Genomic DNA, 72,089 nt, shown 5'->3' on the forward strand with positions numbered 1-72,089 from the left:
TACCGGTTCAGAGAGTTCAGGTGTGACCACTGACGGAGGCTGGCGGTCATCCACCTCAGTTTGCTCCTCTTGGGCTTCTTCGCCAGGAGGAGCAGCAGCCAGGGGAGAGACGGCTGCTGGTTCTGTCATCTGTGGAAAGACACAAGCATGAGTGAAAGGCCATTTCCTTTTAATTAGAACCTCATTTCTATTCAGATCTACCACCACGTCGTCTAAGGAGAGAGTAGAACAACTCCTAGCAACATAGGGATCCCAACTCACAGCCACCAAATTCAAATGCAACTGAACTCTAGATGGATATGAAGTGGTTTTTTCTCCCTTCCTGGTATCAGCAAGCACAGATTTGGAAAACTGAACTCAGACTTTTTGAAAGCTTTTACTTCTTGAAATGCAAAACTAGGAAAGCGACAGCAATGCCTTTGCTACTCATGCTGCTGCAGATGTGGAAAACTCAAACGGGATCAGGATGCCAATCCACACCTGGAAAAGGGCAGGAAACCTTGTGCAGAAGCACCTTTCCTTGCTAGAAGTGGAGGACAATGAACAGGCCTTCTCCTCCTTGCAACGCAACAGACCAAGGAGCCAACAAACCACAAGATGCAAGTGTCACCCACTCCAGTGCCTAAAGCACTCGGATGCAGTGATGGTATGTTTGGTGGTGAAACAGCCCTTCTGCTGAGCACTGTCACGCAGGGATTGATGGAAGTCCCACTGAAGGTCCCTCAAGAGCTTCCCATTGTCCAGGCAAAAGCCTCCCCAGCACCTCCTCACTGGCCTTGTGCTCTACCCTCTTGCCCAGCTCCCGTGGCCGTCTCTGCACACGCTCCAGCCCCTCAATCCCTTTCTGTGTCACAGGGCCCACAGCTGCACACAGCCCTCCAGCTGTGGCCGCAGCGCTGCCCAGCACAGGGCGACGCTCACTGCCCTGCTCCTGCTGCCCCTCTGCTGCTGACACAAGACAAGATGCCCTTGGCCTTCTTGGCCACCGGGCTACACACTGTCTCATCTTCAGCTGCTCAGGATTGTTAGCTCTGCGTCCTTTTGGCCTATGCAGCTCCCCAACTACAAAGGTGCCCAGTTGACCTCAGATACAGCATGCACCATTTCTAGATGACCTCTTCCGAGCAACACAAGACAGCAGTCAACGGCTTGCAACTGAAACCCCACTCCAGGCTCCAAAGCACTTGCCAAAGCTGACGGCTGCACAAAATATGCATCAACAGAAACTGGCCGCTTCTGCTGTTTGCCTCGCAAGAAGGTTTCGCAAGTCCGCACTTTGTTTCTTTGGCCGCACAAGACAAGAATGGCCCCCCACAGCTGCATGGACAACACAATCCTCCCCTGGCAGCTTATCAAAAGCCAAAAGACACCTGGCACCAAAGCGACTGTACAAGCAAAGAACTAGTCTAGGAAACTGCAGACCAGTTTCACAAGCCAAACACACCTTTCCAAAAAGGGAAAACAAACAAAACAAGCCCTGGCACCTCCAGCAGTTCCACCTTTGCCCTTGGCCATAGCACGGCAGAAGCCGAGAGATGGAGCCTCCCTTAGCCAAGCAGCCAGATGCTCTCCCAGAGGCACCAACCCTTTGGACCTCTACGTGACAGCTCAAAGGCCATGTTCTGCTGGCGCTGCCTGGAGAAAATCACGAGGTCCTGGCAGGACTGCAGCACTCGGCATCCTCAGCCAGCAACAGCAAAGTGCTGGCTGCAATGAAATTTGCAGCTCTGCCTTGCACTAAAAACAGCACCACACACAAGTGGCACTTACCGGTTCAGAGAGTTCAGGTGTGACCACTGACGGAGGCTGGCGGTCATCCACCTCAGTTTGCTCCTCTTGGGCTTCTTCGCCAGGAGGAGCAGCAGCCAGGGGAGAGACGGCTGCTGGTTCTGTCATCTGTGGAAAGACACAAGCATGAGTGAAAGGCCATTTCCTTTTAATTAGAACCTCATTTCTATTCAGATCTACCACCACGTCGTCTAAGGAGAGAGTAGAACAACTCCTAGCAACATAGGGATCCCAACTCACAGCCACCAAATTCAAATGCAACTGAACTCTAGATGGATATGAAGTGGTTTTTTCTCCCTTCCTGGTATCAGCAAGCACAGATTTGGAAAACTGAACTCAGACTTTTTGAAAGCTTTTACTTCTTGAAATGCAAAACTAGGAAAGCCACAGCAATGCCTTTGCTACTCATGCTGCTGCAGATGTGGAAAACTCAAACGGGATCAGGATGCCAATCCACACCTGGAAAAGGGCAGGAAACCTTGTGCAGAAGCACCTTTCCTTGCTAGAAGTGGAGGACAATGAACAGGCCTTCTCCTCCTTGCAACGCAACAGACCAAGGAGCCAACAAACCACAAGATGCAAGTGTCACCCACTCCAGTGCCTAAAGCACTCGGATGCAGTGATGGTATGTTTGGTGGTGAAACAGCCCTTCTGCTGAGCACTGTCACGCAGGGATTGATGGAAGTCCCACTGAAGGTCCCTCAAGAGCTTCCCATTGTCCAGGCAAAAGCCTCCCCAGCACCTCCTCACTGGCCTTGTGCTCTACCCTCTTGCCCAGCTCCCGTGGCCGTCTCTGCACACGCTCCAGCCCCTCAATCCCTTTCTGTGTCACAGGGCCCACAGCTGCACACAGCCCTCCAGCTGTGGCCGCAGCGCTGCCCAGCACAGGGCGACGCTCACTGCCCTGCTCCTGCTGCCCCTCTGCTGCTGACACAAGATAAGATGCCCTTGGCCTTCTTGGCCACCTGGCTACACACTGTGTCATCTTCAACTGCTCAGGATCGTTAGCCCTGCGTCCTTTTGGCCTATGCAGCTCCCCAACTACAAAGGTGCCCAGCTGACCTCAGATACAGCATGCACCATTTCTAGATGACCTCTTCCGAGCAACACAAGACAGCAGTCAACGGCTTGCAACTGAAACCCCACTCCAGGCTCCAAAGCACTTGCCAAAGCTGACGGCTGCACAAAATATGCATCAACAGAAACTGGCCGCTTCTGCTGTTTGCCTCGCAAGAAGGTTTCGCAAGTCCGCACTTTGTTTCTTTGGCCGCACAAGACAAGAATGGCCCCCCACAGCTGCATGGACAACACAATCCTCCCCTGGCAGCTTATCAAAAGCCAAAAGACACCTGGCACCAAAGCGACTGTACAAGCAAAGAACTAGTCTAGGAAACTGCAGACCAGTTTCACAAGCCAAACACACCTTTCCAAAAAGGGAAAACAAACAAAACAAGCCCTGGCACCTCCAGCAGTTCCACCTTTGCCCTTGGCCATAGCACGGCAGAAGCCGAGAGATGGAGCCTCCCTTAGCCAAGCAGCCAGATGCTCTCCCAGAGGCACCAACCCTTTGGACCTCTACGTGACAGCTCAAAGGCCATGTTCTGCTGGCGCTGCCTGGAGAAAATCACGAGGTCCTGGCAGGACTGCAGCACTCGGCATCCTCAGCCAGCAACAGCAAAGTGCTGGCTGCAATGAAATTTGCAGCTCTGCCTTGCACTAAAAACAGCACCACACACAAGTGGCACTTACCGGTTCAGAGAGTTCAGGTGTGACCACTGACGGAGGCTGGCGGACATCCACCTCAGTTTGCTCCTCTTGGGCTTCTTCGCCAGGAGGAGCAGCAGCCAGGGGAGAGACGGCTGCTGGTTCTGTCATCTGTGGAAAGACACAAGCATGAGTGAAAGGCCATTTCCTTTTAATTAGAACCTCATTTCTATTCAGATCTACCACCACGTCTTCTAAGGAGAGAGTAGAACAACTCCTAGCAACATAGGGATCCCAACTCACAGCCACCAAATTAAAATGGGTCCATTCAACTGAACTCTAGATGGATATGAAGTGGTTTTTTCTCCCTTCCTGGTATCAGCAAGCACAGATTTGGAAAACTGAACTCAGACTTTTTGAAAGCTTTTACTTCTTGAAATGCAAAACTAGGAAAGCCACAGCAATGCCTTTGCTACTCATGCTGCTGCAGATGTGGAAAACTCAAACGGGATCAGGATGCCAATCCACACCTGGAAAAGGGCAGGAAACCTTGTGCAGAAGCACCTTTCCTTGCTAGAAGTGGAGGACAATGAACAGGCCTTCTCCTCCTTGCAACGCAACAGACCAAGGAGCCAACAAACCACAAGATGCAAGTGTCACCCACTCCAGTGCCTAAAGCACTCGGATGCAGTGATGGTATGTTTGCTGGTGAAACAGCCCTTCTGCTGAGCACTGTCACGCAGGGATTGATGGAAGTCCCACTGAAGGTCCCTCAAGAGCTTCCCATTGTCCAGGCAAAAGCCTCCCCAGCACCTCCTCACTGGCCTTGTGCTCTACCCTCTTGCCCAGCTCCCGTGGCCGTCTCTGCACACGCTCCAGCCCCTCAATCCCTTTCTGTGTCACAGGGCCCACAGCTGCACACAGCCCTCCAGCTGTGGCCGCAGCGCTGCCTAGCACAGGGCGATGCTCACTGCCCTGCTCCTGCTGCCCCTCTGCTGCTGACACAAGACAAGATGCCCTTGGCCTTCTTGGCCACCGGGCTACACACTGTCTCATCTTCAGCTGCTCAGGATCGTTAGCCCTGCGTCCTTTTGGCCTATGCAGCTCCCCAACTACAAAGGTGCCCAGTTGACCTCAGATACAGCATGCACCATTTCTAGATGACCTCTTCCGAGCAACACAAGACAGCAGTCAACGGCTTGCAACTGAAACCCCACTCCAGGCTCCAAAGCACTTGCCAAAGCTGACGGCTGCACAAAATATGCATCAACAGAAACTGGCCGCTTCTGCTGTTTGCCTCGCAAGAAGGTTTCGCAAGTCCGCACTTTGTTTCTTTGGCCGCACAAGACAAGAATGGCCCCCCACAGCTGCATGGACAACACAATCCTCCCCTGGCAGCTTATCAAAAGCCAAAAGACACCTGGCACCAAAGCGACTGTACAAGCAAAGAACTAGTCTAGGAAACTGCAGACCAGTTTCACAAGCCAAACACACCTTTCCAAAAAGGGAAAACAAACAAAACAAGCCCTGGCACCTCCAGCAGTTCCACCTTTGCCCTTGGCCATAGCACGGCAGAAGCCGAGAGATGGAGCCTCCCTTAGCCAAGCAGCCAGATGCTCTCCCAGAGGCACCAACCCTTTGGACCTCTACGTGACAGCTCAAAGGCCATGTTCTGCTGGCGCTGCCTGGAGAAAATCACGAGGTCCTGGCAGGACTGCAGCACTCGGCATCCTCAGCCAGCAACAGCAAAGTGCTGGCTGCAATGAAATTTGCAGCTCTGCCTTGCACTAAAAACAGCACCACACACAAGTGGCACTTACCGTTTCAGAGAGTTCAGGTGTGACCACTGACAGAGGCTGGCGGTCATCCACCTCAGTTTGCTCCTCTTGGGCTTCTTCGCCAGGAGGAGCAGCAGCCAGGGGAGAGACGGCTGCTGGTTCTGTCATCTGTGGAAAGACACAAGCATGAGTGAAAGGCCATTTCCTTTTAATTAGAACCTCATCTCTATTCAGATCTACCACCACGTCTTCCAAGGAGAGAGTAGAACAACTCCTAGCAACATAGGGATCCCAACTCACAGCCACCAAATTAAAATGGGTCCATTCAACTGAACTCTAGATGGATATGAAGTGGTTTTTTCTCCCTTCCTGGTATCAGCAAGCACAGATTTGGAAAACTGAACTCAGACTTTTTGAAAGCTTTTACTTCTTGAAATGCAAAACTAGGAAAGCCACAGCAATGCCTTTGCTACTCATGCTGCTGCAGATGTGGAAAACTCAAACGGGATCAGGATGCCAATCCACACCTGGAAAAGGGCAGGAAACCTTGTGCAGAAGCACCTTTCCTTGCTAGAAGTGGAGGACAATGAACAGGCCTTCTCCTCCTTGCAACGCAACAGACCAAGGAGCCAACAAACCACAAGATGCAAGTGTCACCCACTCCAGTGCCTAAAGCACTCGGATGCAGTGATGGTATGTTTGCTGGTGAAACAGCCCTTCTGCTGAGCACTGTCACGCAGGGATTGATGGAAGTCCCACTGAAGGTCCCTCAAGAGCTTCCCATTGTCCAGGCAAAAGCCTCCCCAGCACCTCCTCACTGGCCTTGTGCTCTACCCTCTTGCCCAGCTCCCGTGGCCGTCTCTGCACACGCTCCAGCCCCTCAATCCCTTTCTGTGTCACAGGGCCCACAGCTGCACACAGCCCTCCAGCTGTGGCCGCAGCGCTGCCCAGCACAGGGCGACGCTCACTGCCCTGCTCCTGCTGCCCCTCTGCTGCTGACACAAGATAAGATGCCCTTGGCCTTCTTGGCCACCTGGCTACACACTGTGTCATCTTCAACTGCTCAGGATCGTTAGCCCTGCGTCCTTTTGGCCTATGCAGCTCCCCAACTACAAAGGTGCCCAGCTGACCTCAGATACAGCATGCACCATTTCTAGATGACCTCTTCCGAGCAACACAAGACAGCAGTCAACGGCTTGCAACTGAAACCCCACTCCAGGCTCCAAAGCACTTGCCAAAGCTGACGGCTGCACAAAATATGCATCAACAGAAACTGGCCGCTTCTGCTGTTTGCCTCGCAAGAAGGTTTCGCAAGTCCGCACTTTGTTTCTTTGGCCGCACAAGACAAGAATGGCCCCCCACAGCTGCATGGACAACACAATCCTCCCCTGGCAGCTTATCAAAAGCCAAAAGACACCTGGCACCAAAGCGACTGTACAAGCAAAGAACTAGTCTAGGAAACTGCAGACCAGTTTCACAAGCCAAACACACCTTTCCAAAAAGGGAAAACAAACAAAACAAGCCCTGGCACCTCCAGCAGTTCCACCTTTGCCCTTGGCCATAGCACGGCAGAAGCCGAGAGATGGAGCCTCCCTTAGCCAAGCAGCCAGATGCTCTCCCAGAGGCACCAACCCTTTGGACCTCTACGTGACAGCTCAAAGGCCATGTTCTGCTGGCGCTGCCTGGAGAAAATCACGAGGTCCTGGCAGGACTGCAGCACTCGGCATCCTCAGCCAGCAACAGCAAAGTGCTGGCTGCAATGAAATTTGCAGCTCTGCCTTGCACTAAAAACAGCACCACACACAAGTGGCACTTACCGGTTCAGAGAGTTCAGGTGTGACCACTGACGGAGGCTGGCGGACATCCACCTCAGTTTGCTCCTCTTGGGCTTCTTCGCCAGGAGGAGCAGCAGCCAGGGGAGAGACGGCTGCTGGTTCTGTCATCTGTGGAAAGACACAAGCATGAGTGAAAGGCCATTTCCTTTTAATTAGAACCTCATTTCTATTCAGATCTACCACCACGTCTTCTAAGGAGAGAGTAGAACAACTCCTAGCAACATAGGGATCCCAACTCACAGCCACCAAATTAAAATGGGTCCATTCAACTGAACTCTAGATGGATATGAAGTGGTTTTTTCTCCCTTCCTGGTATCAGCAAGCACAGATTTGGAAAACTGAACTCAGACTTTTTGAAAGCTTTTACTTCTTGAAATGCAAAACTAGGAAAGCCACAGCAATGCCTTTGCTACTCATGCTGCTGCAGATGTGGAAAACTCAAACGGGATCAGGATGCCAATCCACACCTGGAAAAGGGCAGGAAACCTTGTGCAGAAGCACCTTTCCTTGCTAGAAGTGGAGGACAATGAACAGGCCTTCTCCTCCTTGCAACGCAACAGACCAAGGAGCCAACAAACCACAAGATGCAAGTGTCACCCACTCCAGTGCCTAAAGCACTCGGATGCAGTGATGGTATGTTTGCTGGTGAAACAGCCCTTCTGCTGAGCACTGTCACGCAGGGATTGATGGAAGTCCCACTGAAGGTCCCTCAAGAGCTTCCCATTGTCCAGGCAAAAGCCTCCCCAGCACCTCCTCACTGGCCTTGTGCTCTACCCTCTTGCCCAGCTCCCGTGGCCGTCTCTGCACACGCTCCAGCCCCTCAATCCCTTTCTGTGTCACAGGGCCCACAGCTGCACACAGCCCTCCAGCTGTGGCCGCAGCGCTGCCTAGCACAGGGCGATGCTCACTGCCCTGCTCCTGCTGCCCCTCTGCTGCTGACACAAGACAAGATGCCCTTGGCCTTCTTGGCCACCGGGCTACACACTGTCTCATCTTCAGCTGCTCAGGATCGTTAGCCCTGCGTCCTTTTGGCCTATGCAGCTCCCCAACTACAAAGGTGCCCAGTTGACCTCAGATACAGCATGCACCATTTCTAGATGACCTCTTCCGAGCAACACAAGACAGCAGTCAACGGCTTGCAACTGAAACCCCACTCCAGGCTCCAAAGCACTTGCCAAAGCTGACGGCTGCACAAAATATGCATCAACAGAAACTGGCCGCTTCTGCTGTTTGCCTCGCAAGAAGGTTTCGCAAGTCCGCACTTTGTTTCTTTGGCCGCACAAGACAAGAATGGCCCCCCACAGCTGCATGGACAACACAATCCTCCCCTGGCAGCTTATCAAAAGCCAAAAGACACCTGGCACCAAAGCGACTGTACAAGCAAAGAACTAGTCTAGGAAACTGCAGACCAGTTTCACAAGCCAAACACACCTTTCCAAAAAGGGAAAACAAACAAAACAAGCCCTGGCACCTCCAGCAGTTCCACCTTTGCCCTTGGCCATAGCACGGCAGAAGCCGAGAGATGGAGCCTCCCTTAGCCAAGCAGCCAGATGCTCTCCCAGAGGCACCAACCCTTTGGACCTCTACGTGACAGCTCAAAGGCCATGTTCTGCTGGCGCTGCCTGGAGAAAATCACGAGGTCCTGGCAGGACTGCAGCACTCGGCATCCTCAGCCAGCAACAGCAAAGTGCTGGCTGCAATGAAATTTGCAGCTCTGCCTTGCACTAAAAACAGCACCACACACAAGTGGCACTTACCGTTTCAGAGAGTTCAGGTGTGACCACTGACAGAGGCTGGCGGTCATCCACCTCAGTTTGCTCCTCTTGGGCTTCTTCGCCAGGAGGAGCAGCAGCCAGGGGAGAGACGGCTGCTGGTTCTGTCATCTGTGGAAAGACACAAGCATGAGTGAAAGGCCATTTCCTTTTAATTAGAACCTCATCTCTATTCAGATCTACCACCACGTCTTCCAAGGAGAGAGTAGAACAACTCCTAGCAACATAGGGATCCCAACTCACAGCCACCAAATTAAAATGGGTCCATTCAACTGAACTCTAGATGGATATGAAGTGGTTTTTTCTCCCTTCCTGGTATCAGCAAGCACAGATTTGGAAAACTGAACTCAGACTTTTTGAAAGCTTTTACTTCTTGAAATGCAAAACTAGGAAAGCCACAGCAATGCCTTTGCTACTCATGCTGCTGCAGATGTGGAAAACTCAAACGGGATCAGGATGCCAATCCACACCTGGAAAAGGGCAGGAAACCTTGTGCAGAAGCACCTTTCCTTGCTAGAAGTGGAGGACAATGAACAGGCCTTCTCCTCCTTGCAACGCAACAGACCAAGGAGCCAACAAACCACAAGATGCAAGTGTCACCCACTCCAGTGCCTAAAGCACTCGGATGCAGTGATGGTATGTTTGCTGGTGAAACAGCCCTTCTGCTGAGCACTGTCACGCAGGGATTGATGGAAGTCCCACTGAAGGTCCCTCAAGAGCTTCCCATTGTCCAGGCAAAAGCCTCCCCAGCACCTCCTCACTGGCCTTGTGCTCTACCCTCTTGCCCAGCTCCCGTGGCCGTCTCTGCACACGCTCCAGCCCCTCAATCCCTTTCTGTGTCACAGGGCCCACAGCTGCACACAGCCCTCCAGCTGTGGCCGCAGCGCTGCCCAGCACAGGGCGACGCTCACTGCCCTGCTCCTGCTGCCCCTCTGCTGCTGACACAAGATAAGATGCCCTTGGCCTTCTTGGCCACCTGGCTACACACTGTGTCATCTTCAACTGCTCAGGATCGTTAGCCCTGCGTCCTTTTGGCCTATGCAGCTCCCCAACTACAAAGGTGCCCAGCTGACCTCAGATACAGCATGCACCATTTCTAGATGACCTCTTCCGAGCAACACAAGACAGCAGTCAACGGCTTGCAACTGAAACCCCACTCCAGGCTCCAAAGCACTTGCCAAAGCTGACGGCTGCACAAAATATGCATCAACAGAAACTGGCCGCTTCTGCTGTTTGCCTCGCAAGAAGGTTTCGCAAGTCCGCACTTTGTTTCTTTGGCCGCACAAGACAAGAATGGCCCCCCACAGCTGCATGGACAACACAATCCTCCCCTGGCAGCTTATCAAAAGCCAAAAGACACCTGGCACCAAAGCGACTGTACAAGCAAAGAACTAGTCTAGGAAACTGCAGACCAGTTTCACAAGCCAAACACACCTTTCCAAAAAGGGAAAACAAACAAAACAAGCCCTGGCACCTCCAGCAGTTCCACCTTTGCCCTTGGCCATAGCACGGCAGAAGCCGAGAGATGGAGCCTCCCTTAGCCAAGCAGCCAGATGCTCTCCCAGAGGCACCAACCCTTTGGACCTCTACGTGACAGCTCAAAGGCCATGTTCTGCTGGCGCTGCCTGGAGAAAATCACGAGGTCCTGGCAGGACTGCAGCACTCGGCATCCTCAGCCAGCAACAGCAAAGTGCTGGCTGCAATGAAATTTGCAGCTCTGCCTTGCACTAAAAACAGCACCACACACAAGTGGCACTTACCGGTTCAGAGAGTTCAGGTGTGACCACTGACGGAGGCTGGCGGACATCCACCTCAGTTTGCTCCTCTTGGGCTTCTTCGCCAGGAGGAGCAGCAGCCAGGGGAGAGACGGCTGCTGGTTCTGTCATCTGTGGAAAGACACAAGCATGAGTGAAAGGCCATTTCCTTTTAATTAGAACCTCATCTCTATTCAGATCTACCACCACGTCTTCTAAGGAGAGAGTAGAACAACTCCTAGCAACATAGGGATCCCAACTCACAGCCACCAAATTAAAATGGGTCCATTCAACTGAACTCTAGATGGATATGAAGTGGTTTTTTCTCCCTTCCTGGTATCAGCAAGCACAGATTTGGAAAACTGAACTCAGACTTTTTGAAAGCTTTTACTTCTTGAAATGCAAAACTAGGAAAGCCACAGCAATGCCTTTGCTACTCATGCTGCTGCAGATGTGGAAAACTCAAACGGGATCAGGATGCCAATCCACACCTGGAAAAGGGCAGGAAACCTTGTGCAGAAGCACCTTTCCTTGCTAGAAGTGGAGGACAATGAACAGGCCTTCTCCTCCTTGCAACGCAACAGACCAAGGAGCCAACAAACCACAAGATGCAAGTGTCACCCACTCCAGTGCCTAAAGCACTCGGATGCAGTGATGGTATGTTTGCTGGTGAAACAGCCCTTCTGCTGAGCACTGTCACGCAGGGATTGATGGAAGTCCCACTGAAGGTCCCTCAAGAGCTTCCCATTGTCCAGGCAAAAGCCTCCCCAGCACCTCCTCACTGGCCTTGTGCTCTACCCTCTTGCCCAGCTCCCGTGGCCGTCTCTGCACACGCTCCAGCCCCTCAATCCCTTTCTGTGTCACAGGGCCCACAGCTGCACACAGCCCTCCAGCTGTGGCCGCAGCGCTGCCTAGCACAGGGCGATGCTCACTGCCCTGCTCCTGCTGCCCCTCTGCTGCTGACACAAGACAAGATGCCCTTGGCCTTCTTGGCCACCGGGCTACACACTGTCTCATCTTCAGCTGCTCAGGATCGTTAGCCCTGCGTCCTTTTGGCCTATGCAGCTCCCCAACTACAAAGGTGCCCAGTTGACCTCAGATACAGCATGCACCATTTCTAGATGACCTCTTCCGAGCAACACAAGACAGCAGTCAACGGCTTGCAACTGAAACCCCACTCCAGGCTCCAAAGCACTTGCCAAAGCTGACGGCTGCACAAAATATGCATCAACAGAAACTGGCCGCTTCTGCTGTTTGCCTCGCAAGAAGGTTTCGCAAGTCCGCACTTTGTTTCTTTGGCCGCACAAGACAAGAATGGCCCCCCACAGCTGCATGGACAACACAATCCTCCCCTGGCAGCTTATCAAAAGCCAAAAGACACCTGGCACCAAAGCGACTGTACAAGCAAAGAACTAGTCTAGGAAACTGCAGACCAGTTTCACAAGCCAAACACACCTTTCCAAAAAGGGAAAACAAACAAAACAAGCCCTGGCACCTCCAGCAGTTCCACCTTTGCCCTTGGCCATAGCACGGCAGAAGCCGAGAGATGGAGCCTCCCTTAGCCAAGCAGCCAGATGCTCTCCCAGAGGCACCAACCCTTTGGACCTCTACGTGACAGCTCAAAGGCCATGTTCTGCTGGCGCTGCCTGGAGAAAATCACGAGGTCCTGGCAGGACTGCAGCACTCGGCATCCTCAGCCAGCAACAGCAAAGTGCTGGCTGCAATGAAATTTGCAGCTCTGCCTTGCACTAAAAACAGCACCACACACAAGTGGCACTTACCGTTTCAGAGAGTTCAGGTGTGACCACTGACAGAGGCTGGCGGTCATCCACCTCAGTTTGCTCCTCTTGGGCTTCTTCGCCAGGAGGAGCAGCAGCCAGGGGAGAGACGGCTGCTGGTTCTGTCATCTGTGGAAAGACACAAGCATGAGTGAAAGGCCATTTCCTTTTAATTAGAACCTCATCTCTATTCAGATCTACCACCACGTCTTCCAAGGAGAGAGTAGAACAACTCCTAGCAACATAGGGATCCCAACTCACAGCCACCAAATTAAAATGGGTCCATTCAACTGAACTCTAGATGGATATGAAGTGGTTTTTTCTCCCTTCCTGGTATCAGCAAGCACAGATTTGGAAAACTGAACTCAGACTTTTTGAAAGCTTTTACTTCTTGAAATGCAAAACTAGGAAAGCCACAGCAATGCCTTTGCTACTCATGCTGCTGCAGATGTGGAAAACTCAAACGGGATCAGGATGCCAATCCACACCTGGAAAAGGGCAGGAAACCTTGTGCAGAAGCACCTTTCCTTGCTAGAAGTGGAGGACAATGAACAGGCCTTCTCCTCCTTGCAACGCAACAGACCAAGGAGCCAACAAACCACAAGATGCAAGTGTCACCCACTCCAGTGCCTAAAGCACTCGGATGCAGTGATGGTATGTTTGCTGGTGAAACAGCCCTTCTGCTGAGCACTGTCACGCAGGGATTGATGGAAGTCCCACTGAAGGTCCCTCAAGAGCTTCCCATTGTCCAGGCAAAAGCCTCCCCAGCACCTCCTCACTGGCCTTGTGCTCTACCCTCTTGCCCAGCTCCCGTGGCCGTCTCTGCACACGCTCCAGCCCCTCAATCCCTTTCTGTGTCACAGGGCCCACAGCTGCACACAGCCCTCCAGCTGTGGCCGCAGCGCTGCCCAGCACAGGGCGACGCTCACTGCCCTGCTCCTGCTGCCCCTCTGCTGCTGACACAAGATAAGATGCCCTTGGCCTTCTTGGCCACCTGGCTACACACTGTGTCATCTTCAACTGCTCAGGATCGTTAGCCCTGCGTCCTTTTGGCCTATGCAGCTCCCCAACTACAAAGGTGCCCAGCTGACCTCAGATACAGCATGCACCATTTCTAGATGACCTCTTCCGAGCAACACAAGACAGCAGTCAACGGCTTGCAACTGAAACCCCACTCCAGGCTCCAAAGCACTTGCCAAAGCTGACGGCTGCACAAAATATGCATCAACAGAAACTGGCCGCTTCTGCTGTTTGCCTCGCAAGAAGGTTTCGCAAGTCCGCACTTTGTTTCTTTGGCCGCACAAGACAAGAATGGCCCCCCACAGCTGCATGGACAACACAATCCTCCCCTGGCAGCTTATCAAAAGCCAAAAGACACCTGGCACCAAAGCGACTGTACAAGCAAAGAACTAGTCTAGGAAACTGCAGACCAGTTTCACAAGCCAAACACACCTTTCCAAAAAGGGAAAACAAACAAAACAAGCCCTGGCACCTCCAGCAGTTCCACCTTTGCCCTTGGCCATAGCACGGCAGAAGCCGAGAGATGGAGCCTCCCTTAGCCAAGCAGCCAGATGCTCTCCCAGAGGCACCAACCCTTTGGACCTCTACGTGACAGCTCAAAGGCCATGTTCTGCTGGCGCTGCCTGGAGAAAATCACGAGGTCCTGGCAGGACTGCAGCACTCGGCATCCTCAGCCAGCAACAGCAAAGTGCTGGCTGCAATGAAATTTGCAGCTCTGCCTTGCACTAAAAACAGCACCACACACAAGTGGCACTTACCGGTTCAGAGAGTTCAGGTGTGACCACTGACGGAGGCTGGCGGACATCCACCTCAGTTTGCTCCTCTTGGGCTTCTTCGCCAGGAGGAGCAGCAGCCAGGGGAGAGACGGCTGCTGGTTCTGTCATCTGTGGAAAGACACAAGCATGAGTGAAAGGCCATTTCCTTTTAATTAGAACCTCATTTCTATTCAGATCTACCACCACGTCTTCTAAGGAGAGAGTAGAACAACTCCTAGCAACATAGGGATCCCAACTCACAGCCACCAAATTAAAATGGGTCCATTCAACTGAACTCTAGATGGATATGAAGTGGTTTTTTCTCCCTTCCTGGTATCAGCAAGCACAGATTTGGAAAACTGAACTCAGACTTTTTGAAAGCTTTTACTTCTTGAAATGCAAAACTAGGAAAGCCACAGCAATGCCTTTGCTACTCATGCTGCTGCAGATGTGGAAAACTCAAACGGGATCAGGATGCCAATCCACACCTGGAAAAGGGCAGGAAACCTTGTGCAGAAGCACCTTTCCTTGCTAGAAGTGGAGGACAATGAACAGGCCTTCTCCTCCTTGCAACGCAACAGACCAAGGAGCCAACAAACCACAAGATGCAAGTGTCACCCACTCCAGTGCCTAAAGCACTCGGATGCAGTGATGGTATGTTTGCTGGTGAAACAGCCCTTCTGCTGAGCACTGTCACGCAGGGATTGATGGAAGTCCCACTGAAGGTCCCTCAAGAGCTTCCCATTGTCCAGGCAAAAGCCTCCCCAGCACCTCCTCACTGGCCTTGTGCTCTACCCTCTTGCCCAGCTCCCGTGGCCGTCTCTGCACACGCTCCAGCCCCTCAATCCCTTTCTGTGTCACAGGGCCCACAGCTGCACACAGCCCTCCAGCTGTGGCCGCAGCGCTGCCTAGCACAGGGCGATGCTCACTGCCCTGCTCCTGCTGCCCCTCTGCTGCTGACACAAGACAAGATGCCCTTGGCCTTCTTGGCCACCGGGCTACACACTGTCTCATCTTCAGCTGCTCAGGATCGTTAGCCCTGCGTCCTTTTGGCCTATGCAGCTCCCCAACTACAAAGGTGCCCAGTTGACCTCAGATACAGCATGCACCATTTCTAGATGACCTCTTCCGAGCAACACAAGACAGCAGTCAACGGCTTGCAACTGAAACCCCACTCCAGGCTCCAAAGCACTTGCCAAAGCTGACGGCTGCACAAAATATGCATCAACAGAAACTGGCCGCTTCTGCTGTTTGCCTCGCAAGAAGGTTTCGCAAGTCCGCACTTTGTTTCTTTGGCCGCACAAGACAAGAATGGCCCCCCACAGCTGCATGGACAACACAATCCTCCCCTGGCAGCTTATCAAAAGCCAAAAGACACCTGGCACCAAAGCGACTGTACAAGCAAAGAACTAGTCTAGGAAACTGCAGACCAGTTTCACAAGCCAAACACACCTTTCCAAAAAGGGAAAACAAACAAAACAAGCCCTGGCACCTCCAGCAGTTCCACCTTTGCCCTTGGCCATAGCACGGCAGAAGCCGAGAGATGGAGCCTCCCTTAGCCAAGCAGCCAGATGCTCTCCCAGAGGCACCAACCCTTTGGACCTCTACGTGACAGCTCAAAGGCCATGTTCTGCTGGCGCTGCCTGGAGAAAATCACGAGGTCCTGGCAGGACTGCAGCACTCGGCATCCTCAGCCAGCAACAGCAAAGTGCTGGCTGCAATGAAATTTGCAGCTCTGCCTTGCACTAAAAACAGCACCACACACAAGTGGCACTTACCGTTTCAGAGAGTTCAGGTGTGACCACTGACAGAGGCTGGCGGTCATCCACCTCAGTTTGCTCCTCTTGGGCTTCTTCGCCAGGAGGAGCAGCAGCCAGGGGAGAGACGGCTGCTGGTTCTGTCATCTGTGGAAAGACACAAGCATGAGTGAAAGGCCATTTCCTTTTAATTAGAACCTCATCTCTATTCAGATCTACCACCACGTCTTCCAAGGAGAGAGTAGAACAACTCCTAGCAACATAGGGATCCCAAGTTACAGCCACCAAATTAAAATGGGTCCATTCAACTGAACTCTAGATGGATATGAAGTGGTTTTTTCTCCCTTCCTGGTATCAGCAAGCACAGATTTGGAAAACTGAACTCAGACTTTTTGAAAGCTTTTACTTCTTGAAATGCAAAACTAGGAAAGCCACAGCAATGCCTTTGCTACTCATGCTGCTGCAGATGTGGAAAACTCAAACGGGATCAGGATGCCAATCCACACCTGGAAAAGGGCAGGAAACCTTGTGCAGAAGCACCTTTCCTTGCTAGAAGTGGAGGACAATGAACAGGCCTTCTCCTCCTTGCAACGCAACAGACCAAGGAGCCAACAAACCACAAGATGCAAGTGTCACCCACTCCAGTGCCTAAAGCACTCGGATGCAGTGATGGTATGTTTGCTGGTGAAACAGCCCTTCTGCTGAGCACTGTCACGCAGGGATTGATGGAAGTCCCACTGAAGGTCCCTCAAGAGCTTCCCATTGTCCAGGCAAAAGCCTCCCCAGCACCTCCTCACTGGCCTTGTGCTCTACCCTCTTGCCCAGCTCCCGTGGCCGTCTCTGCACACGCTCCAGCCCCTCAATCCCTTTCTGTGTCACAGGGCCCACAGCTGCACACAGCCCTCCAGCTGTGGCCGCAGCGCTGCCCAGCACAGGGCGACGCTCACTGCCCTGCTCCTGCTGCCCCTCTGCTGCTGACACAAGACAAGATGCCCATGGCCTTCTTGGCCACCGGGCTACACACTGTCTCATCTTCAGCTGCTCAGGATCGTTAGCCCTGCGTCCTTTTGGCCTATGCAGTTCCCAAAATACAAAGGTGCCCAGTTGACCTCAGATACAGCATGCACCATTTCTAGATGACCTCTTCCGAGCAACACAAGACAGCAGTCAACGGCTTGCAACTGAAACCCCACTCCAGGCTCCAAAGCACTTGCCAAAGCTGACGGCTGCACAAAATATGCATCAACAGAAACTGGCCGCTTCTGCTGTTTGCCTCGCAAGAAGGTTTCGCAAGTCCGCACTTTGTTTCTTTGGCCGCACAAGACAAGAATGGCCCCCCACAGCTGCATGGACAACACAATCCTCCCCTGGCAGCTTATCAAAAGCCAAAAGACACCTGGCACCAAAGCGACTGTACAAGCAAAGAACTAGTCTAGGAAACTGCAGACCAGTTTCACAAGCCAAACACACCTTTCCAAAAAGGGAAAACAAACAAAACAAGCCCTGGCACCTCCAGCAGTTCCACCTTTGCCCTTGGCCATAGCACGGCAGAAGCCGAGAGATGGAGCCTCCCTTAGCCAAGCAGCCAGATGCTCTCCCAGAGGCACCAACCCTTTGGACCTCTACGTGACAGCTCAAAGGCCATGTTCTGCTGGCGCTGCCTGGAGAAAATCACGAGGTCCTGGCAGGACTGCAGCACTCAGCATCCTCAGCCAGCAACAGCAAAGTGCTGGCTGCAATGAAATTTGCAGCTCTGCCTTGCACTAAAAACAGCACCACACACAAGTGGCACTTACCGGTTCAGAGAGTTCAGGTGTGACCACTGACGGAGGCTGGCGGTCATCCACCTCAGTTTGCTCCTCTTGGGCTTCTTCGCCAGGAGGAGCAGCAGCCAGGGGAGAGACGGCTGCTGGTTCTGTCATCTGTGGAAAGACACAAGCATGAGTGAAAGGCCATTTCCTTTTAATTAGAACCTCATTTCTATTCAGATCTACCACCACGTCTTCTAAGGAGAGAGTAAAACAACTCCTAGCAACATAGGGATCCCAACTCACAGCCACCAAATTCAAATGCAACTGAACTCTAGATGGATATGAAGTGGTTTTTTCTCCCTTCCTGGTATCAGCAAGCACAGATTTGGAAAACTGAACTCAGACTTTTTGAAAGCTTTTACTTCTTGAAATGCAAAACTAGGAAAGCCACAGCAATGCCTTTGCTACTCATGCTGCTGCAGATGTGGAAAACTCAAACGGGATCAGGATGCCAATCCACACCTGGAAAAGGGCAGGAAACCTTGTGCAGAAGCACCTTTCCTTGCTAGAAGTGGAGGACAATGAACAGGCCTTCTCCTCCTTGCAACGCAACAGACCAAGGAGCCAACAAACCACAAGATGCAAGTGTCACCCACTCCAGTGCCTAAAGCACTCGGATGCAGTGATGGTATGTTTGGTGGTGAAACAGCCCTTCTGCTGAGCACTGTCACGCAGGGATTGATGGAAGTCCCACTGAAGGTCCCTCAAGAGCTTCCCATTGTCCAGGCAAAAGCCTCCCCAGCACCTCCTCACTGGCCTTGTGCTCTACCCTCTTGCCCAGCTCCCGTGGCCGTCTCTGCACACGCTCCAGCCCCTCAATCCCTTTCTGTGTCACAGGGCCCACAGCTGCACACAGCCCTCCAGCTCTGGCCGCAGCGCTGCCCAGCACAGGGCGACGCTCACTGCCCTGCTCCTGCTGCCCCTCTGCTGCTGACACAAGATAAGATGCCCTTGGCCTTCTTGGCCACCTGGCTACACACTGTGTCATCTTCAACTGCTCAGGATCGTTAGCCCTGCGTCCTTTTGGCCTATGCAGCTCCCCAACTACAAAGGTGCCCAGCTGACCTCAGATACAGCATGCACCATTTCTAGATGACCTCTTCCGAGCAACACAAGACAGCAGTCAACGGCTTGCAACTGAAACCCCACTCCAGGCTCCAAAGCACTTGCCAAAGCTGACGGCTGCACAAAATATGCATCAACAGAAACTGGCCGCTTCTGCTGTTTGCCTCGCAAGAAGGTTTCGCAAGTCCGCACTTTGTTTCTTTGGCCGCACAAGACAAGAATGGCCCCCCACAGCTGCATAGACAACACAATCCTCCCCTGGCAGCTTATCAAAAGCCAAAAGACACCTGGCACCAAAGCGACTGTACAAGCAAAGAACTAGTCTAGGAAACTGCAGACCAGTTTCACAAGCCAAACACACCTTTCCAAAAAGGGAAAACAAACAAAACAAGCCCTGGCACCTCCAGCAGTTCCACCTTTGCCCTTGGCCATAGCACGGCAGAAGCCGAGAGATGGAGCCTCCCTTAGCCAAGCAGCCAGATGCTCTCCCAGAGGCACCAACCCTTTGGACCTCTACGTGACAGCTCAAAGGCCATGTTCTGCTGGCGCTGCCTGGAGAAAATCACGAGGTCCTGGCAGGACTGCAGCACTCGGCATCCTCAGCCAGCAACAGCAAAGTGCTGGCTGCAATGAAATTTGCAGCTCTGCCTTGCACTAAAAACAGCACCACACACAAGTGGCACTTACCGTTTCAGAGAGTTCAGGTGTGACCACTGACAGAGGCTGGCGGTCATCCACCTCAGTTTGCTCCTCTTGGGCTTCTTCGCCAGGAGGAGCAGCAGCCAGGGGAGAGACGGCTGCTGGTTCTGTCATCTGTGGAAAGACACAAGCATGAGTGAAAGGCCATTTCCTTTTAATTAGAACCTCATCTCTATTCAGATCTACCACCACGTCTTCCAAGGAGAGAGTAGAACAACTCCTAGCAACATAGGGATCCCAACTCACAGCCACCAAATTAAAATGGGTCCATTCAACTGAACTCTAGATGGATATGAAGTGGTTTTTTCTCCCTTCCTGGTATCAGCAAGCACAGATTTGGAAAACTGAACTCAGACTTTTTGAAAGCTTTTACTTCTTGAAATGCAAAACTAGGAAAGCCACAGCAATGCCTTTGCTACTCATGCTGCTGCAGATGTGGAAAACTCAAACGGGATCAGGATGCCAATCCACACCTGGAAAAGGGCAGGAAACCTTGTGCAGAAGCACCTTTCCTTGCTAGAAGTGGAGGACAATGAACAGGCCTTCTCCTCCTTGCAACGCAACAGACCAAGGAGCCAACAAACCACAAGATGCAAGTGTCACCCACTCCAGTGCCTAAAGCACTCGGATGCAGTGATGGTATGTTTGGTGGTGAAACAGCCCTTCTGCTGAGCACTGTCACGCAGGGATTGATGGAAGTCCCACTGAAGGTCCCTCAAGAGCTTCCCATTGTCCAGGCAAAAGCCTCCCCAGCACCTCCTCACTGGCCTTGTGCTCTACCCTCTTGCCCAGCTCCCGTGGCCGTCTCTGCACACGCTCCAGCCCCTCAATCCCTTTCTGTGTCACAGGGCCCACAGCTGCACACAGCCCTCCAGCTGTGGCCGCAGCGCTGCCTAGCACAGGGCGATGCTCACTGCCCTGCTCCTGCTGCCCCTCTGCTGCTGACACAAGACAAGATGCCCTTGGCCTTCTTGGCCACCGGGCTACACACTGTCTCATCTTCAGCTGCTCAGGATCGTTAGCCCTGCGTCCTTTTGGCCTATGCAGCTCCCCAACTACAAAGGTGCCCAGTTGACCTCAGATACAGCATGCACCATTTCTAGATGACCTCTTCCGAGCAACACAAGACAGCAGTCAACGGCTTGCAACTGAAACCCCACTCCAGGCTCCAAAGCACTTGCCAAAGCTGACGGCTGCACAAAATATGCATCAACAGAAACTGGCCGCTTCTGCTGTTTGCCTCGCAAGAAGGTTTCGCAAGTCCGCACTTTGTTTCTTTGGCCGCACAAGACAAGAATGGCCCCCCACAGCTGCATGGACAACACAATCCTCCCCTGGCAGCTTATCAAAAGCCAAAAGACACCTGGCACCAAAGCGACTGTACAAGCAAAGAACTAGTCTAGGAAACTGCAGACCAGTTTCACAAGCCAAACACACCTTTCCAAAAAGGGAAAACAAACAAAACAAGCCCTGGCACCTCCAGCAGTTCCACCTTTGCCCTTGGCCATAGCACGGCAGAAGCCGAGAGATGGAGCCTCCCTTAGCCAAGCAGCCAGATGCTCTCCCAGAGGCACCAACCCTTTGGACCTCTACGTGACAGCTCAAAGGCCATGTTCTGCTGGCGCTGCCTGGAGAAAATCACGAGGTCCTGGCAGGACTGCAGCACTCGGCATCCTCAGCCAGCAACAGCAAAGTGCTGGCTGCAATGAAATTTGCAGCTCTGCCTTGCACTAAAAACAGCACCACACACAAGTGGCACTTACCGTTTCAGAGAGTTCAGGTGTGACCACTGACAGAGGCTGGCGGTCATCCACCTCAGTTTGCTCCTCTTGGGCTTCTTCGCCAGGAGGAGCAGCAGCCAGGGGAGAGACGGCTGCTGGTTCTGTCATCTGTGGAAAGACACAAGCATGAGTGAAAGGCCATTTCCTTTTAATTAGAACCTCATCTCTATTCAGATCTACCACCACGTCTTCCAAGGAGAGAGTAGAACAACTCCTAGCAACATAGGGATCCCAACTCACAGCCACCAAATTCAAATGGGTCCATTCAACTGAACTCTAGATGGATATGAAGTGGTTTTTTCTCCCTTCCTGGTATCAGCAAGCACAGATTTGGAAAACTGAACTCAGACTTTTTGAAAGCTTTTACTTCTTGAAATGCAAAACTAGGAAAGCCACAGCAATGCCTTTGCTACTCATGCTGCTGCAGATGTGGAAAACTCAAACGGGATCAGGATGCCAATCCACACCTGGAAAAGGGCAGGAAACCTTGTGCAGAAGCACCTTTCCTTGCTAGAAGTGGAGGACAATGAACAGGCCTTCTCCTCCTTGCAACGCAACAGACCAAGGAGCCAACAAACCACAAGATGCAAGTGTCACCCACTCCAGTGCCTAAAGCACTCGGATGCAGTGATGGTATGTTTGCTGGTGAAACAGCCCTTCTGCTGAGCACTGTCACGCAGGGATTGATGGAAGTCCCACTGAAGGTCCCTCAAGAGCTTCCCATTGTCCAGGCAAAAGCCTCCCCAGCACCTCCTCACTGGCCTTGTGCTCTACCCTCTTGCCCAGCTCCCGTGGCCGTCTCTGCACACGCTCCAGCCCCTCAATCCCTTTCTGTGTCACAGGGCCCACAGCTGCACACAGCCCTCCAGCTGTGGCCGCAGCGCTGCCCAGCACAGGGCGACGCTCACTGCCCTGCTCCTGCTGCCCCTCTGCTGCTGACACAAGATAAGATGCCCTTGGCCTTCTTGGCCACCTGGCTACACACTGTGTCATCTTCAACTGCTCAGGATCGTTAGCCCTGCGTCCTTTTGGCCTATGCAGCTCCCCAACTACAAAGGTGCCCAGCTGACCTCAGATACAGCATGCACCATTTCTAGATGACCTCTTCCGAGCAACACAAGACAGCAGTCAACGGCTTGCAACTGAAACCCCACTCCAGGCTCCAAAGCACTTGCCAAAGCTGACGGCTGCACAAAATATGCATCAACAGAAACTGGCCGCTTCTGCTGTTTGCCTCGCAAGAAGGTTTCGCAAGTCCGCACTTTGTTTCTTTGGCCGCACAAGACAAGAATGGCCCCCCACAGCTGCATGGACAACACAATCCTCCCCTGGCAGCTTATCAAAAGCCAAAAGACACCTGGCACCAAAGCGACTGTACAAGCAAAGAACTAGTCTAGGAAACTGCAGACCAGTTTCACAAGCCAAACACACCTTTCCAAAAAGGGAAAACAAACAAAACAAGCCCTGGCACCTCCAGCAGTTCCACCTTTGCCCTTGGCCATAGCACGGCAGAAGCCGAGAGATGGAGCCTCCCTTAGCCAAGCAGCCAGATGCTCTCCCAGAGGCACCAACCCTTTGGACCTCTACGTGACAGCTCAAAGGCCATGTTCTGCTGGCGCTGCCTGGAGAAAATCACGAGGTCCTGGCAGGACTGCAGCACTCGGCATCCTCAGCCAGCAACAGCAAAGTGCTGGCTGCAATGAAATTTGCAGCTCTGCCTTGCACTAAAAACAGCACCACACACAAGTGGCACTTACCGTTTCAGAGAGTTCAGGTGTGACCACTGACAGAGGCTGGCGGTCATCCACCTCAGTTTGCTCCTCTTGGGCTTCTTCGCCAGGAGGAGCAGCAGCCAGGGGAGAGACGGCTGCTGGTTCTGTCATCTGTGGAAAGACACAAGCATGAGTGAAAGGCCATTTCCTTTTAATTAGAACCTCATCTCTATTCAGATCTACCACCACGTCTTCCAAGGAGAGAGTAGAACAACTCCTAGCAACATAGGGATCCCAACTCACAGCCACCAAATTAAAATGGGTCCATTCAACTGAACTCTAGATGGATATGAAGTGGTTTTTTCTCCCTTCCTGGTATCAGCAAGCACAGATTTGGAAAACTGAACTCAGACTTTTTGAAAGCTTTTACTTCTTGAAATGCAAAACTAGGAAAGCCACAGCAATGCCTTTGCTACTCATGCTGCTGCAGATGTGGAAAACTCAAACGGGATCAGGATGCCAATCCACACCTGGAAAAGGGCAGGAAACCTTGTGCAGAAGCACCTTTCCTTGCTAGAAGTGGAGGACAATGAACAGGCCTTCTCCTCCTTGCAACGCAACAGACCAAGGAGCCAACAAACCACAAGATGCAAGTGTCACCCACTCCAGTGCCTAAAGCACTCGGATGCAGTGATGGTATGTTTGCTGGTGAAACAGCCCTTCTGCTGAGCACTGTCACGCAGGGATTGATGGAAGTCCCACTGAAGGTCCCTCAAGAGCTTCCCATTGTCCAGGCAAAAGCCTCCCCAGCACCTCCTCACTGGCCTTGTGCTCTACCCTCTTGCCCAGCTCCCGTGGCCGTCTCTGCACACGCTCCAGCCCCTCAATCCCTTTCTGTGTCACAGGGCCCACAGCTGCACACAGCCCTCCAGCTGTGGCCGCAGCGCTGCCCAGCACAGGGCGACGCTCACTGCCCTGCTCCTGCTGCCCCTCTGCTGCTGACACAAGATAAGATGCCCTTGGCCTTCTTGGCCACCTGGCTACACACTGTGTCATCTTCAACTGCTCAGGATCGTTAGCCCTGCGTCCTTTTGGCCTATGCAGCTCCCCAACTACAAAGGTGCCCAGCTGACCTCAGATACAGCATGCACCATTTCTAGATGACCTCTTCCGAGCAACACAAGACAGCAGTCAACGGCTTGCAACTGAAACCCCACTCCAGGCTCCAAAGCACTTGCCAAAGCTGACGGCTGCACAAAATATGCATCAACAGAAACTGGCCGCTTCTGCTGTTTGCCTCGCAAGAAGGTTTCGCAAGTCCGCACTTTGTTTCTTTGGCCGCACAAGACAAGAATGGCCCCCCACAGCTGCATGGACAACACAATCCTCCCCTGGCAGCTTATCAAAAGCCAAAAGACACCTGGCACCAAAGCGACTGTACAAGCAAAGAACTAGTCTAGGAAACTGCAGACCAGTTTCACAAGCCAAACACACCTTTCCAAAAAGGGAAAACAAACAAAACAAGCCCTGGCACCTCCAGCAGTTCCACCTTTGCCCTTGGCCATAGCACGGCAGAAGCCGAGAGATGGAGCCTCCCTTAGCCAAGCAGCCAGATGCTCTCCCAGAGGCACCAACCCTTTGGACCTCTACGTGACAGCTCAAAGGCCATGTTCTGCTGGCGCTGCCTGGAGAAAATCACGAGGTCCTGGCAGGACTGCAGCACTCGGCATCCTCAGCCAGCAACAGCAAAGTGCTGGCTGCAATGAAATTTGCAGCTCTGCCTTGCACTAAAAACAGCACCACACACAAGTGGCACTTACCGGTTCAGAGAGTTCAGGTGTGACCACTGACGGAGGCTGGCGGACATCCACCTCAGTTTGCTCCTCTTGGGCTTCTTCGCCAGGAGGAGCAGCAGCCAGGGGAGAGACGGCTGCTGGTTCTGTCATCTGTGGAAAGACACAAGCATGAGTGAAAGGCCATTTCCTTTTAATTAGAACCTCATTTCTATTCAGATCTACCACCACGTCTTCTAAGGAGAGAGTAGAACAACTCCTAGCAACATAGGGATCCCAACTCACAGCCACCAAATTAAAATGGGTCCATTCAACTGAACTCTAGATGGATATGAAGTGGTTTTTTCTCCCTTCCTGGTATCAGCAAGCACAGATTTGGAAAACTGAACTCAGACTTTTTGAAAGCTTTTACTTCTTGAAATGCAAAACTAGGAAAGCCACAGCAATGCCTTTGCTACTCATGCTGCTGCAGATGTGGAAAACTCAAACGGGATCAGGATGCCAATCCACACCTGGAAAAGGGCAGGAAACCTTGTGCAGAAGCACCTTTCCTTGCTAGAAGTGGAGGACAATGAACAGGCCTTCTCCTCCTTGCAACGCAACAGACCAAGGAGCCAACAAACCACAAGATGCAAGTGTCACCCACTCCAGTGCCTAAAGCACTCGGATGCAGTGATGGTATGTTTGCTGGTGAAACAGCCCTTCTGCTGAGCACTGTCACGCAGGGATTGATGGAAGTCCCACTGAAGGTCCCTCAAGAGCTTCCCATTGTCCAGGCAAAAGCCTCCCCAGCACCTCCTCACTGGCCTTGTGCTCTACCCTCTTGCCCAGCTCCCGTGGCCGTCTCTGCACACGCTCCAGCCCCTCAATCCCTTTCTGTGTCACAGGGCCCACAGCTGCACACAGCCCTCCAGCTGTGGCCGCAGCGCTGCCTAGCACAGGGCGATGCTCACTGCCCTGCTCCTGCTGCCCCTCTGCTGCTGACACAAGACAAGATGCCCTTGGCCTTCTTGGCCACCGGGCTACACACTGTCTCATCTTCAGCTGCTCAGGATCGTTAGCCCTGCGTCCTTTTGGCCTATGCAGCTCCCCAACTACAAAGGTGCCCAGTTGACCTCAGATACAGCATGCACCATTTCTAGATGACCTCTTCCGAGCAACACAAGACAGCAGTCAACGGCTTGCAACTGAAACCCCACTCCAGGCTCCAAAGCACTTGCCAAAGCTGACGGCTGCACAAAATATGCATCAACAGAAACTGGCCGCTTCTGCTGTTTGCCTCGCAAGAAGGTTTCGCAAGTCCGCACTTTGTTTCTTTGGCCGCACAAGACAAGAATGGCCCCCCACAGCTGCATGGACAACACAATCCTCCCCTGGCAGCTTATCAAAAGCCAAAAGACACCTGGCACCAAAGCGACTGTACAAGCAAAGAACTAGTCTAGGAAACTGCAGACCAGTTTCACAAGCCAAACACACCTTTCCAAAAAGGGAAAACAAACAAAACAAGCCCTGGCACCTCCAGCAGTTCCACCTTTGCCCTTGGCCATAGCACGGCAGAAGCCGAGAGATGGAGCCTCCCTTAGCCAAGCAGCCAGATGCTCTCCCAGAGGCACCAACCCTTTGGACCTCTACGTGACAGCTCAAAGGCCATGTTCTGCTGGCGCTGCCTGGAGAAAATCACGAGGTCCTGGCAGGACTGCAGCACTCGGCATCCTCAGCCAGCAACAGCAAAGTGCTGGCTGCAATGAAATTTGCAGCTCTGCCTTGCACTAAAAACAGCACCACACACAAGTGGCACTTACCGTTTCAGAGAGTTCAGGTGTGACCACTGACAGAGGCTGGCGGTCATCCACCTCAGTTTGCTCCTCTTGGGCTTCTTCGCCAGGAGGAGCAGCAGCCAGGGGAGAGACGGCTGCTGGTTCTGTCATCTGTGGAAAGACACAAGCATGAGTGAAAGGCCATTTCCTTTTAATTAGAACCTCATTTCTATTCAGATCTACCACCACGTCTTCCAAGGAGAGAGTAGAACAACTCCTAGCAACATAGGGATCCCAACTCACAGCCACCAAATTAAAATGGGTCCATTCAACTGAACTCTAGATGGATATGAAGTGGTTTTTTCTCCCTTCCTGGTATCAGCAAGCACAGATTTGGAAAACTGAACTCAGACTTTTTGAAAGCTTTTACTTCTTGAAATGCAAAACTAGGAAAGCCACAGCAATGCCTTTGCTACTCATGCTGCTGCAGATGTGGAAAACTCAAACGGGATCAGGATGCCAATCCACACCTGGAAAAGGGCAGGAAACCTTGTGCAGAAGCACCTTTCCTTGCTAGAAGTGGAGGACAATGAACAGGCCTTCTCCTCCTTGCAACGCAACAGACCAAGGAGCCAACAAACCACAAGATGCAAGTGTCACCCACTCCAGTGCCTAAAGCACTCGGATGCAGTGATGGTATGTTTGCTGGTGAAACAGCCCTTCTGCTGAGCACTGTCACGCAGGGATTGATGGAAGTCCCACTGAAGGTCCCTCAAGAGCTTCCCATTGTCCAGGCAAAAGCCTCCCCAGCACCTCCTCACTGGCCTTGTGCTCTACCCTCTTGCCCAGCTCCCGTGGCCGTCTCTGCACACGCTCCAGCCCCTCAATCCCTTTCTGTGTCACAGGGCCCACAGCTGCACACAGCCCTCCAGCTGTGGCCGCAGCGCTGCCCAGCACAGGGCGACGCTCACTGCCCTGCTCCTGCTGCCCCTCTGCTGCTGACACAAGACAAGATGCCCATGGCCTTCTTGGCCACCGGGCTACACACTGTCTCATCTTCAGCTGCTCAGGATCGTTAGCCCTGCGTCCTTTTGGCCTATGCAGTTCCCCAACTACAAAGGTGCCCAGTTGACCTCAGATACAGCATGCACCATTTCTAGATGACCTCTTCCGAGCAACACAAGACAGCAGTCAACGGCTTGCAACTGAAACCCCACTCCAGGCTCCAAAGCACTTGCCAAAGCTGACGGCTGCACAAAATATGCATCAACAGAAACTGGCCGCTTCTGCTGTTTGCCTCGCAAGAAGGTTTCGCAAGTCCGCACTTTGTTTCTTTGGCCGCACAAGACAAGAATGGCCCCCCACAGCTGCATGGACAACACAATCCTCCCCTGGCAGCTTATCAAAAGCCAAAAGACACCTGGCACCAAAGCGACTGTACAAGCAAAGAACTAGTCTAGGAAACTGCAGACCAGTTTCACAAGCCAAACACACCTTTCCAAAAAGGGAAAACAAACAAAACAAGCCCTGGCACCTCCAGCAGTTCCACCTTTGCCCTTGGCCATAGCACGGCAGAAGCCGAGAGATGGAGCCTCCCTTAGCCAAGCAGCCAGATGCTCTCCCAGATGCACCAACCCTTTGGACCTCTACGTGACAGCTCAAAGGCCATGTTCTGCTGGCGCTGCCTGGAGAAAATCACGAGGTCCTGGCAGGACTGCAGCACTCAGCATCCTCAGCCAGCAACAGCAAAGTGCTGGCTGCAATGAAATTTGCAGCTCTGCCTTGCACTAAAAACAGCACCACACACAAGTGGCACTTACCGGTTCAGAGAGTTCAGGTGTGACCACTGACGGAGGCTGGCGGTCATCCACCTCAGTTTGCTCCTCTTGGGCTTCTTCGCCAGGAGGAGCAGCAGCCAGGGGAGAGACGGCTGCTGGTTCTGTCATCTGTGGAAAGACACAAGCATGAGTGAAAGGCCATTTCCTTTTAATTAGAACCTCATTTCTATTCAGATCTACCACCACGTCTTCTAAGGAGAGAGTAAAACAACTCCTAGCAACATAGGGATCCCAACTCACAGCCACCAAATTAAAATGGGTCCATTCAACTGAACTCTAGATGGATATGAAGTGGTTTTTTCTCCCTTCCTGGTATCAGCAAGCACAGATTTGGAAAACTGAACTCAGACTTTTTGAAAGCTTTTACTTCTTGAAATGCAAAACTAGGAAAGCCACAGCAATGCCTTTGCTACTCATGCTGCTGCAGATGTGGAAAACTCAAACGGGATCAGGATGCCAATCCACACCTGGAAAAGGGCAGGAAACCTTGTGCAGAAGCACCTTTCCTTGCTAGAAGTGGAGGACAATGAACAGGCCTTCTCCTCCTTGCAACGCAACAGACCAAGGAGCCAACAAACCACAAGATGCAAGTGTCACCCACTCCAGTGCCTAAAGCACTCGGATGCAGTGATGGTATGTTTGGTGGTGAAACAGCCCTTCTGCTGAGCACTGTCACGCAGGGATTGATGGAAGTCCCACTGAAGGTCCCTCAAGAGCTTCCCATTGTCCAGGCAAAAGCCTCCCCAGCACCTCCTCACTGGCCTTGTGCTCTACCCTCTTGCCCAGCTCCCGTGGCCGTCTCTGCACACGCTCCAGCCCCTCAATCCCTTTCTGTGTCACAGGGCCCACAGCTGCACACAGCCCTCCAGCTGTGGCCGCAGCGCTGCCTAGCACAGGGCGATGCTCACTGCCCTGCTCCTGCTGCCCCTCTGCTGCTGACACAAGACAAGATGCCCATGGCCTTCTTGGCCACCGGGCTACACACTGTCTCATCTTCAGCTGCTCAGGATCGTTAGCCCTGCGTCCTTTTGGCCTATGCAGCTCCCCAACTACAAAGGTGCCCAGTTGACCTCAGATACAGCATGCACCATTTCTAGATGACCTCTTCCGAGCAACACAAGACAGCAGTCAACGGCTTGCAACTGAAACCCCACTCCAGGCTCCAAAGCACTTGCCAAAGCTGACGGCTGCACAAAATATGCATCAACAGAAACTGGCCGCTTCTGCTGTTTGCCTCGCAAGAAGGTTTCGCAAGTCCGCACTTTGTTTCTTTGGCCGCACAAGACAAGAATGGCCCCCCACAGCTGCATGGACAACACAATCCTCCCCTGGCAGCTTATCAAAAGCCAAAAGACACCTGGCACCAAAGCGACTGTACAAGCAAAGAACTAGTCTAGGAAACTGCAGACCAGTTTCACAAGCCAAACACACCTTTCCAAAAAGGGAAAACAAACAAAACAAGCCCTGGCACCTCCAGCAGTTCCACCTTTGCCCTTGGCCATAGCACGGCAGAAGCCGAGAGATGGAGCCTCCCTTAGCCAAGCAGCCAGATGCTCTCCCAGAGGCACCAACCCTTTGGACCTCTACGTGACAGCTCAAAGGCCATGTTCTGCTGGCGCTGCCTGGAGAAAATCACGAGGTCCTGGCAGGACTGCAGCACTCGGCATCCTCAGCCAGCAACAGCAAAGTGCTGGCTGCAATGAAATTTGCAGCTCTGCCTTGCACTAAAAACAGCACCACACACAAGTGGCACTTACCGTTTCAGAGAGTTCAGGTGTGACCACTGACAGAGGCTGGCGGTCATCCACCTCAGTTTGCTCCTCTTGGGCTTCTTCGCCAGGAGGAGCAGCAGCCAGGGGAGAGACGGCTGCTGGTTCTGTCATCTGTGGAAAGACACAAGCATGAGTGAAAGGCCATTTCCTTTTAATTAGAACCTCATCTCTATTCAGATCTACCACCACGTCTTCCAAGGAGAGAGTAGAACAACTCCTAGCAACATAGGGATCCCAACTCACAGCCACCAAATTAAAATGGGTCCATTCAACTGAACTCTAGATGGATATGAAGTGGTTTTTTCTCCCTTCCTGGTATCAGCAAGCACAGATTTGGAAAACTGAACTCAGACTTTTTGAAAGCTTTTACTTCTTGAAATGCAAAACTAGGAAAGCCACAGCAATGCCTTTGCTACTCATGCTGCTGCAGATGTGGAAACCTCAAACGGGATCAGGATGCCAATCCACACCTGGAAAAGGGCAGGAAACCTTGTGCAGAAGCACCTTTCCTTGCTAGAAGTGGAGGACAATGAACAGGCCTTCTCCTCCTTGCAACGCAACAGACCAAGGAGCCAACAAACCACAAGATGCAAGTGTCACCCACTCCAGTGCCTAAAGCACTCGGATGCAGTGATGGTATGTTTGCTGGTGAAACAGCCCTTCTGCTGAGCACTGTCACGCAGGGATTGATGGAAGTCCCACTGAAGGTCCCTCAAGAGCTTCCCATTGTCCAGGCAAAAGCCTCCCCAGCACCTCCTCACTGGCCTTGTGCTCTACCCTCTTGCCCAGCTCCCGTGGCCGTCTCTGCACACGCTCCAGCCCCTCAATCCCTTTCTGTGTCACAGGGCCCACAGCTGCACACAGCCCTCCAGCTGTGGCCGCAGCGCTGCCCAGCACAGGGCGATGCTCACTGCCCTGCTCCTGCTGCCCCTCTGCTGCTGACACAAGACAAGATGCCCTTGGCCTTCTTGGCCACCGGGCTACACACTGTCTCATCTTCAGCTGCTCAGGATCGTTAGCCCTGCGTCCTTTTGGCCTATGCAGCTCCCCAACTACAAAGGTGCCCAGTTGACCTCAGATACAGCATGCACCATTTCTAGATGACCTCTTCCGAGCAACACAAGACAGCAGTCAACGGCTTGCAACTGAAACCCCACTCCAGGCTCCAAAGCACTTGCCAAAGCTGACGGCTGCACAAAATATGCATCAACAGAAACTGGCCGCTTCTGCTGTTTGCCTCGCAAGAAGGTTTCACAAGTCCGCACTTTGTTTCTTTGGCCGCACAAGACAAGAATGGCCCCCCACAGCTGCATGGACAACACAATCCTCCCCTGGCAGCTTATCAAAAGCCAAAAGACACCTGGCACCAAAGCGACTGTACAAGCAAAGAACTAGTCTAGGAAACTGCAGACCAGTTTCACAAGCCAAACACACCTTTCCAAAAAGGGAAAACAAACAAAACAAGCCCTGGCACCTCCAGCAGTTCCACCTTTGCCCTTGGCCATAGCACGGCAGAAGCCGAGAGATGGAGCCTCCCTTAGCCAAGCAGCCAGATGCTCTCCCAGAGGCACCAACCCTTTGGACCTCTACGTGACAGCTCAAAGGCCATGTTCTGCTGGCGCTGCCTGGAGAAAATCACGAGGTCCTGGCAGGACTGCAGCACTCGGCATCCTCAGCCAGCAACAGCAAAGTGCTGGCTGCAATGAAATTTGCAGCTCTGCCTTGCACTAAAAACAGCACCACACACAAGTGGCACTTACCGTTTCAGAGAGTTCAGGTGTGACCACTGACAGAGGCTGGCGGTCATCCACCTCAGTTTGCTCCTCTTGGGCTTCTTCGCCAGGAGGAGCAGCAGCCAGGGGAGAGACGGCTGCTGGTTCTGTCATCTGTGGAAAGACACAAGCATGAGTGAAAGGCCATTTCCTTTTAATTAGAACCTCATCTCTATTCAGATCTACCACCACGTCTTCCAAGGAGAGAGTAGAACAACTCCTAGCAACATAGGGATCCCAACTCACAGCCACCAAATTAAAATGGGTCCATTCAACTGAACTCTAGATGGATATGAAGTGGTTTTTTCTCCCTTCCTGGTATCAGCAAGCACAGATTTGGAAAACTGAACTCAGACTTTTTGAAAGCTTTTACTTCTTGAAATGCAAAACTAGGAAAGCCACAGCAATGCCTTTGCTACTCATGCTGCTGCAGATGTGGAAACCTCAAACGGGATCAGGATGCCAATCCACACCTGGAAAAGGGCAGGAAACCTTGTGCAGAAGCACCTTTCCTTGCTAGAAGTGGAGGACAATGAACAGGCCTTCTCCTCCTTGCAACGCAACAGACCAAGGAGCCAACAAACCACAAGATGCAAGTGTCACCCACTCCAGTGCCTAAAGCACTCGGATGCAGTGATGGTATGTTTGCTGGTGAAACAGCCCTTCTGCTGAGCACTGTCACGCAGGGGTTGATGGAAGTCCCACTGAAGGTCCCTCAAGAGCTTCCCATTGTCCAGGCAAAAGCCTCCCCAGCACCTCCTCACTGGCCTTGTGCTCTACCCTCTCGCCCAGCTCCCGTGGCCGTCTCTGCACACGCTCCAGCCCCTCAATCCCTTTCTGTGTCACAGGGCCCACAGCTGCACACAGCCCTCCAGCTGTGGCCGCAGCGCTGCCCAGCACAGGGCGACGCTCACTGCCCTGCTCCTGCTGCCCCTCTGCTGCTGACACAAGACAAGATGCCCTTGGCCTTCTTGGCCACCGGGCTACACACTGTCTCATCTTCAGCTGCTCAGGATCGTTAGCCCTGCGTCCTTTTGGCCTATGCAGCTCCCCAACTACAAAGGTGCCCAGTTGACCTCAGATACAGCATGCACCATTTCTAGATGACCTCTTCCGAGCAACACAAGACAGCAGTCAATGGCTTGCAACTGAAACCCCACTCCAGGCTCCAAAGCACTTGCCAAAGCTGACGGCTGCACAAAATATGCATCAACAGAAACTGGCCGCTTCTGCTGTTTGCCTCGCAAGAAGGTTTCGCAAGTCCGCACTTTGTTTCTTTGGCCGCACAAGACAAGAATGGCCCCCCACAGCTGCATGGACAACACAATCCTCCCCTGGCAGCTTATCAAAAGCCAAAAGACACCTGGCACCAAAGCGACTGTACAAGCAAAGAACTAGTCTAGGAAACTGCAGACCAGTTTCACAAGCCAAACACACCTTTCCAAAAAGGGAAAACAAACAAAACAAGCCCTGGCACCTCCAGCAGTTCCACCTTTGCCCTTGGCCATAGCACGGCAGAAGCCGAGAGATGGAGCCTCCCTTAGCCAAGCAGCCAGATGCTCTCCCAGAGGCACCAACCCTTTGGACCTCTACGTGACAGCTCAAAGGCCATGTTCTGCTGGCGCTGCCTGGAGAAAATCACGAGGTCCTGGCAGGACTGCAGCACTCGGCATCCTCAGCCAGCAACAGCAAAGTGCTGGCTGCAATGAAATTTGCAGCTCTGCCTTGCACTAAAAACAGCACCACACACAAGTGGCACTTACCGTTTCAGAGAGTTCAGGTGTGACCACTGACAGAGGCTGGCGGTCATCCACCTCAGTTTGCTCCTCTTGGGCTTCTTCGCCAGGAGGAGCAGCAGCCAGGGGAGAGACGGCTGCTGGTTCTGTCATCTGTGGAAAGACACAAGCATGAGTGAAAGGCCATTTCCTTTTAATTAGAACCTCATCTCTATTCAGATCTACCACCACGTCTTCCAAGGAGAGAGTAGAACAACTCCTAGCAACATAGGGATCCCAACTCACAGCCACCAAATTAAAATGGGTCCATTCAACTGAACTCTAGATGGATATGAAGTGGTTTTTTCTCCCTTCCTGGTATCAGCAAGCACAGATTTGGAAAACTGAACTCAGACTTTTTGAAAGCTTTTACTTCTTGAAATGCAAAACTAGGAAAGCCACAGCAATGCCTTTGCTACTCATGCTGCTGCAGATGTGGAAACCTCAAACGGGATCAGGATGCCAATCCACACCTGGAAAAGGGCAGGAAACCTTGTGCAGAAGCACCTTTCCTTGCTAGAAGTGGAGGACAATGAACAGGCCTTCTCCTCCTTGCAACGCAACAGACCAAGGAGCCAACAAACCACAAGATGCAAGTGTCACCCACTCCAGTGCCTAAAGCACTCGGATGCAGTGATGGTATGTTTGCTGGTGAAACAGCCCTTCTGCTGAGCACTGTCACGCAGGGGTTGATGGAAGTCCCACTGAAGGTCCCTCAAGAGCTTCCCATTGTCCAGGCAAAAGCCTCCCCAGCACCTCCTCACTGGCCTTGTGCTCTACCCTCTCGCCCAGCTCCCGTGGCCGTCTCTGCACACGCTCCAGCCCCTCAATCCCTTTCTGTGTCACAGGGCCCACAGCTGCACACAGCCCTCCAGCTGTGGCCGCAGCGCTGCCCAGCACAGGGCGACGCTCACTGCCCTGCTCCTGCTGCCCCTCTGCTGCTGACACAAGACAAGATGCCCTTGGCCTTCTTGGCCACCGGGCTACACACTGTCTCATCTTCAGCTGCTCAGGATCGTTAGCCCTGCGTCCTTTTGGCCTATGCAGCTCCCCAACTACAAAGGTGCCCAGTTGACCTCAGATACAGCATGCACCATTTCTAGATGACCTCTTCCGAGCAACACAAGACAGCAGTCAATGGCTTGCAACTGAAACCCCACTCCAGGCTCCAAAGCACTTGCCAAAGCTGACGGCTGCACAAAATATGCATCAACAGAAACTGGCCGCTTCTGCTGTTTGCCTCGCAAGAAGGTTTCGCAAGTCCGCACTTTGTTTCTTTGGCCGCACAAGACAAGAATGGCCCCCCACAGCTGCATGGACAACACAATCCTCCCCTGGCAGCTTATCAAAAGCCAAAAGACACCTGGCACCAAAGCGACTGTACAAGCAAAGAACTAGTCTAGGAAACTGCAGACCAGTTTCACAAGCCAAACACACCTTTCCAAAAAGGGAAAACAAACAAAACAAGCCCTGGCACCTCCAGCAGTTCCACCTTTGCCCTTGGCCATAGCACGGCAGAAGCCGAGAGATGGAGCCTCCCTTAGCCAAGCAGCCAGATGCTCTCCCAGAGGCACCAACCCTTTGGACCTCTACGTGACAGCTCAAAGGCCATGTTCTGCTGGCGCTGCCTGGAGAAAATCACGAGGTCCTGGCAGGACTGCAGCACTCGGCATCCTCAGCCAGCAACAGCAAAGTGCTGGCTGCAATGAAATTTGCAGCTCTGCCTTGCACTAAAAACAGCACCACACACAAGTGGCACTTACCGGTTCAGAGAGTTCAGGTGTGACCACTGACGGAGGCTGGCGGACATCCACCTCAGTTTGCTCCTCTTGGGCTTCTTCGCCAGGAGGAGCAGCAGCCAGGGGAGAGACGGCTGCTGGTTCTGTCATCTGTGGAAAGACACAAGCATGAGTGAAAGGCCATTTCCTTTTAATTAGAACCTCATCTCTATTCAGATCTACCACCACGTCTTCTAAGGAGAGAGTAGAACAACTCCTAGCAACATAGGGATCCCAACTCACAGCCACCAAATTAAAATGGGTCCATTCAACTGAACTCTAGATGGATATGAAGTGGTTTTTTCTCCCTTCCTGGTATCAGCAAGCACAGATTTGGAAAACTGAACTCAGACTTTTTGAAAGCTTTTACTTCTTGAAATGCAAAACTAGGAAAGCCACAGCAATGCCTTTGCTACTCATGCTGCTGCAGATGTGGAAAACTCAAACGGGATCAGGATGCCAATCCACACCTGGAAAAGGGCAGGAAACCTTGTGCAGAAGCACCTTTCCTTGCTAGAAGTGGAGGACAATGAACAGGCCTTCTCCTCCTTGCAACGCAACAGACCAAGGAGCCAACAAACCACAAGATGCAAGTGTCACCCACTCCAGTGCCTAAAGCACTCGGATGCAGTGATGGTATGTTTGCTGGTGAAACAGCCCTTCTGCTGAGCACTGTCACGCAGGGATTGATGGAAGTCCCACTGAAGGTCCCTCAAGAGCTTCCCATTGTCCAGGCAAAAGCCTCCCCAGCACCTCCTCACTGGCCTTGTGCTCTACCCTCTTGCCCAGCTCCCGTGGCCGTCTCTGCACACGCTCCAGCCCCTCAATCCCTTTCTGTGTCACAGGGCCCACAGCTGCACACAGCCCTCCAGCTGTGGCCGCAGCGCTGCCTAGCACAGGGCGATGCTCACTGCCCTGCTCCTGCTGCCCCTCTGCTGCTGACACAAGACAAGATGCCCATGGCCTTCTTGGCCACCGGGCTACACACTGTCTCATCTTCAGCTGCTCAGGATCGTTAGCCCTGCGTCCTTTTGGCCTATGCAGTTCCCCAACTACAAAGGTGCCCAGTTGACCTCAGATACAGCATGCACCATTTCTAGATGACCTCTTCCGAGCAACACAAGACAGCAGTCAACGGCTTGCAACTGAAACCCCACTCCAGGCTCCAAAGCACTTGCCAAAGCTGACGGCTGCACAAAATATGCATCAACAGAAACTGGCCGCTTCTGCTGTTTGCCTCGCAAGAAGGTTTCGCAAGTCCGCACTTTGTTTCTTTGGCCGCACAAGACAAGAATGGCCCCCCACAGCTGCATGGACAACACAATCCTCCCCTGGCAGCTTATCAAAAGCCAAAAGACACCTGGCACCAAAGCGACTGTACAAGCAAAGAACTAGTCTAGGAAACTGCAGACCAGTTTCACAAGCCAAACACACCTTTCCAAAAAGGGAAAACAAACAAAACAAGCCCTGGCACCTCCAGCAGTTCCACCTTTGCCCTTGGCCATAGCACGGCAGAAGCCGAGAGATGGAGCCTCCCTTAGCCAAGCAGCCAGATGCTCTCCCAGAGGCACCAACCCTTTGGACCTCTACGTGACAGCTCAAAGGCCATGTTCTGCTGGCGCTGCCTGGAGAAAATCACGAGGTCCTGGCAGGACTGCAGCACTCAGCATCCTCAGCCAGCAACAGCAAAGTGCTGGCTGCAATGAAATTTGCAGCTCTGCCTTGCACTAAAAACAGCACCACACACAAGTGGCACTTACCGGTTCAGAGAGTTCAGGTGTGACCACTGACGGAGGCTGGCGGTCATCCACCTCAGTTTGCTCCTCTTGGGCTTCTTCGCCAGGAGGAGCAGCAGCCAGGGGAGAGACGGCTGCTGGTTCTGTCATCTGTGGAAAGACACAAGCATGAGTGAAAGGCCATTTCCTTTTAATTAGAACCTCATTTCTATTCAGATCTACCACCACGTCTTCTAAGGAGAGAGTAAAACAACTCCTAGCAACATAGGGATCCCAACTCACAGCCACCAAATTAAAATGGGTCCATTCAACTGAACTCTAGATGGATATGAAGTGGTTTTTTCTCCCTTCCTGGTATCAGCAAGCACAGATTTGGAAAACTGAACTCAGACTTTTTGAAAGCTTTTACTTCTTGAAATGCAAAACTAGGAAAGCCACAGCAATGCCTTTGCTACTCATGCTGCTGCAGATGTGGAAAACTCAAACGGGATCAGGATGCCAATCCACACCTGGAAAAGGGCAGGAAACCTTGTGCAGAAGCACCTTTCCTTGCTAGAAGTGGAGGACAATGAACAGGCCTTCTCCTCCTTGCAACGCAACAGACCAAGGAGCCAACAAACCACAAGATGCAAGTGTCACCCACTCCAGTGCCTAAAGCACTCGGATGCAGTGATGGTATGTTTGCTGGTGAAACAGCCCTTCTGCTGAGCACTGTCACGCAGGGATTGATGGAAGTCCCACTGAAGGTCCCTCAAGAGCTTCCCATTGTCCAGGCAAAAGCCTCCCCAGCACCTCCTCACTGGCCTTGTGCTCTACCCTCTTGCCCAGCTCCCGTGGCCGTCTCTGCACACGCTCCAGCCCCTCAATCCCTTTCTGTGTCACAGGGCCCACAGCTGCACACAGCCCTCCAGCTGTGGCCGCAGCGCTGCCTAGCACAGGGCGATGCTCACTGCCCTGCTCCTGCTGCCCCTCTGCTGCTGACACAAGACAAGATGCCCTTGGCCTTCTTGGCCACCGGGCTACACACTGTCTCATCTTCAGCTGCTCAGGATCGTTAGCCCTGCGTCCTTTTGGCCTATGCAGCTCCCCAACTACAAAGGTGCCCAGTTGACCTCAGATACAGCATGCACCATTTCTAGATGACCTCTTCCGAGCAACACAAGACAGCAGTCAACGGCTTGCAACTGAAACCCCACTCCAGGCTCCAAAGCACTTGCCAAAGCTGACGGCTGCACAAAATATGCATCAACAGAAACTGGCCGCTTCTGCTGTTTGCCTCGCAAGAAGGTTTCGCAAGTCCGCACTTTGTTTCTTTGGCCGCACAAGACAAGAATGGCCCCCCACAGCTGCATGGACAACACAATCCTCCCCTGGCAGCTTATCAAAAGCCAAAAGACACCTGGCACCAAAGCGACTGTACAAGCAAAGAACTAGTCTAGGAAACTGCAGACCAGTTTCACAAGCCAAACACACCTTTCCAAAAAGGGAAAACAAACAAAACAAGCCCTGGCACCTCCAGCAGTTCCACCTTTGCCCTTGGCCATAGCACGGCAGAAGCCGAGAGATGGAGCCTCCCTTAGCCAAGCAGCCAGATGCTCTCCCAGAGGCACCAACCCTTTGGACCTCTACGTGACAGCTCAAAGGCCATGTTCTGCTGGCGCTGCCTGGAGAAAATCACGAGGTCCTGGCAGGACTGCAGCACTCGGCATCCTCAGCCAGCAACAGCAAAGTGCTGGCTGCAATGAAATTTGCAGCTCTGCCTTGCACTAAAAACAGCACCACACACAAGTGGCACTTACCGTTTCAGAGAGTTCAGGTGTGACCACTGACAGAGGCTGGCGGTCATCCACCTCAGTTTGCTCCTCTTGGGCTTCTTCGCCAGGAGGAGCAGCAGCCAGGGGAGAGACGGCTGCTGGTTCTGTCATCTGTGGAAAGACACAAGCATGAGTGAAAGGCCATTTCCTTTTAATTAGAACCTCATCTCTATTCAGATCTACCACCACGTCTTCCAAGGAGAGAGTAGAACAACTCCTAGCAACATAGGGATCCCAACTCACAGCCACCAAATTAAAATGGGTCCATTCAACTGAACTCTAGATGGATATGAAGTGGTTTTTTCTCCCTTCCTGGTATCAGCAAGCACAGATTTGGAAAACTGAACTCAGACTTTTTGAAAGCTTTTACTTCTTGAAATGCAAAACTAGGAAAGCCACAGCAATGCCTTTGCTACTCATGCTGCTGCAGATGTGGAAACCTCAAACGGGATCAGGATGCCAATCCACACCTGGAAAAGGGCAGGAAACCTTGTGCAGAAGCACCTTTCCTTGCTAGAAGTGGAGGACAATGAACAGGCCTTCTCCTCCTTGCAACGCAACAGACCAAGGAGCCAACAAACCACAAGATGCAAGTGTCACCCACTCCAGTGCCTAAAGCACTCGGATGCAGTGATGGTATGTTTGCTGGTGAAACAGCCCTTCTGCTGAGCACTGTCACGCAGGGATTGATGGAAGTCCCACTGAAGGTCCCTCAAGAGCTTCCCATTGTCCAGGCAAAAGCCTCCCCAGCACCTCCTCACTGGCCTTGTGCTCTACCCTCTTGCCCAGCTCCCGTGGCCGTCTCTGCACACGCTCCAGCCCCTCAATCCCTTTCTGTGTCACAGGGCCCACAGCTGCACACAGCCCTCCAGCTGTGGCCGCAGCGCTGCCCAGCACAGGGCGATGCTCACTGCCCTGCTCCTGCTGCCCCTCTGCTGCTGACACAAGACAAGATGCCCTTGGCCTTCTTGGCCACCGGGCTACACACTGTCTCATCTTCAGCTGCTCAGGATCGTTAGCCCTGCGTCCTTTTGGCCTATGCAGCTCCCCAACTACAAAGGTGCCCAGTTGACCTCAGATACAGCATGCACCATTTCTAGATGACCTCTTCCGAGCAACACAAGACAGCAGTCAACGGCTTGCAACTGAAACCCCACTCCAGGCTCCAAAGCACTTGCCAAAGCTGACGGCTGCACAAAATATGCATCAACAGAAACTGGCCGCTTCTGCTGTTTGCCTCGCAAGAAGGTTTCACAAGTCCGCACTTTGTTTCTTTGGCCGCACAAGACAAGAATGGCCCCCCACAGCTGCATGGACAACACAATCCTCCCCTGGCAGCTTATCAAAAGCCAAAAGACACCTGGCACCAAAGCGACTGTACAAGCAAAGAACTAGTCTAGGAAACTGCAGACCAGTTTCACAAGCCAAACACACCTTTCCAAAAAGGGAAAACAAACAAAACAAGCCCTGGCACCTCCAGCAGTTCCACCTTTGCCCTTGGCCATAGCACGGCAGAAGCCGAGAGATGGAGCCTCCCTTAGCCAAGCAGCCAGATGCTCTCCCAGAGGCACCAACCCTTTGGACCTCTACGTGACAGCTCAAAGGCCATGTTCTGCTGGCGCTGCCTGGAGAAAATCACGAGGTCCTGGCAGGACTGCAGCACTCGGCATCCTCAGCCAGCAACAGCAAAGTGCTGGCTGCAATGAAATTTGCAGCTCTGCCTTGCACTAAAAACAGCACCACACACAAGTGGCACTTACCGTTTCAGAGAGTTCAGGTGTGACCACTGACAGAGGCTGGCGGTCATCCACCTCAGTTTGCTCCTCTTGGGCTTCTTCGCCAGGAGGAGCAGCAGCCAGGGGAGAGACGGCTGCTGGTTCTGTCATCTGTGGAAAGACACAAGCATGAGTGAAAGGCCATTTCCTTTTAATTAGAACCTCATCTCTATTCAGATCTACCACCACGTCTTCCAAGGAGAGAGTAGAACAACTCCTAGCAACATAGGGATCCCAACTCACAGCCACCAAATTAAAATGGGTCCATTCAACTGAACTCTAGATGGATATGAAGTGGTTTTTTCTCCCTTCCTGGTATCAGCAAGCACAGATTTGGAAAACTGAACTCAGACTTTTTGAAAGCTTTTACTTCTTGAAATGCAAAACTAGGAAAGCCACAGCAATGCCTTTGCTACTCATGCTGCTGCAGATGTGGAAACCTCAAACGGGATCAGGATGCCAATCCACACCTGGAAAAGGGCAGGAAACCTTGTGCAGAAGCACCTTTCCTTGCTAGAAGTGGAGGACAATGAACAGGCCTTCTCCTCCTTGCAACGCAACAGACCAAGGAGCCAACAAACCACAAGATGCAAGTGTCACCCACTCCAGTGCCTAAAGCACTCGGATGCAGTGATGGTATGTTTGCTGGTGAAACAGCCCTTCTGCTGAGCACTGTCACGCAGGGGTTGATGGAAGTCCCACTGAAGGTCCCTCAAGAGCTTCCCATTGTCCAGGCAAAAGCCTCCCCAGCACCTCCTCACTGGCCTTGTGCTCTACCCTCTCGCCCAGCTCCCGTGGCCGTCTCTGCACACGCTCCAGCCCCTCAATCCCTTTCTGTGTCACAGGGCCCACAGCTGCACACAGCCCTCCAGCTGTGGCCGCAGCGCTGCCCAGCACAGGGCGACGCTCACTGCCCTGCTCCTGCTGCCCCTCTGCTGCTGACACAAGACAAGATGCCCATGGCCTTCTTGGCCACCGGGCTACACACTGTCTCATCTTCAGCTGCTCAGGATCGTTAGCCCTGCGTCCTTTTGGCCTATGCAGTTCCCCAACTACAAAGGTGCCCAGTTGACCTCAGATACAGCATGCACCATTTCTAGATGACCTCTTCCGAGCAACACAAGACAGCAGTCAACGGCTTGCAACTGAAACCCCACTCCAGGCTCCAAAGCACTTGCCAAAGCTGACGGCTGCACAAAATATGCATCAACAGAAACTGGCCGCTTCTGCTGTTTGCCTCGCAAGAAGGTTTCGCAAGTCCGCACTTTGTTTCTTTGGCCGCACAAGACAAGAATGGCCCCCCACAGCTGCATGGACAACACAATCCTCCCCTGGCAGCTTATCAAAAGCCAAAAGACACCTGGCACCAAAGCGACTGTACAAGCAAAGAACTAGTCTAGGAAACTGCAGACCAGTTTCACAAGCCAAACACACCTTTCCAAAAAGGGAAAACAAACAAAACAAGCCCTGGCACCTCCAGCAGTTCCACCTTTGCCCTTGGCCATAGCACGGCAGAAGCCGAGAGATGGAGCCTCCCTTAGCCAAGCAGCCAGATGCTCTCCCAGAGGCACCAACCCTTTGGACCTCTACGTGACAGCTCAAAGGCCATGTTCTGCTGGCGCTGCCTGGAGAAAATCACGAGGTCCTGGCAGGACTGCAGCACTCGGCATCCTCAGCCAGCAACAGCAAAGTGCTGGCTGCAATGAAATTTGCAGCTCTGCCTTGCACTAAAAACAGCACCACACACAAGTGGCACTTACCGGTTCAGAGAGTTCAGGTGTGACCACTGACGGAGGCTGGCGGTCATCCACCTCAGTTTGCTCCTCTTGGGCTTCTTCGCCAGGAGGAGCAGCAGCCAGGGGAGAGACGGCTGCTGGTTCTGTCATCTGTGGAAAGACACAAGCATGAGTGAAAGGCCATTTCCTTTTAATTAGAACCTCATTTCTATTCAGATCTACCACCACGTCTTCCAAGGAGAGAGTAAAACAACTCCTAGCAACATAGGGATCCCAACTCACAGTCACCAAATTCAAATGCAACTGAACTCTAGATGGATATGAAGTGGTTTTTTCTCCCTTCCTGGTATCAGCAAGCACAGATTTGGAAAACTGAACTCAGACTTTTTGAAAGCTTTTACTTCTTGAAATGCAAAACTAGGAAAGCCACAGCAATGCCTTTGCTACTCATGCTGCTGCAGATGTGGAAAACTCAAACGGGATCAGGATGCCAATCCACACCTGGAAAAGGGCAGGAAACCTTGTGCAGAAGCACCTTTCCTTGCTAGAAGTGGAGGACAATGAACAGGCCTTCTCCTCCTTGCAACGCAACAGACCAAGGAGCCAACAAACCACAAGATGCAAGTGTCACCCACTCCAGTGCCTAAAGCACTCGGATGCAGTGATGGTATGTTTGCTGGTGAAACAGCCCTTCTGCTGAGCACTGTCACGCAGGGATTGATGGAAGTCCCACTGAAGGTCCCTCAAGAGCTTCCCATTGTCCAGGCAAAAGCCTCCCCAGCACCTCCTCACTGGCCTTGTGCTCTACCCTCTTGCCCAGCTCCCGTGGCCGTCTCTGCACACGCTCCAGCCCCTCAATCCCTTTCTGTGTCACAGGGCCCACAGCTGCACACAGCCCTCCAGCTGTGGCCGCAGCGCTGCCTAGCACAGGGCGATGCTCACTGCCCTGCTCCTGCTGCCCCTCTGCTGCTGACACAAGACAAGATGCCCTTGGCCTTCTTGGCCACCGGGCTACACACTGTCTCATCTTCAGCTGCTCAGGATCGTTAGCCCTGCGTCCTTTTGGCCTATGCAGCTCCCCAACTACAAAGGTGCCCAGTTGACCTCAGATACAGCATGCACCATTTCTAGATGACCTCTTCCGAGCAACACAAGACAGCAGTCAACGGCTTGCAACTGAAACCCCACTCCAGGCTCCAAAGCACTTGCCAAAGCTGACGGCTGCACAAAATATGCATCAACAGAAACTGGCCGCTTCTGCTGTTTGCCTCGCAAGAAGGTTTCGCAAGTCCGCACTTTGTTTCTTTGGCCGCACAAGACAAGAATGGCCCCCCACAGCTGCATGGACAACACAATCCTCCCCTGGCAGCTTATCAAAAGCCAAAAGACACCTGGCACCAAAGCGACTGTACAAGCAAAGAACTAGTCTAGGAAACTGCAGACCAGTTTCACAAGCCAAACACACCTTTCCAAAAAGGGAAAACAAACAAAACAAGCCCTGGCAGCTCCAGCAGTTCCACCTTTGCCCTTGGCCATAGCACGGCAGAAGCCGAGAGATGGAGCCTCCCTTAGCCAAGCAGCCAGATGCTCTCCCAGAGGCACCAACCCTTTGGACCTCTACGTGACAGCTCAAAGGCCATGTTCTGCTGGCGCTGCCTGGAGAAAATCACGAGGTCCTGGCAGGACTGCAGCACTCGGCATCCTCAGCCAGCAACAGCAAAGTGCTGGCTGCAATGAAATTTGCAGCTCTGCCTTGCACTAAAAACAGCACCACACACAAGTGGCACTTACCGTTTCAGAGAGTTCAGGTGTGACCACTGACAGAGGCTGGCGGTCATCCACCTCAGTTTGCTCCTCTTGGGCTTCTTCGCCAGGAGGAGCAGCAGCCAGGGGAGAGACGGCTGCTGGTTCTGTCATCTGTGGAAAGACACAAGCATGAGTGAAAGGCCATTTCCTTTTAATTAGAACCTCATCTCTATTCAGATCTACCACCACGTCTTCCAAGGAGAGAGTAGAACAACTCCTAGCAACATAGGGATCCCAACTCACAGCCACCAAATTAAAATGGGTCCATTCAACTGAACTCTAGATGGATATGAAGTGGTTTTTTCTCCCTTCCTGGTATCAGCAAGCACAGATTTGGAAAACTGAACTCAGACTTTTTGAAAGCTTTTACTTCTTGAAATGCAAAACTAGGAAAGCGACAGCAATGCCTTTGCTACTCATGCTGCTGCAGATGTGGAAACCTCAAACGGGATCAGGATGCCAATCCACACCTGGAAAAGGGCAGGAAACCTTGTGCAGAAGCACCTTTCCTTGCTAGAAGTGGAGGACAATGAACAGGCCTTCTCCTCCTTGCAACGCAACAGACCAAGGAGCCAACAAACCACAAGATGCAAGTGTCACCCACTCCAGTGCCTAAAGCACTCGGATGCAGTGATGGTATGTTTGCTGGTGAAACAGCCCTTCTGCTGAGCACTGTCACGCAGGGATTGATGGAAGTCCCACTGAAGGTCCCTCAAGAGCTTCCCATTGTCCAGGCAAAAGCCTCCCCAGCACCTCCTCACTGGCCTTGTGCTCTACCCTCTTGCCCAGCTCCCGTGGCCGTCTCTGCACACGCTCCAGCCCCTCAATCCCTTTCTGTGTCACAGGGCCCACAGCTGCACACAGCCCTCCAGCTGTGGCCGCAGCGCTGCCCAGCACAGGGCGATGCTCACTGCCCTGCTCCTGCTGCCCCTCTGCTGCTGACACAAGACAAGATGCCCTTGGCCTTCTTGGCCACCGGGCTACACACTGTCTCATCTTCAGCTGCTCAGGATCGTTAGCCCTGCGTCCTTTTGGCCTATGCAGCTCCCCAACTACAAAGGTGCCCAGTTGACCTCAGATACAGCATGCACCATTTCTAGATGACCTCTTCCGAGCAACACAAGACAGCAGTCAACGGCTTGCAACTGAAACCCCACTCCAGGCTCCAAAGCACTTGCCAAAGCTGACGGCTGCACAAAATATGCATCAACAGAAACTGGCCGCTTCTGCTGTTTGCCTCGCAAGAAGGTTTCGCAAGTCCGCACTTTGTTTCTTTGGCCGCACAAGACAAGAATGGCCCCCCACAGCTGCATGGACAACACAATCCTCCCCTGGCAGCTTATCAAAAGCCAAAAGACACCTGGCACCAAAGCGACTGTACAAGCAAAGAACTAGTCTAGGAAACTGCAGACCAGTTTCACAAGCCAAACACACCTTTCCAAAAAGGGAAAACAAACAAAACAAGCCCTGGCACCTCCAGCAGTTCCACCTTTGCCCTTGGCCATAGCACGGCAGAAGCCGAGAGATGGAGCCTCCCTTAGCCAAGCAGCCAGATGCTCTCCCAGAGGCACCAACCCTTTGGACCTCTACGTGACAGCTCAAAGGCCATGTTCTGCTGGCGCTGCCTGGAGAAAATCACGAGGTCCTGGCAGGACTGCAGCACTCGGCATCCTCAGCCAGCAACAGCAAAGTGCTGGCTGCAATGAAATTTGCAGCTCTGCCTTGCACTAAAAACAGCACCACACACAAGTGGCACTTACCGGTTCAGAGAGTTCAGGTGTGACCACTGACGGAGGCTGGCGGTCATCCACCTCAGTTTGCTCCTCTTGGGCTTCTTCGCCAGGAGGAGCAGCAGCCAGGGGAGAGACGGCTGCTGGTTCTGTCATCTGTGGAAAGACACAAGCATGAGTGAAAGGCCATTTCCTTTTAATTAGGACCTCATCTCTATTCAGATCTACCACCACGTCTTCCAAGGAGAGAGTAAAACAACTCCTAGCAACATAGGGATCCCAACTCACAGCCACCAAATTCAAATGCAACTGAACTCTAGATGGATATGAAGTGGTTTTTTCTCCCTTCCTGGTATCAGCAAGCACAGATTTGGAAAACTGAACTCAGACTTTTTGAAAGCTTTTACTTCTTGAAATGCAAAACTAGGAAAGCCACAGCAATGCCTTTGCTACTCATGCTGCTGCAGATGTGGAAACCTCAAACGGGATCAGGATGCCAATCCACACCTGGAAAAGGGCAGGAAACCTTGTGCAGAAGCACCTTTCCTTGCTAGAAGTGGAGGACAATGAACAGGCCTTCTCCTCCTTGCAACGCAACAGACCAAGGAGCCAACAAACCACAAGATGCAAGTGTCACCCACTCCAGTGCCTAAAGCACTCGGATGCAGTGATGGTATGTTTGCTGGTGAAACAGCCCTTCTGCTGAGCACTGTCACGCAGGGATTGATGGAAGTCCCACTGAAGGTCCCTCAAGAGCTTCCCATTGTCCAGGCAAAAGCCTCCCCAGCACCTCCTCACTGGCCTTGTGCTCTACCCTCTCGCCCAGCTCCCGTGGCCGTCTCTGCACACGCTCCAGCCCCTCAATCCCTTTCTGTGTCACAGGGCCCACAGCTGCACACAGCCCTCCAGCTGTGGCCGCAGCGCTGCCCAGCACAGGGCGACGCTCACTGCCCTGCTCCTGCTGCCCCTCTGCTGCTGACACAAGACAAGATGCCCTTGGCCTTCTTGGCCACCGGGCTACACACTGTCTCATCTTCAGCTGCTCAGGATCGTTAGCCCTGCGTCCTTTTGGCCTATGCAGCTCCCCAACTACAAAGGTGCCCAGTTGACCTCAGATACAGCATGCACCATTTCTAGATGACCTCTTCCGAGCAACACAAGACAGCAGTCAACGGCTTGCAACTGAAACCCCACTCCAGGCTCCAAAGCACTTGCCAAAGCTGACGGCTGCACAAAATATGCATCAACAGAAACTGGCCGCTTCTGCTGTTTGCCTCGCAAGAAGGTTTCGCAAGTCCGCACTTTGTTTCTTTGGCCGCACAAGACAAGAATGGCCCCCCACAGCTGCATGGACAACACAATCCTCCCCTGGCAGCTTATCAAAAGCCAAAAGACCCCTGGCACCAAAGCAACTGTACAAGCAAAGAACTAGTCTAGGAAACTGCAGACCAGTTTCACAAGCCAAACACACCTTTCCAAAAAGGGAAAACAAAGAAAACAAGGCCCTGGCACCTCCAGCATTTCCACCTTGGCCATTGGCCATAGCACGGCAGAAGCCGAGAGATGGAGCCTCCCTTAGCCAAGCAGCCAGATGCTCTCCCAGAGGCATTAACCCTTTGGTGCGTCAACATGACGGCTCAAAGGCCATGTTCTGCTGGCGCTGCCTGGAGAAAATCATGAGGTACTGTCAGGCCTGCAACACTTGGCATCCTCAGCCAGCAACAGCAAAGTGCTGGCTGCAATGAAATTTGCAGCTCTGCCTTGCACTAAAAACAGCACCACACACAAGTGGAACTTACCGGTTCAGAGAGTTCAGGTGTGACCACTGACGGAGGCTGGCGGTCATCCACCTCAGTTTGCTCCTCTTGTGCTTCTTCGCCAGAAGCAGCGGCAGCCAGGAGAGCGATGTCTGTAACTTCTGTCATCTGTGTAAAGAGAAAATCATGAGGGGAAGGCCATTACCTATCATTTAGAATCTCATTTCCTTTCAGACCTACCACCACGTCTTCTAAGGAGAGAGTAGAACAACTCCTAGCACCATAGGGATCCCAACTCACAGCCACCAAATCAAAATGGGTCCATTCAACTTAATTCTAGATGGATATGAAGTTTATTTTCCTGCCTAGCAGCAAGCAGTAAGTATGTTGTTTTGGCAAAATGGAGCTTTTACTTCTTGAAAGCTCTGAAATGGAAAACTAGGAAAGCGACAGCAATGCCTTTGCTACTCATGCGGCTGCTGATCTGGAAAACTCAACCAGCATCAGGATCCCATTCCACAACTGGAAAAGGGCAGGAAACCTTGTGCAGAAGCATCTTGGCTTGCTAGAAGTGGAGGAAAATGAACAGGCCTTCTCCTCCTTGCACAGCAAGAGACCACGTAGCCAACAAACTATAAGATGCAAGTGTCACCCACTCCAGTGCCTAAAGCACTTGGATGCTGTGGTAGGACGTTTGGTGGTGAAACCGCGCTTGTACAAAGCACTGTCACGCAGGGATTGATGGAAGTCCGTCCTGCGGTTCCTCAAGAGCCTCTCACTGTCCAGGCAAAAGCTTCCCCAGCACCTCCTCACTGGCCTTGTGCTCTACCCTCTTGCCCAGCTCCCATGGCCGTCTCTGCACACACTCCAGCCCCCAATCCCTTTCTGTGTCACAGGGCCCACAGCTGCACACAGCCCTCCAGCTGTGGCCGCAGCGCTGCCCAGCACAGGGCGACGCTCACTGCCCTGCTCCTGCTGCCCATTTCTGCTGCAGACACAAGGCAAGATGCTCTTGGCCTTCTTGGCCACCTGGCTACACGCTGTCTCATCTTCAGCTGCTCAGGATCGTTAGCCCTGTGTCCTATTGGCCTATGCAGCTCCCCAACTCCAAAGGTGCCCAGTTGACCTCAGATACAGCATGCACCATTTCTAGAGGACCTCTTCCTCTTCCGAGCAACACAAGACAGCAAAGACTTGCAGCTTAAACCACACTGCGGGCTCCAAAGCACTTGCGAAGGCTGATGACTACACAAAATATGCACGAACAGAAACTCACTGCTTCTGCTATTTGCCTCACAAGAAGCCTTCGCAAGTCCGCACTTTGTTTCTTTGGCAGCACAGGACAAGAATGGTCCCCCAAAGCTGCATGGACAACACAATCCTCCCCTGGCAGCTTATCAAAAGCCAAAAGACACCTGGCACCAAAGCGACTGTACAAGCAAAGAACTAGTCTAAGAAACTGCAGACCGGTTACACAAGCCAAACACACCTTTCCAAAAAGGGAAAACAAACAAAACAAGCCTTGGCACCTCCAGCATTTCCACCTTTGCCCTTGGCCATAGCACGGCAGAAGCCGAGAGATGAAGCCTCCCTTAGCCAAGCAGCCAGATGCTCTCCCAGAGGCACCAACCCTTTGGACCTCTACGTGACAGCTCAAAGGCCATGTTCTGCTGGCGCTGCCTGGAGAAAATCACGAGGTCCTGGCAGGACTGCAGCACTCGGCATCCTCAGCCAGCAACAGCAAAGTGCTGGCTGCAATGAAATTTGCAGCTCTGCCTTGCACTAAAAACAGCACCACACACAAGTGGCACTTACCGGTTCAGAGTATTCTAGTTTGATCACTGACGGAGGCTGGCGGTCATCCACCTCAGTTTGCTCCTCTTGGGCTTCTTCGCCAGGAGGAGCAGTAGCCATGGGAGAGACAGCTGCTGGTTCTGTCATCTGTGGAAAGACACAAGCATGGTGAAAGGCCATTTCCTTTTAATTAGAACCTCATTTCTATTCAGATCTACCACCACGTCTTCTAAGGAGAGAGTAGAACATCTCCTAGCAACATAGGGATCCCAAGTTACAGCCACCAAATTAAAATGGGTTCATTCAACTGAACTCTAGATGGATATGAAGTGGTTTTTTCTCCCTTCCTGGTATCAGCAAGCACAGATTTGGAAAACTGAGCTCAGACTTTTTGAAAGCTTTTACTTCTTGAAATGCAAAACTAGGAAAGCGACAGCAATGCCTTTGTTACTCATGCTGCTGCAGATGTGGAAAACTCAAACGGGATCAGGATGCCAATCCACACCTGGAAAAAGGCAGGAAACCTTGTGCAGAAGCACCTTTCCTTGCTAGAAATGGAGGAAAATGAACAGGCCTTCTCCTCCTTGCAACAGAACAGACCAAGTCGGCAGCAAACCACACGAGGGAAGTGTCACCCACTCCAGTGCCTAAAGCACTTGGATGCAGTGATGGTATGTTTGGTGGTGAAACAGCCCTTCTGCTCAGCACTGTCATGCAGGGTTTAATGGAAGTCCCACTGAAGGTCCCTCAAGAGCTTCCCATTGTCCAGGTAAAAGCTTCCCCAGCACATCCTCACTGGCCTTGTGCTCTACCCTCTTGCCCAGCTCCCATGGTCTTCTCTGCACACGCTCCAGCCCCTCAATCCCTTTCTGCGTCACAGGGGCCCACAGCTGCACACAGCCCTCCAGCTGTGGCCGCAACGCTGCCTATCACAGGGCGACTCTCACTCCCATGCTTTTGCTCCTCCTCTGCTGCTTACAGAGGCCACAATTCACTGTCTTTTAGATTCAGCATCTACCATTTCCTCTTCTACAGCTATATTATCAAAGTTGATTTTATAAATTTTGAAAGAAATAGAAATCTCAGGCACTCTGCTGTAATTAAATGAGCTTACTCATCTCTATAGAAAATAGGTCTCATTTAAACATGCCATTCTATCTGCTATCAGCAAACCATGTTCTCTCTGCAAAACTGGCTTTGTTGTTCTTCAAAGCTCTTAGATGGATAATAAAAAATATCCATCTATGCCTTTGTTATATGTTTTGCAGGCATAAAAATGGATTTTCTTTTGGCTTTCCTAGCTGGCCCTCAGCACTCTGGTTGAACTGGCAAAGCTCCCCGCATTCTCTACAATTCTTAAACACCAGGAACTTAAAATGTTCCATTCTCACTCACCTCAGCATCAGCACCACTGAAGACACGCTTCAGGTGACCTGTAGTGGGCAAGGGAAAATGAACCAGATGCTGTCAGAAAACTGCCTTGGCTGCTGAATGCCACAGAACCAGTCAACCCAGACAGAGATGATTTTCCATTTTGCAAAATCTCTCCAGGAGGCACATTTCATTCACACAGCCAGCAAGAGATTAGGACAATATTCTTGGTTGTTCCTACACTTTGGCCTGTTTAGCCAATAAATGAATACAAACATGATCAAGAAAATGCAGATAGTCCTTTAACATTCAATGCTCCCATTCTACCAAACACATAATACTGCTTTTAAACCTTCGCCTTCAGGTACTTTTTTAATTATCTGTTCCGTGCACTAATTCTCATTTAACTTGCTGAAAACAATTGCACAGAAAAGCTTCCCAAAATCCCTCTTAGCTTTGGCATTTCTGTTGTGGAAGAGTACAGCAGCAGCTGCAGGGCTCAGGGGCAGACACTGACTGCTTTAGAGTTTGCACTTCCTTGCAAAGGTAATCGCTATTTTAGCACTCAGTAAAAGATCAAGTTGGACCTTGGTCAAATCCTTTCGTGAAAAAATTTAGAAAGAAAGAAGCTTTCCCTGAATTCTGGGAACAACTGCAGAGTTTTTAGAAGGTCCTCCAAGAAGGTCTCCCAGTCTACATTTTCAAAGCTGTCTCACTTGTCCCAGCCAACTGAGGAAATGACAGACTGCTGCCACAGAGTCTCCCATGGGGGAACTGAAACCCTGCAGGTTCCCTTGCAAATGCTGCCCCTGTGGCTACAGACACCCCCTTTTTCAGCTGAACATCTTGACAGGAGCTTCACCAAACTAGTGGCATCCTAATGCTCTTTCTGTTTCTAAATCAGAAACTCAGTCACTAAGAAAGAGCAGGAAGACATACAAAAGCCAGCTTAAATTACACCCTAACCTAAGTAAAAGGGAAATCTCTACTTACGTGCAAAATTAGTCGCATAATAGATGGAATACGAAACGCCAAAAGCAGCGAAAGCTGCAGTCGCAAAAGGATGCATTTTTCTAACACTGCTGAGCCAGTTTGCTTCAACAGTATGAAAAGCATATGCCTCAAGCAGGAGGATGTTCCTGCTCTGAGCAAGCCCTAGGGCTGCTCTGACAGTCAGGCCTTCCCGTGCGCCAAGGCAACCTTCTGATGTCACCACGACCACGTGGCAACCATGCCCTGACATCACAAAGCAAACGCTCTATGCTGCTCTGTGAATTTATGCAAAGCATTAACCAACCTTCCCTACAGCAAACACAAAACAACCTGGGAAGTTCTCCTCTGTCACAAAGCAGCACAAATTCCCCTCATGGGGCAAACCCTGTTGTTCAAGGGATCCAAGAGTAACTCCAAGAGTGCCCCAAGCACCTACAGCCTGTATCCCAACTGAGCACTCAGATGGGACACAAGCAAAGAAAAGCAGACCAAGAAAATTGCCGACAGCATTGCACGTGTGAGAATAGACTCTCACTTTTAAAATTTTAAAGGTTTAATAAACCTTATCAAAGGACTCAAAAAGGAAAGATTGCATCACTGGGAGTCTCCGTGACTGTGAGTCACATGTTCATGTACAAAAAGGATGCTCTGCCTTTTACACCCTTAGCCCCTCCAAAGGTTTTGTCACTCAACTCTTTCTCTGCTGTCCGTTGGTGGAGATTATTTTCTTGCACCTTCCTTGGAGGTCAGGTGTTGTTACACCCCGCCTCCTGGTCACAAGCCAGCCCTCCCCAAATGCCCTGACCACCAAGGCTAGTACAAAGGGGAGGGGAAAGAGGACTATGGGAGGATATATTACAATACCATCACTACACATTTGAACATCCACATCATTTGGAAGCAGTCAAACTGGCAGCAGCTGCCCGCCAGCAGCAGCCACTCCAGGCTGGGAAGGCCACTGGCGGTGCCGATTTCCAGAGGCTACTGTGTCCCGGGGGAAGCCAAGGCAGGAGCGGGTTCAACGGTGCTGGCGCTGCTGCTGCTGCTCTGTGCCACAGAGCCCCGGCTGGGCAGGGCACGGCGCCCACTGCGCTGCGGGCTCTTTCTCCTGCCAGAGCTGGGCACACCGGGGAACAAGGCAGGACAACTGGTGGGGAAACCAAGGGGTTTGTGGGGCTGCACTGCTCTGCACACACCCAGGACACCTGCAGCACAGAATTTTAATCCTCAAACAGGTAAACCAGAGGGAAACAGCTGGAAAATATTTCATTTTGACCTTTCTTACCTGCTCAACAGAAATCTTCAAAATCAACCTTACCAAGAAGGGCCCAATCCCAGCTGCCAGCTCAGGGTTAGAGAGGAGGCAATACTTGATTTCAGCGCTAGGTGTGTGGGAAATCCCTTCCCTAACACCTGCACACCCTGCAATCTCACTTACTTGTCTCCATGGGACTAAGATATATTTAATATTTTGTTGAAATGCACAGGCTAAATATTCCCCAAAATTGTATGATTTACTGGTTGATACTCTTTGACTTATTGATACATAAATCACTTAGAATTTACTGACATGAGAATAGGAGTTTCCTGTACGTCCCTGGTGGTCATTGTCACAGTTCAAGAGGAGACTCATGCACAAAACTGGGCTTGCAAGGGAAATTTATTCCATTTGTTGCAGTTGCAAATAATACATACCAACCCCTGGATTCCTAAAAATCTGCTGAGCAGGAGAAGGAGATGGAGCTCGGCAACAGGCACAGGTAGGCAGTGCTCTTTCAGGACATCCCCTGGATCAAAACAGTGTTCATATCATCCTTCTCACCCTTCCAGCCAAGAACCAGGCCTTGTATCTCCTGCTCAGGAGTGGAATTTTCCTGGGTTCAGCATCAACTCACACATGTCTGGCTCGTGAGATGAGGCAAATGAATCGAGGATTTAAAAGAATGGGAAGATTAACATTTTAGCAAGATTTAGTTAGAGGGAGAGAGTATATCAGGAAGAGTAGAAGTAATAAGGGACAGGTAATTTTTAGCAGGTAAAGTAGTAAAGGATAGGGTAATATATCACTTGCCTGTCTTTACTATGTTTAAAGAGGCAGGATGGGATGTGGTTTTCTTTATGACAAAGAAGAGGATGGTAGCCTGCACCTGGCGCCCCAAACTTCAGCTATAGCCAAGGGGTCAGAAAGCCTGCCAACAGGTCATAAGTAAAGAGGTCAAATCGAGGAAGACATCTTGGCCTTCATCAGAAGGAGACCATTCCCCACTTTAAAACCCACCAACCCATTTGAAGTAAAAGACTGCACAAAGGTGAAGGAACTTTGGACTCAATTAAAATACATTTCAATACAAAGTGGAGGAAGGTGGTGTTAGCTAATGGATATGCATTAGGCCTTTTGGGAATTATATGAACATGTAAGACTTTCTTAGATAAGTAGAGAGCCAGAGCCAGTGATTCTTCACACATGTGTTTAGGAGACTGAAGCTGCAGGCTGGGGAAAAGCTTAGAGTGGAGACTCACCGCTCCTCGTCGCCCGGTTAGCGTCCAGCTCCGCTTCAGTGGGGGGGCACTTTCCCGGGTAAGGTCACCCTGGTCAGCGCCTAAGGAGTCTGCCCCATGCTACGGTGGCACAGCTCCTTGTGGTGGACGAGGTCTGCGGCTACAATCAACAGAGAAATAGAGAGCGGACTCTAGCTGCAGATGCAGTCGGTTTATTGAGTGCAAATGAAACCCACAACTGGAGACCCCACCCTAAGGGCACAGCAGCTTTTAAAGAGTGAGGTACATAGGGGAGGAGACAAGGATGGACATTTGGGGTAGACCAATGGTAGGACACTGAGGGAGGGGCCCCGGCCTCTGGACCAATCACCCGACGCTCCAGCTAGAAGTTTCTAGAGGGAAGGGAGGGAGCGCCAGGTGACAGACAGGGCATCGGGGAGGGTTATTTTTTTAAAGGGATACATATGTTGTTATAGGGATATGGGAGGAGTTGGGATTATAGACAGTTGGAAGGAGGGTGGGTGGAGTGAATCAAGCTTGAACCGTTAGTAACAGAGGGGGGGAAACAGAACAACCTAACACAACACAACAGGAGACGACTCCTGGTGTGCCTGGCAGTGCAATAAACATACCACCTTCTACCTTTAACCAGTGGCGAGTTCTATTCCACACTTCATTTGGTGACTGTGGCAGGAGCGCTTCTCTGCTCCAGCGACAACAACCGGGCGCTGCCAGGACATTCCTTTCCTGGAGGGACCTCCGCTCTCAGCTGTTCCTCGGGGCGGTGGGGGGGGACAGACCAGACTGCTGGGACTGTGGAGAAAGGGTCTGTGTAACTGTGTATAAAGTAACCCGTATGGTGTACGCAGGGGAAGGGCTGTTCATAAGTCACACAGAGATGTCCTGTGCATGACGTACGCCTGCAGAGGTTGGGTTTCGGTCTGGCTGCCAGAAAGGATTTGCTGTGTCAATAAGGACCTGCTAGCAATTCTGGGGGTGAATTGATCATATTCTGTGTTATTGCTGCAAGTTTTACTGTCTGTTGTTGTTGTGGTACTGTTTTGAGTGCGTGAATGTTTGAGGAAGATGATGTGGATGGATGCTGCTGTAGTGTATGGTGTGTGTTGTGTTGAGAAAAGCGAGCAGTCTATCTCCTAATAAAGAGATGCCCCTTTCCTGGTGAGCTTGTGTGTGTGGACTTTCTAGTTTCACAGGTTGTTATTCCTTGTGACACTTGGTGCTTGGGTACACAGGAGAGTTCTGTGGTTTTTCTCCCATATTGTGGTCACATGCATTCCCACATTTGGGACTGTATGGCTGTGTTTGGGGAGATTTTAGGATTTTGTTTGCAACAAGTTCAGCAATTAATGCAGAAAACTACAGTGTGGTGATTTATGTATGTTAGACTAGGGTAGTTCCTTTCTACTGCCCCCCTTCCCCCAGGGTTTAAAATCTCCTGCTACGTGTTGGACACTCTCTTTCCTTTCCTGGATGTCCTCTTTCCTCTCCTTTTGCAGTGCAGATATGCCTGTAGATCAACCCAAAAAGAATGTTTGCCTTGCTTTAGCCAAGTCAGCCAGCTCAGACACCATATGTTTGACTAATTTGAGCCCAGACAAACCCTTTGCAACCTGTTTGGTCGTTGTGACATTTCCAGCCAAGGGGTGGCCAATACCCAATCGTGACAAATATTGGTGTGAGGCTGCCAGCGAGACCAATCCCATAACCAGCTGGCATCTTTGGGCCTCTGGTCTTCTAAAAGCACCTTCTGAACTTCAAGAATTGGAATTCTGGGTTCACTGCTCATGGAATTTTGTGCTGTGTTTCAGTACCAGGGAGATCCACAGTTAAATGTTACTCCCCATCATGCTGAGTACAGAAACTCCAGTTTGTGGTGCAATTGTATTACCCCAATGCCCCCTGAGGGTGAAAATGCTGACGAGTAGATGACCTGGATGAGACCCCACAACAATGACTGAAAGGATATTGGCTCATTTGTGGAGATAGAGCCTGGGAGGGCATTCCCTCAAAACTTAAAGGTGGCCCATGTAGCATCAGACAACTCACTGTGATATGCCCTATTGTTAAAAAAGCCATCAAGAGAAAACAAAGAGAAAAAAGATTTGCATACTTCAGTGTGTGCAACAAATGATGGACAAAACTGTCAAAGAAGTTTTTATCACACAAGAGAAAGAGGAAATAGATTCACAGAGAGTTCTTAAAATCTCAGAGAGATACTGGATGAAGGTATAGACATGGAGGAAGGTTTTAAATTAAGACCTTTGAGTAGTCTCTTGGAACAATGCTTTGTATTTTCTATCAGACGTGACTGATGCCCTTTGAACTGACTGGACTTTCACAGCACTAAAATTGCTGTATTGTAATATAGCAAGGCTTAATGCGAGCAAAAAGGATGCTTTAAGCAAGTAGTAAGCAGGTACACTATGGTAAAGCTATGAAACGAAAGGTAGTTAATAAATGATATGGTTACAATGGTTTCTTTTTAGTTATACTGAGAGGGGAAAGACACAGAAAAGAGGTGGGGAAAATTGGCCTCATGCTACTGCTGGTGTCCTCCTGGAGGAAAATCTGTTTGGTTTCTTTAGGTTGTACATTTCCAAAAACTAGGAAAACTACTCAGCAGCAGTAGCCCAGATGTGAATGGTTTTCTTGACTTGGTAAAGCTGGGATGTTTACAGTGGACTCTGTCTTTGGTTCAAATCACCTGCCCTCACCTGCAGAAAAAACCACCAGCAGCAGCAGAAGCTACATCAGTCAATTTTCTCAAAAAGTTGTGTCAAGTTTGGGAGAGGAAAGGAAAACATGCTGGCCTGCCCTGGCTGCCCAGGACCCTGCACTCCGCGGGCTCTGCAGAGCTGCACAGTGGGGAGGCAGCTTTGGGCACCTCAGCCCCTGGGCAGGAGTGGCTTCTTGCTCTGGAGGGCTGCCAGTGGGCATGTGCAAGGTGCTGACCTTCTGCTCTTGGCCCTAACCTGGCCCTGCAGGGCTAATCCTGTTCCCTGTCTCAAATGTGCTAAAGGCAGACCTCTTTGTTTCCAGCTCTACACGGCATTGATTTGCACCACAAAATACTGAAGGACTAAGGCCTGAACAACAGACCCTGACTGAAGCCTCAACAACAGGACCTGAGCCAAAGCTGCTCTACAGATGACCTCTCCAACCAAATGTTCTATGGATCTGCTCCTTAACCAAGTATTACTATCAAAAGGATGGATGCATCCATTCCCTGGGGAAACACATCTTCACCTTTCGGCATTAGGAAAATGGACAAGGCCACACCTGGCCTTGGCTCCTCCTTGAGCCCTGGGCAAGCTTAGACCTTAGACCAACTCTGATTAGATCTCCTTTGTGCTTAAAAATATTGGCCTACATCCTATTCAAACTGGCTTTGTTAAAAAAGGTGTCAACCACTTTCTTAGAAACCACTCTAAAGTCTTGGAAACAGGCAATAAACGTTCCCTGGGGCGTGTTCTTCACTAAACTGAATAATTCCAACTGTCTCTGCATTTCCTGAGAGGACAGGTGCACTGTCCTCTGACTGTTTCTGTTGACCTGTTTTGTAATTTAGTGGGGTGTTCATTTTTATCTAATGGCAAAAGAACTAAAGTAGAGCAATGCAGGGTAGAGAGACATGAAATGGTGGTTCAGGAACCCAAGGAAACCAGTCCCAGCTGAGGGATCAGAGATTTGGCTGTGGGCAGGAGGGGCTGTGGGGGGCTCACTCTGAGCCTCTGAGGGGCCCTGGTTTGTGCCCCCAGCCCACCCTTAGGGGTTTCTGGCACATAAACAGGGACAGCTGAGAGGGACTTGTCCCAGCCCCATCTGCTGCCTGGCACGCTCAAGGAGATGGGAACTGCCCCAGGGTCACTGCCAGGTTGTGTGGCAGAGAGGGAAGTGCAGGGCCCAGTGCCACTGGGCTGGCCCTGCTGGGAAGGAAGGTGCCACTCAGCACAGGAGGGGCAGGGCATGGAAAGGCAGACACTGCTTTCTGTCCCTGCGGAAATCAGCACAGTGCCTGTCTTTCAAAGACAGGGACTATGTGCGTCATTGGAGTTTCCTGAAAGGAAGAAACGCCATGGACAGAAAGCACCATTTCTAGAGCACTGGCAGGGCAAAAATCCTAGCCAGATGAAGACATCACAATAAACAAATGAATGGGATTCTGGCCCATGTTTGTCTGTGATGGCAAGGTCCTGCACAATGACAAGTGGGGAGCAGATGGTCCCATTGTTCTACTTTCTGGGTCTTTCTAGGAACCAGAGGAATCCTGATTGAGTCTGTGAAGCACTGAGCATGGAAAGTCATGGTTCATTGGTTTTTGTTGTCTTTTTTTCCTGTGAGTAGCTTCCATTTGAATCAGACATGCGAGTGTACACCCTGGCCCCACTTACCATTCAGTGAAGAGAAAGAAAGTGAAGCAAACGCTGTGCTAATCCTATCAGGACCATTTACGCCATAAGCATCTTAGAGTAGGACTGAAGAGTACTTTGGAAGAGTAGGATTGTAGATTAGGATTATTGATTAGGACTGAAAATAAAGTTTCTGAAACTTTGGCTTATCAGGAAGATTCCTTTCCTTTTCACCCAGTGAATAAGCTCTGCAGTCCTTCTGAATTGTCAGATGTCAGATGATTTATGGCATCTTTGGTACAGTTTTAAAGTGGGGACAGCTCCTCTTTATTAATTCTCTCCAGACCCCACTGCCTTTAAAATATGGGCCACTGGCCCCTTTTGGCACAGCTGTGGCACTTCTGCTTGCAGAACAAAAACACTGTGTGCATTCAGTTGGACTCAAGAGCATTTGGGTTCCTGCCACTTGGATTGGTATCCCTAAGTGCAATGTCTTTGATGGAAGGAGAGCCTTGCTGAAGTGAGAGAGCAGAAAGATCAGAGAGGGTGCTCGAGAAGGTCTCCTGTGGTGCAGAGCTGTCAGCGCCTGTGAGGGGAGAGCGGGCCCGGCCTTGGCCGGGGCGGAGCCGCAGCAGAGCCCCGGCAGAGGCCGGAGCAGCCCGAGCCTGGGCAGAGGCAGGCTGGAAGGAGGCCCTTGTAGCTGCGAGAGGCAGCAGGCGGGCCCTGGGTGCCTCTTGCTGGGAGCGGGCGAATCCTGCGCTCCCAGAGCCCGGGGGGCAGCTGGCTGCTGCCGAGGGGAAGCGCAGCCGTGCTGGGCACTGCCCGCACTGGAGGCATCGGCCGTCTGGAGTGTGCCCGGGAGCAGAGAAAGGCCAAGGGCAGCCGAGGGCCGCTGGGCTGCCTGAGGACTGCTCCTCTTCTGCCGGCTGCCCTGTAAGCCCTGGGCAAGGTCAGCAGCGTGTGCTCACTCTGGGCACCGGGGCAGGGAGCCGGGCTGCTCGGCAGGCTGGAGCACAGGGCAGCCTCCTTCAGGCACGGCACTTCTGCCCGGGGAAGCGAGGCCAGCGGGAGGCAGGGACAGCTTGGCCGGTCACATCTGCAGGAGCCAGCGCCTCACGCAGCTCTGGGAGGAAGCGCCTGCAATCCTGCACTTGTGCACTGAGCCACAGCAAAGGGGGGAGATGCAGAGTGTTTTGCAGAAATATTCAGGGCCACCAGGCCAGCCTGCTTTGTGCTGTCTGTGCACAGCAAGCACTGTGCAATGCAGCTGTGAGCTGCTGGCAGAGAGGGAATCGGGGATATGCCTGAGGTGAGCACAGGGGCTAGCTGAAAATGTAATTAGGATAATTGAAAAGTGCAGATGAGTCAAAGGGCCAGCTAGGAATATAATCAGGATAGTAGAAGATTGCATATTTTAGTTATGATTTTAAAACGAGGTAAGAAGCTAATTTAGTAATATAGCTTGCAGAACATATCTTAGTTAAAGAGAACCAAATATATTAGGAACGTAAAGCTCGGAGTGACGGGGATAGATGAAGCAATTGTGAAGGAGCAGAGAGCATAGAAATACCTTGCCTTAAGAATAATCAAAATCAAACATTTAGGAGAAATTTGGACCGTGACCAGCAGGTCAAAAGGTCCTGCCAGTTGGCCATGGGTGAAGAGTTCCCCATGAGGAAGACAGCTTTCTTCCTCCCACAGGAGCACTCCCTCATTTCAAAATCCCACCGACCCAGTTCAGGGAATAAGTACAATTGTACAGCTGTAGTAGATATTCAGCTGATAAAAATACGAAGCACAAAATAATAATTGTGTGTTATGGGTCCTTAGAAACCTAATGTAAAACCTTTTCTGTAGAAATGGAGAGCAGGAGTCTGCAACTCCTTGCCTGTGTCTTTGGAAACTAGTTCACATGTGTCCAGCGCTGCAATAAATGCCCTTCCCTTCTACTATAATTAGTTGAAGCATCATCTGTCCACGCTTTTAGGGTTATGCTGGAGGAGTGAACTGATTTGGAAGTGAGCAGAAGAGTTTCAGTAGGCAATTTTTGGAAGAGACGGAAGCCTCTTGTGACTGAAGGGAAAGCCATTTGGCATGGAGTAGTGATCCCAAAGTCCATACAATACTGCACCAAAGGATTAGACCCTTCTCTCTTCAGGACCTTCTAACTGATCCTGCCTAAGTTCTGCTTCTACTGAATATCAGCCAGTGCTCACACCTGTGTTGCAGGGCAGTTCTTCCTCTCAGTACTAATGGCTTAGCAATCTCTCACTGCCATATTGCTTACCCAAGGCTGGTGTCTTCCATATCCCCATATAAAAGGACTTTATCTTCGATCCGCAAATTTTGCATGCACGCCTGCATGCAAAAACAACCTACAATTCAAACCTTCAGGAGAATGATGGCATAAAAGCCATCATTCCATTTATCAAACCCATAACAACTGCATTGAAATGTGGATCTGTGAGCCTTTTTTCAGATTTTTCTCAATTTTGGTTCCTGAGTCATTTTTGGGAGATAACTATGCTGCCCCTAACAAGTCCAGATTACTTAGCAAGTGGTAATTAGTCATGCATCCAGTCTTCCAGCAGTTGCATGGCATTTTATCCAGATAAGTGGTCCCTGGACATTGCAACCAGCTTGTGATTTGTGTCTGCCCACTTGTTTTCCACGTTCTGCAAAACTAAGAGCAAGTTGAGCCAAGAGCTATAGTATCCTTGTGAGTGCATCTGAACACATTTGACAGTGTGCCATGGTTTGACACTGGCACAATGCCAGTGCCCCCATGAAAACATATTTACCCTGGTGTCTACTGTGAGATGTGATCAGAAATTCAGCAAAGCAGGCTCCAGCTTAGGAATAAATGGAAAAAAAACCCCCATTTATTAACTACAATATATAAAAAACCACACAGAACTCAGAATGAAAACCTTCCAAAACATTCCTCCTCCCCCCACCAAATTTCCAACATAGCAGTGAGACAAAACCTTAGATTCTCAATCAAGTCACCACCCCTCAGATCACCAACTCTCAGTCCAGCACCACCCTTCAGATAATCAATTCTCAGTTCATCAAGAAGAGAGGAGTCCCTCTTGTACTGTAGGCTTCCCCAAGAAATGCAGTTGAAACCTCTTGTGTTTCCATGTCACACGTGGCACCGCCCGGAGAACATTTGCCATTGTGACATCTTCCTTCCAAGCCCAGTGCTCTCACCACTGCACATGGCCCAGAGCTGATTCTAGGTTTCCCCTTTTAAGGATGCTTTGCCCAGTTCCAAAAACAAAGCACAGTCTCTCACTCTTGGGACCCCTATCCCCTGCAAATTCACCCCCTGGGGGCGAGGGATCTCGAGAACAGAGATCTTCTTCTCCACTGAAGATCGAGGGCACCACCACCCTCCTCACCCTTTGTCTCTGTTCACGCACTACTTTATATCACATCATTGCACACTCTTAGCTCCAAGCCATTGCCTCCCTCTAAATGCAGTCTCTGTGCCACAGGAAAAATGGTTCTGTCCATGGCTCTTCAAGAAAAGTTCAGCCAAAGGCCACTCCATCATCTCCTCCCACCTAGAATTCTTCTCAACTCTTCTGACATCTTCATATCTTTCACAGTATGGACTTTCATCACACTTGCCCATTTCCTGCTATTCCATCTCTATCTCTCTTCTCATTCAGATCCAGTAGGATCAGTATTTATAAGGTTTCCATCATCCAGGAAAAGGGGTAAAACTTTGGGCTCTGCCTGCCCACAACTCCCATGACTGCCCTGCTGGGCACAGGCACCTTCTCGCCACATCCCCCCTCCCCCTTCTCCTTCTCGGCCGGGGTGTGCTGCCAGCAAAAGTTATCAAATTTCAAGGCAGGCGGCACAAGCACAGACTTTCTCTCTCTCTCTCTCTCCTGGGGGGTGGGGGGGGCACGGCCCGAATCCTCTCAGGGTTCCTCCACCCTTCCATCCTGCAGGGGCCTTCACCTCCCTTCTCTGTCCAAGGTCCAGGCCTACCTCACCCGCCTGCATGGCTTCCCCTGCAGCATGGCAGGGGAGATCTGACCTCTTTCACCCCCAGAACCAAGAGACCTTCCCCCTGGAGTTCTCTGCTTTTAACCCCCTCTGTTCTCAGAGGGGTATCCATGTCCTCAGTGGCCACACCAGCTGCCAATATTCAAATACCAGCACTTTTTGGTTTGACCACCAAACTCCCAAAAAACTCACTTCCTTTACAAACCAGTACACAGTGACACCTCATCCTATTGCCTGAACACCTTCCATTCTGTGTAGGGAAACAGGAGCATGGGATCATGTAATTAAAGATATTATCCTGGCATACATGCACAAGGGGCCTGAATTAAGGTGGTGGCTGCAGCCTTAATCCTGGCCTTTCCTAACTTCCAAGCCCTTGACTTTGTAACCTCAATAATGTTGCCTTAATGTATTTCTGTGTGCAGTTTAAACCAGGACCTGAAAAGGCACCTTCTGTTTATCAATGCTATTGTTAACAAATGGTTTTGTTAATATAGGCAATATAGTACTGCCTATTTCTCCCATGGAAGATTCCTTGCTCTTTTTTCTCCGCCACCCCTGGGGATCTGCAGTCCCTGTGTCCCAGCACTGCTCACTGCGGGTTGTCAAGGCACAGGCGATGCTCTGGTGCACCTGGCGCAGGTGACCCTTGGGCCCAGGCAGGGGCCGATGCTCCGAGCTGCCGCGGATACGGCGGCGAACCCGAGCCGTGCCACGGCCTCGCTGGGAGCCCGAGCGGCGCCCGTGGTGCTGCCTCCTCGGGCAGGGCTGTGCTCTCAGCGCCGCCGGGGCTGCCGAGCAGCGCTTTCCACGTGCCTCCGGCTCCGGAGCCAGCCCCACAGCCGCGCTCTCCCAGCACGCACTGACCCGCGCCCATTCTCGGCCCGGCTGCAGGACTCCCCGAGCCGGGGATCGCCCCTCTTTCCAAGGCTCACCCCATCCCCGGGTTCTCCCCTCTCTCCAAGGGCTGTCTCCCCTCTCCTGGCATGCTCCTTCACCCGGGCTCTCCTCCCTGTGTCCAGGACTCTGCCTTCTCCCAGGGCTCTATGGCCGTTCCTGACACCTCCCCTCTCTTGGTCTCTCCCCACTCCCAGCCTCTCCCCCTCTCCATGGCTCACCCCTTCCCGGGGATCTCCCAGCTCCCATGCTCTCTCTCTGCCCCCGGGCTCTCCCCGAGAGCTCCCACTCCTCTCTTGGACTCTCCCTCCTTCTCGGGATCTCTCCCTTCCCCCCGGTGACTTCTCCCTCTTCCAGGATTCCTCTGCTCTCCCAGAGTTCTGCTCTCCTGCCAGCATCTCTCCCCTCTCTCTCTCACTCCTTCCTGTGGGGAGAAGAGGTTTGGGGACATCACACCATAACCAATATGATCCAGTGAAGCCAAATTTATTATCCCTATAAAGATTATATTTATAATAAATCTCTACTGACCACACATCTCTAGCTAATACAAAATTTGTTAACCTAGCTGTTCACACCTCTAAAATAGAATGCTGATTGGATCATTAATTTTTTCATGCATCTCTGTAGTCGTCTTGGCCCACCCATGACTTTTCTTCTTTCTTACTTTCCCAAGCTCACTGACAAACTTGCTGAGTTCTGATGACTCTTCTTCGTGTAACTTTTTCAAGTATATACCGATCCTGTTTCTGAATATGTCTATTATCCATTGTTTTTGAACGTGTCCCTTGTCCATTATCCCAAGCAGGCTGGATTGTGCATCAGCTGAATATGGCCATTGTCCTGCAAAAACTCCTCTATCTGCAAAAATCCTCGACATTTCCCCAGCTTCGTTTTTGCACAGGCCAGACTGATTTTAAAGCACTGTCAATTAGTTTCTGCACACAGCACAGTAAGAGAGGCACTATAAGCAGACTTGAAAAAAGAATACAAAGTATCATAATGCCAAATCGTACAAAGTCCTTGAGCCAGCCTGTTATTCCCCAGGATTTTAACCACTCATCAAAGGAATTCTCAACAACTGTGAGCTTTTTCATATTCTCTTTAAGCAGTGACAGCTGCTTGTGAATAGATTCAGAGTGGTCAGAGAGATTCATGCAACACATCCCTTCAAAATCCTCCCACCCATGTCTTCATGCTAGCAACAAAAATTCTATAGCAGCCCTGTCTTGTAGCACAGCGTGGCGCATGCTACATACATCAGTGGTTAGCTCATTCAGTATTGCAGATGTCATGTTAATTTGTTTTCCTGTCCAGCAAGCCAATCGTTTTAATTGTGTAAGGGCCTGTGAAGAAGCCACGCCTGGTGTAAAAAGTGATGCCAGTATAACCGAAGGCCTATTCCACAATTCTACATTACCCTTACAGCCTGAGCCTAATGAATGCACACTACGTTTCTGGCTTTTGTATTTGTGCCTGATGTTAAGCATCTGTTGAATGCTAGGGGCAAACAGTGTCAGTTTCCCAAAATAGCATGGTTTTCCTAATGCTTTCTGAGGAATTGCAGGCCAAGCTCTACCTCCGAAATGAGAAAAACTCCAGGAGGCAACATGCTTGCTGATTTTTGTTTTAGGGGCACAGACCATGTCCAGTTGGCACAGTGTGCCATGATATAGTAATACCACTGTCCTAGGCTGACATTAGGATGCTTGTATCCCCATTTGTATGTCTGTTTATGCTGGATATTATGTTCTGTGCCTTCAAGACTGGCTCTGAAAAGGGAATGTTTTGTTTTGGCTCCTTATCAGCCGCTCCCCCACAGCCGGCGGGACATACAGATGGGGCAGTACATAATGCTGTTTCTAATTTTGCTTGGCTTTTGGCTTTGCTCTTGCTTCTGCTTGCTCCCGCTTCTGCTTGCTCTTGCTTCTTGCTTCTTCTCATTAGTTAGTTTAGTGAAACAGTCCAAATTTCTTCCTGGACTGTTTCTCCTCTCCTCTTTTGGATCTACTCGAACCTTCTCCGGACTGGGACTTGGGAACACTAAGAGTTGGCACCCTGTGGCTGCAGCAGCTGCCCCAGCATCAGAGGGACTGATACCAGAGCGACCACCCCGAGAGAGACTTTCTGAATTTGTCATCTTTTTTCAGAGCGGTGATACAGTGCTGTCATCCGGTATTGTTCATTTTGTGTGCTGGGGGTGCTGTGCTGTTCAATAAACAGGTTCTTTCCACTTCTCTCTGAGGAATTCTTCCTGAACTGGTTGGGGGGAGGGACCGTGTGGGTTTGCTTCCTGGAGGGGCCCCTCTTTGGGGATTCTCTCCCAAATTTGCCCTAAACCGGGACAAATTCTTGGCGCCCAACGTGCGGCTTGAGAGAGAGAGTGCAAAAACCCTGTTTTGTGTGCATTTTGGTTGCCATTACTCTGTGTTCATATAAACCTGTTAATAGCCATGCTTTCTGAATTCATAATGTCTATGGGGGTGAAGGCTTGCATGCATTTCTGGTCCCTAGGGTTTTTGGAGATCTTAATATCTCTATGGTCCCTAGGTTTATTTTCTTATCCAGAAATAGCTCTAGTATTTTCCCTAATACATAGTTTTTACAGCAGAGGGGCAGTGACCAGAATAGCTATTCTGCTGGGCTTTGTGGTAATGATCTGTAAGAAGTTTATAAACCTGCTGGGGTCTGCTCCAGGTATGAATGGTTCGTGGCTATGGTTATGCATCAAGTTTGTTAGAGGAGGAGCAGGGGATGAGGCTTTCCAGCCTTTTCTTTCCTTCTTCTACTCTGAATCTGTTATATCACTATTGGAGAGTGTTCAGTTTCCCCTGAATGTTAAAGAGACAATCCCTCTGGTATTCAATCTAGTAAGCTTCCTCTTTACAGTCTGCTGCTTCTTTCGAATGAGGGCTGAGATTTCTAGACGGGCTGATGAGAGCCCTGACCCAGGAGTAGATCCAGGTGTGGAAAATCCTAAGTGGTGTGGGAAATAGGAGGATATGGGCCAAATCCTGAAGGAATTCTCTGACCCTATAGTCTGGGATTTTCCCCATGGACAAATTCAGAATCCAGCTGAGGTGGGGAAATACCTGAAAGAGAAGTACAAGGATGAGCCTAAGGAGAAAAAGATCATTGCAGTGAGCTGGGCCTTGGCATATGCTTATCGCACTCTGCTAGATACTGTAGGGCAGCAGACAGAGGCAGGGGGGCAGGGAGATAAATCAGCAGCTCTCCCAGTCACTCAGGCTGCAGCCACACCAGATAGTGAGGCTAAGCCAGCAGTTAAACCAATGGCTGTTGCTGACAGCACTAGAAGTGGAAAATGCACAGACAAGACCAATCGACCAGTGGATGATGATGATGATGATGGTGCAGGAGAAGGACCCTCAACGCCTCCTGACATAAAATCAGGAGTTAAAGCAGCAGGGGAAAGATCCGAAGCCAATATTGAGTCCTTTTCCCTGAAGGACCTTCGTGGCCTAAGGAAGGATTACACCCGGCGACCTGATGAATCCATAATTAGTTGGTTAGTCCGTCTTTGGGATGCTGCAGGCGAGGCTACAATTCTGGATGGCACTGAAGCACGGCATTTGGGATCCCTGTCACACGATCCTGTCATCGACCAGGGAATGATGAGGGGGGCTAATCCACACAGCCTCTGGGCACGGGTCTTGGAAAGTGTTGCACAAAGATACCTGTGTGCAGATGATCTTTATATGCAGCAAACACAGTGGAAGACCATAGAGCAAGGGATCCAACGCCTGAGAGAAATGGCCGTGGCAGAGATTATCTTCTCAGATGATGTAACAACTAGGAACCCAGACTTGGTACCATGCACGTCTGTGATGAGGCGGAAACTTGTTCGACTTGGGCCACATGAATATGCTTCTGCCTTAGCCATAATGAAGCGGGATGAGAGGGATGAGACCGTGGTGGATATGGCAAGGAAGCTCCGAGCGTATGCAGACGCTGTGCATGGCCCAACACACGCCAGAATTGCAGCAGTGGAAACGCGTCTGCAGAAATTAGAGGATAAGATAGAGGAGAATCACAAGAAGCTCAGAGAGGAGATTAAAGAAGACCTTCTCCAGATCTCAGCAGTACAGATCAGAGGTTCTAGTGCCCAACACAGACGTTCCCTAGATGGAGAGAGAAGGTACACCCCACGAGCTGAGCTGTGGTTCTTCCTGCGTGATTGTGGAGAAAACATGAGGAGATGGGATGGAAAATCTACTGCTGCTCTGGCACGACGGGTGCGTGAATTGAAGGAAGACAGGGCTCAGAGAGGGAGTTCCACCAAAAGGAAAGCAGCTCCAGTTGCCCGTAGCCGAACTGCCAGATATGATGATGATGATGACATGTCCAATCCCCTTGAAGGAACATCCAAGACATATTCCCAGGGAAAGAAGGATGACCAGGCTTAGAGGGGCCCTGCCTCTAGCCAAGTAGAGACTAGGGAAAATCATGTTTTCTGGTCTGTGTGGATTCGTTGGCCTGGCACATCGGAACCACAAGAGTATAAAGCTTTGGTCGATACTGGTGCACAATGCACATTAATCCCATCGAGACATGTGGGGACTGAGTCTGTTTCTATTGCCGGTGTGACAGGGGGATCCCAGGATTTCACTCTGGTGGAAGCGGATGTGAGCCTGACGGGGAATGAGTGGAAAAAACATCCTATTGTGACTGGCCCAGAGGCCTCATGTATTTTGGGCATAGACTACCTTCGGAGTGGGTATTTCAAAGACCCAAAAGGACACAGGTGGGCATTTGGGATAGCAGCTGCAGTGACAGAGGGCATCCAGCAATTGAACACCTTGCCTGGGCTGTCTGAGAATCCCTCTGCAGTAGGACGTCTGAAAGGAGAAGAGCAACAGGTGCCAATTGCCACTTCCACGGTGCATCGCCAACAGTATAGAACCACTCGAGATGCTGTGATTCCCAGCCACAAGATGATCCGAGAGCTGGAGAGCCAAGGGGTGGTCAGTAAGATCTACTCACCCTTTAACAGCCCCATTTGGCCTGTGCATAAATCTGAAGGAGAATGGAGATTGACGGTGGACTACCGTGCATTGAATGAAGGGACTCCACCATTGAGTGCTGCCGTGCCAGACATATTAGAGCTCCAGTACGAGCTGGAGTCCAAGTCAGCAAAGTGGTATGCCACTATTGACATTGCTAATGCGTTTTTCTCCATTCCTCTGGCAGCAGAATGCAGGCCTCAGTTTGCTTTCACATGGAGGGGAGTGCAGTACACCTGGAACCGACTGCCCCAGGGGTGGAAGCACAGTCCAACCATTTGCCATGGACTGATCCAGACTGCACTAGAAAAGGGTGAGGCTCCAGAACACCTACAGTATATTGATGACATCATTGTGTGGGGGAACACAGCTGCGGAAGTGTTTGAGAAAGGAAAGAAAATCATCCAAATCCTCCTGGGAACTGGTTTTGCCATTAAAAAGAGCAAAGTAAAGGGACCAGCTCATGAGATTCAGTTCCTAGGAGTGAAGTGGCAAGATGGACGGCATCAGATTCCTACAGATGTCATCAACAAGATCACCACTATGTCTCCACCAACCAATAAGAAGGAGACACAAGCTTTCCTAGGTGCCATAGGCTTTTGGAGAATGCACATTCCTGAGTACAGCCAGATTGTGAGCCCACTTTACCTGGTCACCTGCAAGAAGAACAATTTCCACTGGGGCCCTGAGCAACCACAAGCCTTTGCGCAGATCAAGCAGGAAATTGCTCATGCAGTAGCCCTTGGCCCGGTCAGGACAGGACCAGATGTGAAGAACATGCTCTACTCTGCAGCCGTGAACCATGGCTTGTCCTGGAGCCTTTGGCAGAAGGTGCCAGGGGAGACTCGGGGTCGAGCATTGGGATTTTGGAGTCGAAGCTACAGAGGCTCTGAAGCCACTACACCTCAACAGAGAAGGAAATCTTGGCCGCCTATGAAGGAGTCCAAGCCGCCTCAGAGGTGATTGGTACAGAAGCACAGCTCCTTCTGGCACACCAACTACCGGTACTGGGGTGGATGTTCAAAGGCAAGGTTCCTTCCACCCACCATGCCAGCAGTGCTACATGGAGCAAGTGGATTGCTCTTATCACTCGGCGCGCCCGTAAAGGTAAACTGAATCGCCCTGGGATTTTGGAGGTAATTACAAATTGGCCCGGAGGTGAAAATTTTGGTGTCACAGATGAAGAACAAGAACCAGTGACACAGGCTGAAGAGGCTCCTCCATGTAACCAACTGCCCCCAGAGGAAACACCCTATGCTCTTTTCACTGACGGTTCCTGTCGCATCGTAGGTATGAACTGGAAGTGGAGAGCAGCCGTATAGAGCCCCACACGACAGGTTGCACAAGCTGCTGAAGGAGAAGGTGGATCAAGCCAACTTGCTGAACTGAAAGCTGTTCAGCTGGCCTTGGACATTGCTGGCAGAGAGAAATGGCCAAGGCTCTACCTGTACACTGATTTCTGGATGGTAGCTAATGCTCTGTGGGGCTGGCTGGAAAGGTGGAAAGAGGCCAATTGGCAGCGTAGGGGAAAACCAATTTGGGCTGCTGATGAGTGGAAAGACATTGCTACCAGGGTAGGGAGGCTACCAGTGAAAGTCCGCCATGTAGATGCCCATGTCCCCAAGAGTAGAGCTAATGAGGAGCACCAAAACAATGAGCAGGTAGACCAGGCTGCAAAGATAGGGGTGTCCAAGATAGACCTAGATTGGGAACACAAGGGAGAGTTGTTCCTAGCTCGATGGGCCCATGATGCCTCAGGCCATCAGGGCAGGGATGCCACCTAGAAGTGGGCACGAGACCGAGGGGTGGATTTAAACATGGACAGTATTTCTCAGGTCATCCATGACTGTGAGACGTGTGCTGCCATCAAGCAGGCCAAGCGAGTGAAGCCCCTGTGGTACGGTGGGCGGTGGTCTAAGTACAGATATGGGGAGGCCTGGCAGATCGACTACATCACACTGCCCCAGACATGCCAAAGGAAGCACCATGTGCTCACAATGGTAGAAGCCACCACAGGATGGTTGGAAACCTACCCTGTGTCTCATGCCCGTAACACCATCCTGGGCCTGGAAAAGCAAGTCCTTTGGAGGCCGGGTACCCCTGAGAGGATTGAGTCAGACAATGGGACTCATTTCAAGAACAGCCTTATCAACACCTGGGCTAGGGAACATGGCACTGAGTGGGTGTACCATATCCCCTACCATGCACCAGCTGCAGGAAAAGTAGATTGGTACACTGGACTATTAAAAACCCAGTTGAAGGCCTTGGGTGGGGGATCTTTCAAAAACTGGGAGCAGCATTTAGCGAAGGCTACCTGGTTGGTTAACACCCGAGGTTCCATCAACCGAGCAGGTCCTGCCCAGTCTGAGTCCCTGAATATAACAGATGGAGATAAAGTCCCGGTAGTACATGTCAGAGGTTTGTTAGGGAGGACCGTGTGGATCAATTCTGCCTCGAGTACAGACAAATCCATTTGTGGGGTTGTCATTGCTCAGGGACCAGATTGTACATGGTGGATAATGCAAAGAGATGGAAGGACACGATGTGTACCTCAGGGAGATCTGATAGTGGGGTGAGAATGATATGCAAATATCACTGTTTGCTTGATGTTATTGTCATTGTCTGTACACTAAACTGTACAGACATGAGATAGGAGGAAATGTGTGTTGATGGTCTGAGGAAGTGAAAGATGGAGAAGGAAATGTGTAAGTGTCGATGGTCTGAGCAAGTGAAAGATGGAGTTTTGAGTGAGTAAAGTGGGGAATCCTGCAGCTCTTGTATTTTGGGGCCTGGATTCAGTGGTCCGGTGTGGGGATGTGATGAGGGCATGATGGCTAGTGCTTGTAATTTTTGAGGAAACAGATGGAAGTTTGATGTGAATAAAATGCATGATGGGTGGTAGTATGTTGACAATATGGGGATAAGGGGTGGAATGTGCTAGGCTGACGTTAGGATGCTTGTATCCCCATTTGTGTGTGCTGTTTATGCTGGATATAATGTTCTGTGCCTTCAAGACTGGCTCTGAAAAGGGAATGTTTTGTTTTGGCTCCTTATCAGCTGCTCCCCCACGGCCGGTGGGACATACAGACAGGGCAGTACATAATGCTGTTTCTGCTTTTTGCTGGGCTTTTGGCTTTGCTCTTGCTTCTGCTTGCTCTTGCTTCTGCTTGCTCTCGCTTCTTGCTTCTTCTCATTAGTTAGATTAGCTAAACAGTCCAAATTTCGTCCTGGACTGTTTCTCCTTTCCTGGTTTGGATCTACTCGAACCTG

The sequence above is a fragment of the Fringilla coelebs genome, assembly GCF_963513975.1.
Source record: "Fringilla coelebs genome assembly, chromosome: Z".
Lineage (NCBI taxonomy): Eukaryota > Metazoa > Chordata > Aves > Passeriformes > Fringillidae > Fringilla > Fringilla coelebs.